General features: G+C 38.8%; 2 protein-coding genes across 8 annotated transcripts; both read left to right on the top strand.

Annotated features, from left to right (window-relative positions):
- Positions 1-39,278: 39,278 nt before the first annotated feature.
- Positions 39,279-39,986, top strand: LOC127080191 (uncharacterized). Its single transcript, XM_051020522.1, has 2 exons — positions 39,279-39,451; positions 39,548-39,986. The coding sequence occupies exons 1-2, from the start codon at positions 39,279-39,281 to the stop codon at positions 39,984-39,986; spliced, it is 612 nt and encodes a 203-aa protein (XP_050876479.1).
- Positions 39,987-47,571: 7,585 nt separating this feature from the next.
- On the top strand, positions 47,572-54,438 carry LOC127083859 (protein HESO1). Of its 7 annotated transcripts, XM_051024203.1 has the most exons (10): positions 47,572-47,764; positions 48,229-48,531; positions 49,875-50,177; positions 50,882-51,046; positions 51,202-51,380; positions 51,457-51,552; positions 51,736-51,805; positions 53,053-53,183; positions 53,283-53,393; positions 53,588-54,438. In XM_051024203.1, the coding sequence occupies exons 3-10, from the start codon at positions 50,039-50,041 to the stop codon at positions 54,197-54,199; spliced, it is 1,503 nt and encodes a 500-aa protein (XP_050880160.1). In that variant the 5' UTR covers positions 47,572-47,764; positions 48,229-48,531; positions 49,875-50,038; the 3' UTR covers positions 54,200-54,438. The 7 variants fall into 7 exon arrangements, with proteins under 7 accessions (XP_050880160.1, XP_050880162.1, XP_050880159.1 ...); XM_051024205.1 differs by lacking the exon at positions 48,229-48,531 and having other exon boundaries at positions 49,880-50,177; XM_051024202.1 differs by lacking the exon at positions 48,229-48,531 and having other exon boundaries at positions 47,572-47,907.
- The last annotated feature ends 17,651 nt before the right edge of the window (positions 54,439-72,089 follow it).

The raw sequence follows: 72,089 nt of genomic DNA, 5'->3' as shown, positions 1-72,089 counted from the left end.
TAGGCGAGCGTGCAGCGAACGTTCGCTAGGCGAAGGATTTGCTCGCCTAGCGAGCAGGCCAGTTTGGGCCATTTTCTGGATTGGGCCACTCGTGAGCTGGGCCTTTGTTCCTTTAAGATCAGTGTCATAAAAATGAGTCGGAGTGCCCTGAAAAATGTCTTGAAATATTAATGGGCAAATTTTGGGGTATGACAGCTGCCCCTGTTCAATATTCTTGAACCGAGAGAGTCAGAATGGTATGTACGCCATTCGTGGTCTGGAGGTGGAAGATTATTGAACACTTAGGATGCCCCAAAAATTTGCACTTGTCAATTAGTTAGTCTTGATGGAGATGGGTTTAAAGATGCCATCTAGGAAGTTTGATGATGAGAGCTTCAGAGTACGTCGTACGTTAGAAGATATCTGAAGTCATGGGTGTCACTGGGTCATACGCTAGACCGTATAGTCAGTCATTCATTAGGCCGTCGACTTCACTAGGGAGTTAGAATGGGTCATACGCCGCTGGGGATAACAGATCAGAATGGATCATACGCTGGATCGTATCTGAGTTGCAGAATGGGCCGTCTGTTAGGCTGTATCTGACGAAAAGTAGTCGTACGCTAGACTACACCTCGGGGTGTACCGTACGCTAGGTAGTATCTGAGGAATGAAGATCCGAATGGGTCGTACGCTAGACCGTATTGTTGGAGGAGTAATATGTTGTGCCGAATCAAAATGAGATAAGAATCCGAATGAGTCATACACTGCTGGGGATAAAGGATCAGAATGGATCGTACACTAGATCGTATCTGAGTTGCGGAACGAGCCGTCCGTTAGGCTGTATCGTTACTGGGGGTGAAGGATCATAATGGATCGTATGCTAGATCGTATCTGAGTTGTAGACTGAACCGTCCGTTAGGCTGTACCTGATGATGAAGGGAGTAGTCATACGCCAGACTACACTTCAGAATGTACCGTACGCTAGGTAGCATTTGAGGCCTTGAAGGTCCAAATAGGTCGTATGCTAGACCGTATTGGAGTTGTTGAAGGTCGGAATGGATCGTACGTTAGATCGCATCTGAGTTGAAAGAGTCATATGTTGAGCTGAATCAGAATGAACCGTACGCTAGGCTATATCTGATAGTATTTGTATATGTTGTATTTGCAATAAATGTCTGGGATGGGCTTATAGATGCCATCGTTAGGAGGATGTCAGAATGAATGTTGACATGGAGTATATCTGAAAGATGTAGTTGAATCCTGAACGTAATTGATGAGGATGTCCGTCTTAATGGACTTTTGTTTTGACTGTATCAGGGGAATAATTAACCTGAAAAATAAAGTTAGCTTCATGCCAGGTCATGATGCATGAGATGTTTTATGCTTTCGAAAATAACTGCGAACGATGTATGCATGCGTATGCTGTGAAATGATGTAATGAATGAATTATGCATCTGAAAAGTTCTTCCCGAGGACTCTACTTGGGGAAATAGATCTCAGTCTTCGGGTTGGAGATACTGGTATCGGTGATCCTTTCTTAGCTGGGGATACTTGATTCTGTCTGATGGTAGAAATATTTAACAGAAGCCCGGCTGGGGGTGGAAGAGATGACCAATTTGTCTAGTAGTGCCCATTGCTTTTGGGGAATAACTGGCTTTTGTTGGGGAATAGAATTAGCAACGGATTCGTTGGAAAGCATGGTTAGACCTTTTCCTCGATCCTGAAGTCGCATAGTAATTGCTATTACTATTCTAGGCATGCAATTTTTTGTAAACATTGATCATATTCAAATGCATAAATCAATTCAAATTAAATCAATGGACGTTTACGCAAACAAAACAGAAAAAGTGAAAACAAAAGCATCTTTTTTTTCGGAGATAAAATTGTATTGATTTTGAAAGAGGGCCTATAAACAGGCAATTTGTGTACAAGGAGACAGAAATCCTAGTAAGAGGAAATTGTCGAGGACATAAAGAAAAGCTATGAAGGAAAAGCCCTGTTGATTTTAATTCTACTACTGTCATTATATCTTCAAGCGTCTCATCTCCTGCTGTCGGATAGAATTGATTGGCTTGTTCAGTCCCTTGAACTTGGATAAAGCTGTCTGAGAACGGGCCATAGTCACACGCTTTTAATCCCTAATTTTTGCCTGGACCGCCCTTTCAGGTTTTCAGTCCACCAGGATACCCTTTTTTGCCCAAGTCGCCTTTTCAGGTTTTCGACTTGCCGGGTGTACATTTTTATATGTTTATCCCTAATTTTTGCCCGAACCCTTTTGGTTCGCCGGGATGCCCTTACTTTTGCCTAGGTACGTCGACCTAGCGGGTCTCTTTCATGCGTAGTATTTTTTAACTATGTCTGCGTTCACGGGATGTGGGAAGTCTTCGCCATCCATCGTAGCAAGTATCATGGCTCCACCAGAGAATACCTTCTTAACTACAAATGGCCCTTCGTATGTGGGAGTCCATTTGCCCCTGGGATCACCTTGTGGTAGAAGGATACGCTTGATCACCAAGTCGCCAAGTCGGTACACCTGTCTTTTGACCCTTTTGTTAAATGCCTGGGTCATGCGCTTCTGATATATCTGCCCATGACAAACAGCCGCAAGTCTCTTCTCATCAATCAAATTTATCTGATCGAGTCGAGTTTGAATCCATTCATCCTCCTCTAAGCCCGCCTCCTTCATGATTCTTAGAGAGGGAATCTGAACTTCCACAGGTAGGACGGCTTCCATTCCGTAGACTAAAGAGAAAGGAGTTGCTCCTGTCGAAGTGCGTACTGAAGTGCGATAACCGTGAAGAGCAAACGGTAACATCTCATGCCAGTCTTTGTACGTCGCCGTCATCTTTTGTATGATCTTCTTGATATTCTTATTAGCAGCCTCCACGGCACCGTTCATCTTTGGCCGGTACGGAGAAGAGTTATGGTGTTTTATTTTGAACTACGTGCAGAGTTCAGTAATCATCTTGTTGTTCAAATTAGTACCATTGTCAGTAATAATTCTTTCAGGGATGCCATATCGACAAATGAGATTATTCTTGATGAATCGTGCCACCATATTCTTGGTGACAGAAGCGAATGAGGCGGCCTCTACCCACTTTGTAAAGTAATCAATAGCAACAAGGATGAAACGATGCCCATTAGAAGCAGTAGGTTTAATCTCTCCAATCATATCAATCCCCCACATTGCAAAGGGCCAAGGTGCTGTCAACACGTTCAATGGAGCAGGAGGCACATGTACTTTATCCGCATATATCTGGCACTTGTGACAGGTTCTGGAGTGATGATGGCAATCAGCTTCCATGGTAGACCAATAATACCCTGATCTCAGAATCTTCTTGGCCATCGTATGCCCACTAGAATGAGTCCCAAAAATACCATCATGCATGTCTTCCATAATCTTTTCTGCTTCCTTTTTATCCACACAGCGAAGCAAAGTCGAATCATGATTACGTTTGTATAATAATCCATTACTCAAAAAGAATTTAGCGGAGAACTTCCTCAGAAATTTTCTGTCATTGATAGATGCCTCTTCAGGGTATTCCTGAGTTTCCAAATATCTTTTTACTTCGTGGAACCAAGGTTTCTCCTCTACTCCATCAGCGTTAAGTTCATAACAATACGCTGGTTCATCTAACCGTTCAATGGTGATCATGGGAGCTTCGCTGCCCCATCTGACTCTGAACATAGATGACATGGTAGCCAATGCGTCTGCCAACTGATTCTCTTCTCGTGGAATGTGTTCGAATGTAATCTCTTCGAAGTATGGGATTAATGTTAACACCCGCTCTCGATAAGGGATGAGATTCGGATGTTTAGTGTCCCATTCTCCTTTGATCTGACTGACTACTAGGGCCGAGTCTCCATACACCCTCAAAAACTTGATTCTCAGGTCTATAGCAGCCTTAAGTCCCAAAATACATGCTTCATACTCAGCCATATTATTGGTACAATGAAAACATAGTCTAGCAGTGAAAGGTGTATGGTAACCCCCGGGAGAAATAATTACAACACCAACACCATGGCCCAATGCATTAGAAGATCCATCAAAAACCATAGTCCATCGGGATCCCAGTTCGGGTCCTTCATCCGGTTTAGGTTTTTCATCATCAGTAACAAGCATGACATCCTCATCTGGGAACTCAAAATTCATAGATTGGTAATCGTCCACCGCTTGATGAGCCAAATGATCAGCTAGCACGCTTCCTTTGATTGCCTTCTGGGTAGTATACTGGATATCGTACTCTGTTAAGATCATCTGCCATCTCGCTATTCTTCCGGAGAGGGCAGGTTTCTCGAATATGTATTTGATAGGATCCATCTTAGAAATCAATAAAGTGGTATGATTCAACATATACTGCCTTAGTCGGCGAGCAGCCCAGGCCAAAGCACAGCAAGTTCTCTCGAGCAGCGAGTATCTTGTTTCACAGTCGGTGAACTTTTTGCTAAGGTAGTATATGGCATGCTCTTTTCGACCAGACTCGTCATGTTGTCCCAACACACACCCCATTGAATTTTCTAACACGGTCAAATACATGATTAAAGGTCTTCCTTCAACTGGTGGCATCAGAATGGGAGGTTTTTGAAGATACTCCTTGATTTTGTCGAAAGCTTCTTGACATTCACCATTCCATCTCATCTCTTGATTTTTCCTCAGTAGTTTGAAGAGGGGTTTGCAGGTAGCAGTCAAGTGGGAGATAAATCGGGCAATATAATTCAAACGTCCCAAGAAACCTCTGACCTCTTTATCTGTACGGGGAACTGGCATTTCTTGAATAGCCCTCACCTTATCCGGGTCAACCTCAATCCCTTTACCACTGACAATAAAGCCCAAGAGTTTGCCGGATCTTACTCCAAAGGTGCATTTGTTCGGGTTCAACCTCAACTTGTATTTCTTCAACCTCTCGAACAGTTTGTATAAATGATTGAGATGCTCTCCCTCAGTATGAGATCTGGCTATCATGTCATCCACATACACTTCTATTTCATGATGGATCATATCATGGAACAAAACCACCATAGCACGCTGGTATGTTGCCCCTGCATTCTTTAAACCAAATGGCATTACTTTATAACAGAACGTGCCCCATTGCGTTACAAACGTAGTTTTCTCCATGTCCTCAGGCGCCATCTTAATCTGGTTATAACCTGAGAATCCATCCATGAATGAGAATACCTTGTGTTGAGCGGTGTTATCTACCAGAACATCAATGTGCGGAAGTGGAAAGTCGTCTTTGGGACTCGCTTTATTCAAATCTCTGTAGTCTACACACATTCGCACCTTGCCATCCTTCTTCGGCACTGGTACCACATTAGCAACCCATTGAGGATAAGAAGTAACAGCCAGAAAACCTGCATCAAATTGTTTCATAACCTCGGCTTTGATTTTCTCAGACATTTCAGGACGCATGCGACGAACCTTTTGCTTAACAGGACGACAATCTTCCCTCGTTGGCAGCCGATGTACTACTATATCAGTATCCAGTCCTGGCATGTCGTCATAAGACCAAGCAAAAATCTCTACATAGTCATGTAACATCTGAATCAACTCTCTTTTGACACTGTTTTCCAAGCCTGCTCCTATTTTGACTTCTTTCTTGTCTACCTCGGTACCCAGATTTACAATCTCAACTGACTCCTCGTGCGGCTGTATAGTCCTCTCTTCCTGCAGTAACAGTCTGGCAAGTTCTCCAGGTACTTCACAATCTTCCACACTTCCATCCTCGGCTTGGTAGATCGGATTTTCAAAGTCATAACGAACAGTAGTAGAACTATTATCAACAGGATCCAGAGTGGGTATGGATCTGCAATTCGTTACGTGAGTGTGTGTAAGAAAACATAGCTTGTTTGGAAGATGACAGAAAAGACAAAGAGCACAATATTTGAATGCAAAAAGTCCATTGATTTATTGAATATGAATATGCTTATGAAAATGACAAAACCCTTAACAAATTAGCTATTGTGCCCCGGGCATAGACACAACGCTTGGAGAAGTTCAATTGTAAAAAAAAACAAAAATTTGCAACACCAAAATAGACAATAACAATTACTCCTGACTAAAGGAAATCGGGATAGTGTCTTCAGCCTTCCAATTATTGAGTCCGTCGCCAATTGTTGGGAAAATCCAGCTATCCAGGTCGCAATCGCTGTCAGCGTCTTCTACAGCATTAATTTGACTCTTGGCAACCTTCTCAGAGCTAAACCCCAGGCCAAATTTGTCAGACTTGTACGGTACGTCGATCAGTTGACCCCAGCCAGTACATCCACCATCTTCAACCACAGCTTGAGCGTCCTTCAGGGAAATCATAGCAGGAGGAGTCCGAATAACCTTGGGCACACCGGAAGTTGGCTTAAGGACAGGATTGGTCGGAGGAACTACTTCAAATGACTGACAAGGAGTCTCAATGAATTCACCATCCATCTCGACGTATCTGAAGGCATGCACACTACTGACAATGTACTCTTCTTCTCCACACACGGTGACAATTTTGCCCTCTGTGGGATACCTCAACTTTTGATGGAGAGACGAAGCTACAGCACCTGACCCATGAATCCAAGGGTGTCCCAGTAAGCAGGAATAGGCAGGACGAATGTTCATTACATGGAAGGTAGTATTGAAGACTTGAGGTCCTATCTTGATAGGGAGGACTACTTCGCCATGGAAAACACTCTTCGCACCATCGTAAGCACGTACCACAATGTCACTAGGTTTCAGTTCGATGCTTTTACAGTCCAGCTTATCCAGCACAGCTGTTGGCAGCACATTCAAGGAAGAGCCATTATCGATCAACACATGAGACAAAGTGATTCCCCTACACTCAATGGAGATATGCAGGGCTTTATTGTGATTCTTTCCCGCTGGTGTCAGGTCAGCATCGGAAAAGCCTAGGCCATTGTCAACAGCCAAGTGAGCAACATAATTTTCGAACTGATCGACAGATGTTTCCTGAGGCACATGAGCAGTCTTCAAGAATTTTATCAATGCATTGGCATGAGATTCAGAAGATAACAGCAAGGATAACATCGAGATCTTAGACGGGGTATGCCCCAACTATTCTACCACATCGAAATCACTCTTGCGGATGATTTTCAGCACTTCTTCCATTTCCTGTTTGGCAACATCTTCGGGAGTAACTTCGACCGGTGTCTCTGACTGAGAAGGATTGACTGGTTCCTTTCCTCGAGTTTCAAGGACATGAGGTGAGATTTCTGGAGAGAAGATCCTTCCACTTCGAGTAATTTTACTAGTCCCAACGATGCCATTAGGATTAGTAGAATTGTCAATTTGCTTTACGCCATGGACGTAAACATCACCGCCATAATTCCATGGAATAGCTTTGCTTGAGGAATACGGGATCGGGCCAGGTGCAGTAATGATTAGGGGAGCTACCCTGGGCTCAACAGTAATCTTCACAGGTGCCCTAGTAGCGGTAATCTTCACTGGAACTTTGGACCTAGCAATCACAGATATTTCTTCAATAGGGTTTTCCGCCTTAGGAATCTTTTCGAAGAGAACTGTACGATCATCCATCAGCCGTTGAATACCATTCTTCAATTCCCAACAATCATCTGGTTGGAATATACAGAGATTGCAATCTTCAGCACAACCTGGAAATAAACCAGCTTGCAATAAATTCCTCTTTATGATCGGGAGAGGAGATGTTAAGTCCGCCACATTGGAAATGTGATCGTCGTCATCCACGGCATTAACCGTCTTGTCATGATTAGGCATAGGAGCAGTGATGACATTAGGGGTCTCCGGAGGCTCAAACTCAATTTCTCCAGCTTCGATCATATCCTGAATCTTATTCTTCAATGACCAGCAATCGTTTGTATCATGCCCGGGGCTATCGGAGTGATATGCACACCTGGCATTAGGGTTATAACGAGAAGAAGTAGTGTTGGGATTCGTAGGAGGATCTCTGAGGGTGATCAAATTTGCCTTTAGCATTCCCTGCAGTGCCTGTGCCAAGGTCATATTGATCCTGGTAAACTGCCTTCTTGGCCTGTCTTGTTTGGGCTGGAAGTTTTGAGATGGTGGTGTTGCAATCGTAACTGCTCCGATGTCATGGTCACGGTTTTTCTTGTTACGACCCTTTTGACCGTACACAGCATTTGATTCATTCCTCCCCTGATAGGACCTTTTGGTGCTTGCAGAGGCAGCCGCCTGTATCTTTCCACTTCGGATGCCGCTTTCAACACGTTCACCTGTCAATATAAGTTCAGTGAAACCTGATGAAGAACTTCCCAGTAGATGGCTGTAGAATGGGCCGGTCAGTGTGCCCATGAACATATCCACCAATTCTCTGTCAGTCATAGGGGGTTTGACTCTGCCAGCCAAATCTCTCCACTTTTGAGCATATTCTTTAAAGCTTTCTTTAGATCCCATAGTCATATTCTGCAGCTGTAGCCGGGTAGGCGCTAGTTCAGAGTTATACTGGTACTGTTTATAGAAAGTTGTTGCTAAATTAGTCCAGGTGCGGATGTCAGAGCTCTCGAGCTGATAATACCATTCCAACTGTGTGCCAGACAGGCTCTCTTGGAAGAAATGGATCCATAGCTTCCTGTCAGTGGTATGCGGCTGAATCTTTCTCACATAAGCTCTCAGATGCATCTGAGGACAGGACGCACCATCGTACTTAGTGAAAGTGGGGATTTTGAATTTGCGAGGAATGGTCACATCGGAGACCAGACCCAAACTTTCGAAATCCAGACCGGGCGCCTTCTGACCCTCCATAGCTAGCATACGTTCTTCCAGCAACTTGTACTTATCATCTCTTGGAGAGTACTGTTCATTTTCATAATCTTCATCGTCGTCCTCAGGGTTGGAGAAATCAACATTCTCCTCCTCTGAATCATTCTCCGTCTCCTCTTCTGGACCATTCGGAATTCCAAACTTGACTCCCGCGGCCTGTCCTTTACGCCTTCTTCCCGGGTTAATGAAACTCACAGCTTTCTTGTCTTTCTTCTTTTCGAGCAAAAGAGCCTTCAGTTCCTCCTGCCCCTTGGATAAGCTCAGCATCATCTCCTGGAATTGAGCATTCTGAGTCTGGAGATCTTTGACAGTTTGTTCGAGATCCATTTTTCTGTTTGCAACGAAGGCCGTGAGAACATTGATCCTTTAGAATACCTGTTATGCAATGTTATGTTATGCAATGCAATGTATGAAATGTTTTAAAGGACTTTTGGAATTTAACTTTGCGTAAATCACCAACAAGAGAGAAATGTTTATTGCTAATTTCTTTGACCAATGTTCATTACAAAAGGAATAATAATAAAAATACAATGAAAGCTCAAGTCTCCCAGGGGCGGCTTCTTTTTGGGCGAAGATACGCATTGAGTCTTCGTTCCTCATTAAGCTGACTGGTAAGTTCTAACACTTTCTTCCTTTCTGCGACGAACTGAGTCTCGAAAGTATCCCTTTCTTCTCTCAACTGGATCCAGGATCTCTTTAGTTCCTCAACATTGGTAGGCATATCTGGATAAGGAATGATCTGAGGAGCACCTCCTTCAGCTTCAGGTTCGACAATTTGAGGTCCGGTTGCAAGATATGGCATGACAAGTTCACGAGCTCTGGCGCGTACCCATCTGAGATAAGGTTCCATAGGAATAGAATTTTTCTGTCCTAACGTACCTCTCTTCACCATGCCCCAAGCTCGTACAAATCTTTGACGGAGGCCTTGGGAATCGTTGTCATAGTCGAACACAATGCCTTCGATGATCATTTCATGTGGACCATCTCTTCGAGCACAACCAAACTGTCGCAGAGCTAAAGCAGGATTATAAGTAATACCTCCTCTTATTCCTAGGAGTGGTACATTAGGGAACTCGCCACAACGGTCAATGATGGTAACATTTTCCTTGAACTGAGGACACCAACAGATGTCTGGGTGGGAGAGCGACATTATCCTTTGAGACCATTTCAAATTCTGCTCGTTCTTCAAGACCGATTGAGGAAGGTGCGAAATAAACCACCTAGACAACAAAGGTATGCAGCACATGAGAGTCCCTTGCTTCTTCATGGTACGAGTGTGGAGGGAATGCAAAATGTCTCCCAGCAAGGTAGGTACAGGGTTATGAGTGAGAAATATCTTAATAGCATTCATGTCTATGAATTGGTCTGGATTAGGGAATAACACCAAGCCATAGATTAGCAATGCCAGGATGTCTTTGAAAGCACGGACATTCATAACTTTTAAGAATTCTCGGGCCTTATTTGTCAGGAATTTGGCAAGTAAACCCTTAACTCCACTCCTTGTTACCCAATTAGCTTCAATGTCGGACTTCGTCATGTGTAAAGCTGCGGCAACTTCTTCAGACTTCGGAACCTTTTCTAAACCACTGAACGGTAGTTGATCAAGGATAGGTATCCCAAGCAGTCTGGAGAATTCTTCCAATGTGGGTACCAACTGATAATCTGGGAATGTGAAGCAATGATGTTTAGGGTCGAAGAACTGGAATAAAACTCTCATCATATCTTCTTTGAACCCAGTGGTAACTAAATTGAGAAGAGAACCATGTCTCTTGATGAACTGCGCATGATCGGAAAGTTCTGACACTAAGTTCTTGAGTTGAGGAGAGATTGCTACAAGATTAATCCGGATGGTCTTCCTGGGAGCCATAGCTTTACAAAACAGAGCAAAGTTAAATCCCTAAGTCCTTGAAATGGTTATAATGTCATGATGTTATGATGTTATGATGTTATTATGTTATGATGTTATGTAAACAAACACAAGCAAGTCACACAACAATCACTCCTAAGTTTTAAGGCTTGCATGAGTTCCATAGGTAAGTACCCTCCCTACTGAAGTTTGGTTGGTTCAACCTGTCCTAGAATAGTAACCGGGTTCTAAAAGGATCTCCAATCATTGACCTTCCTTCAAGTCCACTTCAGTGCAACACCAAGTGGTTGACCGAAGCTTCCCTAAAGTCCAATCTCAAGGAGTGTAGTATCGAGTCTCAACCAACCCCAGTCGGAACCGAAGTCAGTTATCTCACTACTTTCTAATGGCCAGGATGAGTCAATTAGGGTTCTAAAGGTCTGGTTAATGCTTTAATGACACCACGCAGATGCCAAATTTTTCCTCAAGTAAACATGAGGAACATCAGGACATCCAAAGTGTCACATTAACCGTAGCCATCATTTTAACCATTCCAGTATACGCCGGATAGTCGCGATGATCTATTGCTACTTACCTAAGGTACACTAGATCCGGGTGTAGGATCTTTCACTCAAGAATACCCAAGCAATCCCTTAAAAGTAAATCAGACAATTTTAAATAAGTGATCTTGTTTTTTAAAGTAACCTCTCTTGTAATCGTCCCCAGCAGAGTCACCAGTTCTGTCATACGGTGAACTGACTTGGGGTATTTTGCTTTTTATCGTAATGTCGCGGATAGCAAGAGTCGCCACCGACTTTTCTTTTATCCAATAAGGAAAGGTGGAAAAGAACAGGAAAGATCTTAATTAGATTTTGGGTTCGGGAGGTACATTATACAAAGGGAAGGTATTAGCACCCTTTGTATCCATGGTTATCCATGGGCTCTTAATTGCTGGATCACTTATATTTTTATCTGAAAAGTGTTGGTGAATTGTTTTAAAATGTTTCAAAAAGAGAGTTTAACTTTGTAATGATTCTCGTATGAATGTATACAAAGTATTTATCTCGTTTGATTTTGAAAAACAGTTTAGAAAAATATAACTTGGTAATGATTCTAGTATGAATGTATACCAAGTGGTGATTTTCTAGGACTTGCAAAGTGTGAGGGGTGGAAAATGTTTTAGGTTATGATCCAGTAATTGAGAGTTATACCTTCCTAAGGTCGTTATGGGCATTTCCTATCCTTATGAGGGTAAAACTGTCCTTACTATTGAGAAGTAAGTAGTTTTATCCTTTGGATGTAAAAGGGTCATTGTAGGGTCATCGATAGGTCATTGAAGGCAACAGTTGTAAGGATACCTTAGCATTCGAAGGGACGATCATCATTTAACCGTAGGCTACACCGAAGGGTCATCGAGGAACAAAATCGTATTTTCGAAGGCAACATCTGAGGGACCATGATTTATTTTATGATGATTTAACCGAAGGGTCTTTGCTAAGTGTATCCCTACATTCGCGGGACACGACTGTTATACCGTAATACCGTAGGGCAGCAAAGAGAGGTCCAAGATCACATATTTAAAGGCCGTATTTTACAATCAATTAGGCAATTAGGATGAATCTCCACATTAAAATCAATACATTAAAATCAGCTAAGTAATTGAGGGTGGATCTCCACATTAAAATTAATACATTAAAATTAATTAGGTAATTTAGGGTGAAACTCCACAAAGGGCATCCCACAAATAAAGTGGAATACCTATCTAGCTAGCTTTCCCGGCGATGTGTGAACCTTTGCAAAACTCAGCAAACATGTCAGAATACCAAATCAGGGTGCAATCGAGAATTACACCACAAAAGAAACCAAAACAGCAGTAGGGTCAGATAAACAATGCATGGCTATGATAAAAACATGACAGGTGGGCAAAAGTCAGAACAGAAAAGTCGGCTGCTGTCGCGTTCGCTCCTGCTTCGCCTAGCGAAGTCTTAGCGAACACTCGTTGCATGCTCGCTTAGCGATGTGCTAGCGAGCGGCTGCGGATTCCGGTTTTAATAACGATATAATGGCAGCAAGCTTCACACCTTATAGCATTCATTACAGAGATTATGTGGTTAGACATTCAGATGTTCATGCATACTTAAATTCATATGTAAAACTTAAGATAGTTTCATAAATTCAATCATGATACCATGTGCAAATTAAGAACATAAGGTAGTAATAGCAATGCCAACCTGTTTGTAATCGAATTGTAACCTTGAATTGGCCGGTCGGATCGAATTGAGCGGAAGTGACCTTGCTGCCGCCGGCTTTTCCTTCAGGTTTCCTTTAGGGTTACTCGGAATTCTCAGGGTTAGCCTCCAGGGTTTTCCGTCTGTGAGCGCTAGGGTTTGCTTGCTAGGGTTCTCCTTTCGTCCTTTTTCCGTTTTCTTTCTGACTGGAGTTGTGGTATTTATAATGCCTTTTTCATGACCTAATGGGCTCAGAGTGAAGCCCAGAATTTTCTGTTATCTGCCAGCTTCGCTAGGCGAGCGTGTAACGAACGTTCGCTAGGCGAGCGTGCAGCGAACGTTCGCTAGGCGAAGGATTTGCTCGCCTAGCGAGCAGGCCAGTTTGGGCCATTTTCTGGATTGGGCCACTCGTGAGCTGGGCCTTTGTTCCTTTAAGATCAGTGTCATAAAAATGAGTCGGAGTGCCCTGAAAAATGTCTTGAAATATTAATGGGCAAATTTTGGGGTATGACAGCAACTTCCTTGCCTTTCCCTTTATCACCCTGCTTAGTGGGCCTTTTGTTTTGTCTCTTTCCATTTCCGATCATCATAATGGACTTCCCTTTTGACTTCAGATTCTGCTCGGCAGTTCTTAACATGGCGAGCAGTTCAGGAAGCGATTTGTCCATATCAATCATATTGAAATTTAGGACAAATTGACTGAAATATCTAGCAACGATTGCAAGATCAAATCAGTCGCAAGTTCCTTTTCGAGGGGAAAACCCAATCTCTCAAGGTTTTCCACATACCCAATCATCTTGAGCACATGGGGACCTACAGGGGCTCCCTCAGCTAACTTGCCTTGAAAAAGGGCTTTTGAAACTTCAAACCTCTCATGCCTTGCTTGCTCTTGATAGAGCATTTTCAGGTGTTCGATCATATCGAACGCTGCCATGTTCTCATGTTGCTTTTGCAATTCTGAGTTTATGGTAGCTAGCATGAGACAAGCAGTTTCATTGGCATCATCGACATGCTTCTTATAAGCATCTCTTTCTGCCTTAGGTGCAGAACTAGGAGGTTCCTCTTCAGGAACAGGTGTCTCCAAGACATACAGCTTTTTATCATGTTTGAGGACAATCCTCAGGTTTCGGTGCCAATCCAGAAAATTTGTCCCAGACAATTTTTCTTTATCAAGGATTGATCGCAGGACGTTATTAGAGGTGTTTGCTGTCATGGTAATCTACATAAGGATTAATGAAAATATAAGTATCATTGACATATTTAATTAGGCCTTTAATTAAATATGCTCCCACTATTTTATTCAAAATAAATGACCCTCATCATTTGATTCGGAAAATCCCGTTGGAAGATTTTCTAGTGGGTCGAGATCCATATTTTACTTCGTTCTAAGTCCGCGTAGGTGGATTACACAAAACTAGGTTATTTAGGTAGGAACTCCTTCCAATTGTATCTCATACAACTCTCGAAAATTTCAGTTGGGTGAATAACTCCTTATTCCAATCCATCATATGGATCATTCCCAACTCTTGCTTCTAAACATATATATAATCTTATTATAATTTGTTTAGTTAAGTTTGATCCATTATTTTAACAGTTGGATATTACAATTATCCCATCGCACCTTACTAATATAGAACATGCACCTCGCGTAGGCGAAACCTACATTATTCGATACTAGTCTTGATGAGTGTTAAAACTTGGAAAGCATAAACTTAATATTTAATTTGAGGGAATTGCAATTTTTCTGATCTCACCAGCTTGTTTATCATATAAACTATCTCTCACATGCATCAACATACATTCACATGCATTAACATACATTCACATGCATCAACATACATATAAATAAAATGAAACAGTTATGGCCCCTAGCGCAATTGTTCTCCCAAGTCAATGAGAGAACCTAAGCTAACCTACAACGATCTAAGCTTCTCCAAGCAAGATCTTTAAGGTTGTCCTCCTTTGGCACTGACTTCTTTGCTTTCTTCATATCATTACATTACAAAAGAAACTCGTTTTACATACGAGGGAGTGAGATGAGAAAAGAAGTTACATTTGGGAGATTAAGAGAGAGGTGTTGGTGTAAGCCCTAGAGGCCAATACATTTTGGTACTTGTATCGAATAATAAAAGGCATTCTCTTTATTGTGGTTGATTAATAAAGTCCCTGGAATAGATAGTCCGTTTAATGTATTAAGTGTGACTTAATCATGAGAACACATTAAACATAAGGACACTATTCCTAAAGTATCCGTAGTCGAGCTTTAGTGTGAAGTGGGATAACATTAAAGCATTAAGACTATTACGTTTGTAGACTGATGATCACATCTCATGGATCATGGATAAAGAGTTATCAAGTCTTAAACATAGGTATGAATATTAGGAGTAATATTTATACCGGATTGACCCGCTATGAGAATACTATATAGAAAGTTATGCAAGGTGTCATAAGTTATTCTCATGGTGATAATAGTGTATTCCACTCTTCGACCTGAAACCACTATGGATCCTAGATGTAGAGTCGAGTGCTTTATTGCTGATCCAACGTTGTCCGTAACTGAATAACCATAAAGATAGTTGATGGGTACTCCACAAAGCATGCTGAGGGACATGAGTGACCTAGATGGAATTTGCCCATCCTGCATAACAGGATAAATGTCTATGGGCCCAATATTGAACTGGACAAGGATGACACGGTCTATGCCTTGTGTTCAATATAGACATAAGGGCAAAAGGGTAATTATACACATAATTATTATCACAGAAGGAATTGTCAGATCACTTGACATTTTCGTGTCTTGGGTAGCAGTGATGTGTTGCTAGATACCGCTCACTGTTTATTATGTTAAATACATGATTTAATATAATTGCCAATGCCGCGAAAACCTACAGGGTCACACACAAAGGACGGATTGATGAGAGATAGAGTAACTAAGGAATACCGTAAGGTACGGTGCCCTTAAGTGAGTTATAGAGCATCGTAAGGTACGATGTACTTGAGTAGAATACGAAATATGGTAAGGTACCATGAGCTTAAGTGATTTTGGGCATATTGTAAGATATGGGCCAAAATACACTTAAGTGGGCTTTTAGCTTGAAGCCCACACAAGTGGTTCTATAAATAGAACCCTTGTGCAGAAGCAAAAATTTGCGGTTGCATTCTTTTCGTTTTCACTCTCTCTCTCTCTCTCTCTCACTCAAAGCCTTCATTCGTACCAGCTAGCACTGAGAGTGAAGGAATCCGTTCGTGTGGACTGAGTAGAGACGTTGTCATTGTTCAACATTCGTGATCGTTTCGTGGATCTGCATCAAAGGTTTTGATCATCACAAGAGATCTGCATCAAAGGTTTTGATCGTCACAAGAGATCTGCACCAAAGGTTTCGATCATCACAAGAGGTAAATATTCTATCACTGATCATGACCATTCGTAAGGATCTCTAAAGGAGAAATTTTAATTTCCGCTGCGTTTTGGACCGCAATTCTCCTTCAGTGGTATCAGAGCCACTTACGAAACCATGACTCGGATAGCTGTTTATTTTCTGTATTAATATGATTAAAAGACAGAATGAATCAATTAATTAAACGAGTAATTAAATTTGGCATCATGAGTGTACGAGTTGGATGATTGATGTTGACTATGCTTCGGAATCCGACATTAGTATGGTGAAGCAGCGATACATCGATCGTCCATAGGTTACGCAATTGAGACCGATCAACTTATATATGATATAAGTAATCCTAATGCAAAATACGGTATATGTGATATACTGTTTCTGTTTCGTTCATTCGAACACTAAATGATTATTTTCCTTTGAGCGATCAATGGTCATTTGCTTCGGAATCCGACATTAGTATGGTGAAGCAATGACCTGTTGATCAATCATACTGAATCAACAATCGAGGTGTGTTTGACGGTCTGAAATTGGCACATTAGGGTTGGTGACGGCGCAAGGGTTGTGCCATCAAGAAGTTGTGAATTTAGGGCTTTTTGGAAGAGGTCCGTAGACTGTTTCAAAGTCCTATTAGTTTGGCCGCGTGAAGCTCGTGTGACGAGCGTAACAGGCGTAACAAACTGGATGCGTGACAGTCGTAACACGCCCATGACGGTCGTCACACTCACATTGCCTGTGACGGTCGTCACACGCCTGTGACGGTCGTCACACTCCCAGAATCAAAATTTTGGGGTTCCTGCTTTGTGACTACGCAAGGGTTGTGTTCATGCAAAACAATGTCCATTTCAAATGAATTGTTCATTAAAATTTTGGACAGGGGCGCTGCCCCTTGACCCCGTCCGCTGACCGGGCAGCGGAACCCCTGGCTAACTCTGCGTAGTGTGATCGGTCGCCGAAATTTAATTTGGTTTTAATTAATTAAAGGAATTAAAATTTAATAATAACAATGTGTTTATTATTATTGCCTTGTGGTGATCAGTTATGGCCTTAGTTGTCCTTTATTTTGTTTTGGGTTTTTAAATACGACCTGCGTGTCGTGCCTCTCCTTTTGATCTCTTAATGTAACTTCTTTTCTCATCTCAAACCCTCGTATGTAAAACGAGTTTCTTCTGGAATGTAATGTTATGAATAAAGAGAAGAAGACAATGTTATGAAGAAAGAGAAGATTTCAATATCAAAAGAGGACAATCTTGAAGATCTTGCTTGGAGAAGCTTAGAGAAGAATTCAATATTAAAGGAGGACAACCTTGAAGATCTTGCTTGGAGAAGCTTAGATCGTTGTAGGTTAGCTTAGGTTCTCTCATTGGCTTGGGAGAACAATTGTGCTAGGGGCCATAACTGTTTCATTTTGTTTGTATGTATGTTGATGCATGTGAATGTATGTTGATGCATGTGAGAGACGATTTATATGATAAACAAGCCGGTGAGATCATAATAATTGCAATTCCCTCAAACTAAAATATTAAGTTTATGCTTTCCAAGTTTTAGCACTCATCAAGACTAGTATCGGATAATGTAGGTTTCGCCAAAGCGAGGTGCATGTTCTATATTAGTAAGGTGCGATGGGATAATTGTAATATCCAACTGCTAAAACAATGGGTCAAACTTAACTAAACAAATTATGATGATATTATATATGTTTGCTTTCCAAGTTTTAGCACTGATCAAGACTAGTATCGGATAATGTAGGTTTCGCCAAAGCGAGGTGCATGTTCTATATTAGTAAGGTGCGATGGGATAATTGTAATATCCAACTGCTAAGACAATGGGTCAAACTTAATTATAATAATATCATATATGTTTTAGAAGCAAGAGTTGGGAATAATCCATATGATGGATTGGAATAAGGAGTTATTCAACCAAACTGAAATTTTCGAGAGTTGTATGAGATACAACTGGAAGGAGTTCCTACCTAAATAACCTAGTTTTGTGTAATCCGCCTACGCGGACTTAGAACGAAGTGAAATATGGATCTCGACCCACTAGAAAATCTTCCAACGGGATTTTCCGAATCAAATGATGAGGGTCATTTGTTTTGAGTAAAATAGTGGGAGCATATTTGATTAAAGGCCTAATTAAATATGTCAATGATACTTATATTTTCTTAATCCTTATGTAGATAACCATGACAGCAAACACCTCTAACAACATCTTGCGATCAATCCTTGACAAGGAAAAATTGTTTGGGACAAATTTCCTGGATTGGCACCGAAACCTGAGGATTGTCCTTAAACATGATAAAAAGCTGTATGTCTTGGAGACTCCTGTTCCTGAAGAGGAACCTCCTAGTTCTGCACCTAAGGCAGAAAGAGATGCTTATAAGAAGCATGTCGATGATGCCAATGAAACTGCTTGTCTCATGCTAGCTACCATGAACTCAGAATTGCAAAAGCAACATGAGAACATGTCAGCGTTCGATATGATCGAACACCTGAAGTTGCTCTATCAAGAGCAAGCAAGGCATGAGAGGTTTGAGGTTTCAAAAGCCCTTTTTCAAAGCAAGTTAGCTGAGGGAGCCCCTGTAGGTCCCCATGTACTCAAGATGATTGGGTATGTGGAAAACCTTGAGAGATTGGGTTTTCCCCTCGAAAAGGAACTTGCGACTGATTTGATCTTGCAATCGTTGCCAGATAGTTTCAGTCAATTTGTCCTAAATTTCAATATAATTGATATGGACAAATCTCTTCCTGAACTGCTCGCCATGTTAAGAACTGCCGAGCAGAATCTGAAGTCAAAAGGGAAGTCCATTCTGATGATCGGAAATGGAAAGAGACAGAACAAAAGGCCCACTAAGCATGGTGATAAAGGGAAGGGCAAGGAAGTTGCCAAACCCAAACCCACTGTTGATGCTTTGAAGCCTAATGGAGGCATAGCAAAAGAAGGCACCTGCTTCCATTGCGGTAAGACCGGACATTGGAAGAGAAACTGCCCAAAGTACCTGGAAGATACGAAGAATGGAGTAGAGACTTCAACTTCAGGTATTTTTGTTATTAAATAAATTTATCTACTTCTGCATCATGGGTATTAGATACTGGATGCGGTTCTCACATTTGTACAAATGTGCAGGGGCTGAAAAGGAGTAGAGATTTGGCAAAAGGTGAAGTTGACCTACGAGTTGGCAATGGAGCAAAAGGTTGCTACTTTAGCCGTAGGATCTTATTAACTTTACCTAGTGGTTTTATAATTCAGTTAGAGAACTGTTATTATGTATCTGCAATTAGCAGGAATATTATTTCCATTTCTTGTTTGGACAAGTTTGGTTTTTCATTCATAATAAAGAACAATTGTTGCTCAATTTATTTGAATGATATATTCTATGCTACTGCACAAGTGAGCAATGGACTATATGTCCTTGATCTCAAAATGCCTATTAATAACATTAATACTAAAAGGGTGAAACCTAACGAGTTAAAACCAACTAGGTAAGAATATTAAAACTCTTCGATCAGATCGAGGTGGTGAGTATTTAAGCCTAGAGTTTGATCCATCTGAAAGAGTGTGGGATCCTATCCCAACTTACTCCTCCTGGAACACCCCAATGGAATGGTGCATCTGAGAGAAGAAATCGAACCCTGTTAGACATGGTCCGATCCATGATGAGTCACGTCGATCTTCCAAACTCCTTTTGGGGACATTGACAGCAGCTTACACACTTTAACCGTGTTCCATCCAAAAAGGTTGAGAAGACACCATATGAGATATGGAGTGGTAAGAAACCACATATGTCTTACATAAAGATTTGGGGTTGCGAGGTTTATGTGAAACGACAAATTTCAACTAAGCTTGAGCCCAAATCTTACAAATGCTTATTTGTGGGGTATCCTAAAGAAACAAGAGGGTATTACTTCTACAATCCTTCTGAGGGCAAAGTGTTTGTCGCTCGAACTGGAGTTTTCCTAGAAAATAATTTTATTTCCAAAGGAACCAGTGGGAGGAAAGTAGAGCTTGAAGAAATTCAAGAATCACAAAGCATCGACACACCTATGGAGGAATTGGAGCAGGAAACACAAGTAGTTGTGTAAGAGCAACCTGCTCAAGTAGAACAAGACCAGCGTAGGTCAGGCAGGATACGTCACCTACCTGAGATATATCTGATCAAGGTGATGTATTACTCATGGATCAAGATGAGCTTGTGACCTACTCATGGAATCTTCGTTTTGATGAAACAGTAAAACAATATGGATTCATCAAGAACGAAGATGAGCCTTGTGTCTACAAGAAGGTTAGTGGGAGCATGATCGTATTCCTGGTATTATATGTAGATGACATATTACTTATTGGAAACGATATCCCTACCCTGCAACAAGCAAAGTCTTGGGTGGGGAAATGCTTATCTATGAAGGACCTAGGTGAAGCAGCCTATATATTAGGAATCAGAATCTATAGAGATAGATCATAAAATGCTTGGCCTAAGTCAGAGTACATAGACAAGGTGCTGAGACGCTTTAATATGAATGATTCCAATGGTTATCTGTTTTGCTGAAATGATGGCGCTGTGAGCTTGAAAAGTTCAAAGCAAGATACAGTTGCTGATTCTACAACCGAGGCCGAGTATATTGCTGCCTCAAATGCAGAAAAGGGAGTTGTTTGGATCAAAAAGTTCATTAGTGAACTTGGCATAGTCCCTAGCATTGTGGATCCCATTGGTCTCTATTATGATAACAATGGTGCTATCGCACAAGCCAAGGAGCCTAGATCTCACCAACGATCCAAACACATACTTAGGCGTTATCATCTCATTCGAGAGATAATAGATAGAGGAGATGTGAAAATATGTAAAGTACCTACACTTGACAATATAGTTGACCCACTGACAAAGCCTCTTGCGCAGCAGAAGCATGATGGCCATACTAGATCAATGGGCATATGAGGTATGCCTGATTGGCTCTAGTGCTAGTGGGAGATTGTTGGTGTAAGCCCTAGAGGCCAATACATTTTGGTACTTGTATCGAATAATAAAAGGCATTCTCTTTATTGTGGTTGATTAATAAAGTCCTTGGAATAGATAGTCCGTTTAATGTATTAAGTGTGACTTAATCATGAGAACACATTAAACATAAGGACACTATTCCTAAAGTATCCGTAGTCGAGCTTTAGTTTGAAGTGGGATAACATTAAAGCATTAAGACTATTACGTTTGTAGACTGATGATCACATCTCATGGATCATGGATAAAGAGTTATCAAGTCTTAAACATAGGTATGAATATTAGGAGTAATATTTATACCGGATTGACCCGCTATGAGAATACTATATAGAAAGTTATGCAAGGTGTCATAAGTTATTCTCATGGTGATAATAGTGTATTCCACTCTTCGACCTGAAACCACTATGGATCCTAGATGTAGAGTCGAGTGCTTTATTGCTGATCCAACGTTGTCCGTAACTGGATAACCATAAAGACAGTTGATGGGTACTCCACAAAGCATGCTGAGGGACATGAGTGACCTAGATGGAATTTGCCCATCCTGCATAACAGGATAAATGTCTATGGGCCCAATATTGAACTGGACAAGGATGGCACGGTCTATGCCTTGTGTTCAATATAGACATAAGGGCAAAAGGGTAATTATACACATAATTATTATCACAGAAGGAATTGTCAGATCACTTGACATTTTCGTGTCTTGGGTAGCAGTGATGTGTTGCTAGATACCGCTCACTGTTTATTATGTTAAATACATGATTTAATATAATTGCCAATGCCGCGAAAACCTACAGGGTCACACACAAAGGACGGATTGATGAGAGATAGAGTAACTAAGGAATACCGTAAGGTACGGTGCCCTTAAGTGAGTTATAGAGCATCGTAAGGTACGATGTACTTGAGTAGAATACGAAATATGGTAAGGTACCATGAGCTTAAGTGATTTTGGGCATATTGTAAGATATGGGCCAAAATACACTTAAGTGGGCTTTTAGCTTGAAGCCCACACAAGTGGTTCTATAAATAGAACCCTTGTGCAGAAGCAAAAATTTGCGGTTGCATTCTTTTCGTTTTCACTCTCTCTCTCTCTCTCACTCAAAGCCTTCATTCGTACCAGCTAGCACTGAGAGTGAAGGAATCCGTTCGTGTGGACTGAGTAGAGACGTTGTCATCGTTCAACATTCGTGATCGTTTCGTGGATCTGCATCAAAGGTTTTGATCGTCACAAGAGATCTGCATCAAAGGTTTTGATCGTCACAAGAGATCTGCACCAAAGGTTTCGATCATCACAAGAGGTAAATATTCTATCACTGATCATGACCATTCGTAAGGATCTCTAAAGGAGAAATTTTAATTTCCGCTGCGTTTTGGACCGCAATTCTCCTTCAAGAGGCACGACACGCAGGTCGTATTTTAAAACCCAAAACAAAATAAAGGAAGACTAAGGCCATAACCAATCACCACAAGACAATAATAAACACTTTATTATTATTATTAATTCCTTTAATTAATTAAAACCAAATTAAATCTCGACGACCGATCACCACATTTTAATGAACAATTCATTTAAAAAACAATGTCGCTTTTCGCATCAACACTTGATACTTTTAAAGCACTGAGTTAGCCGAACGGGTGAATTTTGCCTTGCGTTAACCGGTTAACCATATGCGTTAACCGGTTAACACTGTTTGAAATCTGTTCAAAATATTCTTTTCTGCCTTGCGTTAACCGGTTAACCAAATGCGTTAACCGGTTAACACTGTTTGAAAATGTCTTGGAAAACTGTTTTCCGCCTTGCGTTAACCGGTTAACCAAAAGCGTTAACCGGTTAACACTGTTTGAAAAACTCAAAAATTTTATTTCGTATTGCGTTAACCGGTTAACCATATGCGTTAACCGGTTAACACTGTTCCAAAAAGTGTTTAGAAAGCACAACTCTTGTGCAGTCAAACCCCAATCGCATAACTCTCTGACAACACAACCCTTGTGCCGTCACTAACCCTGATGCATCAATTTCAGATCGTCAAACACATCTCGATTGTTAATTCAGTATGATTGATCAACACGTCATTGCTTCACCATACTAATGTCGGATCAAGAAGCAAACGACCATTGATCGCTCAAAGGAAAATAATCATTGAGTGTTTGAATGAACGAAACGAGAACACTATATCATATATAATGTATTTTGCATAAGGATTACATATATCATATATATGTAACTTGATCGATCTCAATTTAATTTTTGATTCATTCTGTCTTTAATCATATTAATACAGAACAAAAAACAGTTATCAAATTCATGGTTTCGTAAGTGGCTCTGATACCACTGAAGGAGAATTGCCATCCAAGGCGTAGCGGAATTTAAAATTTTCTCCTTTAATGATCCTTACGAATGGGCTTGATCAGTGATAGAATTGTTACCTCTTGTGGCGATTCAAACCTTTGGTGCAGATATCTGATAATGATCAAAACCTTTGATACAGATCCACGGAGTGATCACGAACGTTGAACGATGACAACGTCTCTACTCAGTCCACACGAACGGATTCCTTCAATCGCAGTGCTAGCTGTTATGAATGAAGGCTTTGAGTGACAGAGAGAGGGAAACCAAACTCCAAGTCTTTACTTGAGTTTGAGTTTGAGTGGAGTGACAATGCTTCTACCCAAGGGGTTCTATTTATAGAACCACTTCTGTGGGCTTCAAGCTAAAAAGCCCATTTAAGTGTATTTTGGCCCATATCTCATAATATGCCAAAATCACTTAAGTATTTGGTATCTTACCATATTTCGTCTCCCACTTAAGTGCACCGTACCTTCTGGTGTTCCTTAGTTACTCTATTTCTCATCAATCCGTCCTTTGTGTGTGACCCTGTAGGTTTTCGCGACGTTGGCAATTATATTAAATCATGCATTTAACATAATAAACAGTGAGCGGTATCTAGCAACACATCACTGCTACCCAAGACACGAAAATGTCATGTGATCTGACAAAACCTCCTGTGATAATAATTATGTGTATAATTACCCCTTTGCCCTTATGTCTATATTGAACACAAGGTATAGACCTTGTCACCCTTGTCTAGTTCAATATTGGGCCCATAGACATTTATCCTGTTACGCAGGATGGGCAAATTCCATCTAGGACACTCATGTCCCTCAGCATGCTTTATGGAGTACCCATCAACTGTCTTTATGGTTATCCAGTTACGGACAACGTTGGATCAGCAATAAAGCACTCGACTCTACATCTAGGATCCATAGTGGTTTCAGGTCGAAGAGTGGTATACATTATTATCACCATGAGAATAACTTATGACACTTTGCATAACTTTCTATATAGTATTCTCATAGCGGGTCAATCCGGTATAAATATTACTCCTAATATTCATACCTATGTTTAAGACTTGATAACTCTTTATCCATGATCCATGAGATGTGATCATCAGTCTACAAACATAATAGTCTTAATGCTTTAATCCCACTTCACACTAAAGCTCGACTACGAATACTTTAAGAATAGTGTCCTTATGTTTAATGTGTTCTCATGATTAAGTCACACTTAATACATTAAACGGACTATCTATTCCAGGGACTTTATTAATCAACCATAATAAAGAAAAAGCCTTTTATTATTTATTAATAAATAATTCTATACAAGTACCAAAAGTATTGACCTCTAGGGCTTACACCAACAGCAAAAACGTGGGTTGGTTTGTGCAGCATGCTTGGTTGGTTTGGTTTGCAAGAAAAATATTCCAAGGTGGTGACTTTATGGCCATGTAACTTGATGATCAAGTCACCAAATAATGAAATAATGCAAACAGTAGAAAGACCTCATGGAGCATAGCATCTTTCATGTTGAGCGCAAGTTTAAATGATGAATGGAAGAAGGTGAAAAATGGGCCTCAAGTTCAGGTCTCACCATGCAAAACTGATTGGGTCAGTTTGGCCTAAAATCTGCCTAGAGAAACAAGTCATGGTGCCCACTTTAGATGAATATATCTCTCAAACCATGAATCCAAATGAGATGTATCCAAAAGGATGTGAAAGAGGATATGTCAAGGTACAATTGTTGTGAAGAAAACATTTTCAGATGATGCCTTGAAGTGCACAAAAACTGGCCAAGAAGTCTTGACAAACTTTGAAGATTTTGGACTTCGAAATTTTTCTAAGTGTCCTAGAAAAATGTCTCACTTTGACTAAACATAACTTTCTCAATTTTGATCCAAATGGAGCAAACTTTATATCTCTAGAAAGCTTGGAACAAGAGGAACAACTTTCATGTTGGAAAACCTTTCAAATGGAGCTTTTATCTTGATGGAAAATGGGCTTAAAGTGAGTGCAACAATCATGAAAACTTGCCCAAAATGGAAAGTCAACCATTTCCAAATTAAGTAACTTTTCCAATTCCTGATTAAATGATGAATCCATGATCCAACCTTGATAAAATTTCACATGTAGGCTCCCCTAGGCCATGAATTTTAAGATTCCACTCTCAAAATGTCAAGAGTTGACTTTTCTGGCCCCACGGTTGACTTTTCCCAAACTGTCTGATTCCCGATTCTAGTGATCAATTGAAGCACCTCTAGCTCAAATAAAAAGCTGATTTTTTGTATGTAGACCCTTATGGACATATAGAGGGCCATGGAAAATAGTTTCACCCAAGGAATCAGAAATAAACTGATTTATACCAAACCCTAGTTTTAGGGCAAAAATGATCAGGAACTGATTGCACTGCTTGCCAATGGATCTTTCTGAGATAATTGTGAATCTTCCTAGGCCAAGATGCCTCTCTAATCATGAAATGGATGAGCCCCTCTACTTCCAACCAAACATTGCCCGTTGCAAGTAGCCATGAAACCCTAATTTCCTGATTAAATCCAGATGAATACTCTGATAGCTCTGAACCCTTCACTGATGAACTGAGGACCATAATAAGATACCTGGATCCCCCTGAGAACCTTGAGACTTGTATACTTAGAAAATGAAGTCCAATTCTCAATCTTGCTTTGTGTGGGCTCCTTCTGTTAAGGAGTGATCAATCAAAACCTGATTTCCAAGTCACTAATGCAGTATGCAATGAGTATGACCTAGTATGATGCCAATGCAGTGTGAAATATAATCTCATGCTTCCAGGAAAAATTGTATGGTAAATTTTGGGGTATTACACAGGCGATGAGGTGTCTCATGTTCTAATCTGGATCGTTCCTTGTGATTACCATCTATGCCACGCGGTTGACTAAGACATTGGTGGAACGCGCGTTTTGGATCATCAGATCTGCCACCTAAATTAATGAGGGAGATCTGATGGTCCGCGTATTTTTGATTTTTTTTAATATTTTATTTTAATAGCATTTTCTTCAATAATTCATATTAAATTCAATATTGATCCAAAAAATAGGGGACTTTCACCAAAAATTTCCAAATATTTTTCTCTTTCATATTCTGAATTAAAATTATGTTTTGGATCATTATTAATATTTTTCATGAATTAATTGATTTTGCATTTGTTTTTAATTGTTTAAAGATATTTTTAAGTGTCCAAAAATTATGAAATTTTTTCTCCAAGGTCCTTTGACCTTGTTTGACCTATGATAAATCTCATGGCCATTTATTTGGTGTTTTGGTGAGATTTTAGGATTTGGACAAAACATACTTGAATTTAATGCATTATTTTATTATTTCTAATTGAATAAATGCCATTTTAATTGTGTTGACCATTTGTATTGACTTAATTGAGTTTGATTGTTTGTTGTTAGGCCTTGGTCAAGGTTGATTTGACTTTGTCAAGTTAATATCATTGGATTTAGGGGATTGATGGAATGTACATTCCATCTCCCAAAATGAATGAATGATATTAATTTAATAAAAGTCCTCCTTTGACCAATTTGTGATCTCATTCATTCCTTTCCCCTTCATCTAATTCCCCTTCTTCATTCATTCATTTCCATTTGGCCAATGACATCTCAAAGTCTTAATGCTAGTTGATTGAAAGATTAACATGAGTATGGATGAGATTAGGCCACACCTTTTGCATATTTTTTGTGTGTGGTATGTTTAATGAGCATAGTTCATAATACTATGTCTTCAACATGCATTAACACCAAAAGTCTATTGCTCGACCTCAAATAGTTGTGACTTCTACATAAGTCCAATTATGATTGCTTAACATAGTGCTAAATTTTTGACACAAAGGCATAAGCATTCTAGTCAGTGAGCTTGTAAGTCTCCCCTCTTCCATGGTATTGTATGGAAACTTGGCCTTCTTTCCTTCCTTTGGAAGATGTTTTGGTTCAAGGATCCATGCTTGTGGCAAGTGGGTTGAGCGTTCTCCAAAGAATGTATTGAAATCAAAAGCAAAACAAAACTAACTTCTAACTTACTAACCATTAACTTTTAACTTCAAGTCTTTACTTTTAATGCAATTTACTTTTAGCACTCTATTATCATTTGCCATTATACATATCATTCTAATTGTTTATGTTAATGTAATTTTCACTTTGTCCATTTGGATCATATTTTGTGATATTATTTTGTTTGTGTTACCTTGTTTGTTTGTGTGGTCCTTGACCACTAATGTACATAATAACAACAAAAAACCCTAAAAGACTTTTGAGTGGAATGTTGGTTTGATCTTGCCCAATTTGACTTAGAACTTAGGCAACATTCCTTTGCTAATGGACTTGGCCAATGCCAATTTGTTGAAGAATCAAGTGCTTGTAATTTGAAGTTCATCTGATACATCATTCAAGATCTCTCTAGTACATCTGCAATATTGATCATTGTTAAGTTGTTATGTCAAACCTGTGACTTGTGGAATTCATCTGTTGCATGGGCTATTTTGAAGAAGATTATGAAGTGGATAAGCTTGGATGAGGCCATCTTTATTTTATGCCTTTGCTCTTCAAGACTGATATAATTGTGCATTTGTGTATTGCTTGAATAAAAGTCCAAGGGAATTCTGGGTTTCTATTGACATACTTGTCTATTGGATTGCTACCCATTTGGTCAGATCTTTTCAACTTTAAACTTTTAATTTTGTACATAGGATAGTCTCTTCATCTTCTCCCTACTTCTTTAATTTCAAAATCTCTCCCTCCATTTTTAAAACCTTCTTTGTGTGAACTACTTTTGTTCTAAACTTTGACCATTTTCAAAAAAAGATAGAAACTTTAGCCTTATGTCATTGCATTTTCAAACTTACTTTCTTAAATTAAACTTGTAAATAAACTTAACCATACTTGACTTAAACTTTCAAAAAGCCAAAAAGAACTAACTCATTCAAACCATTTTAGGCCTTTGTGCCTTGCAAACTTAAATCTTGTTAAAATCAATGCACCCATTTTAAAATTTATATCACGAACTACGAGGTTTTGATCCCTCATTTTTATGTTGGTACTTAGGCACAAGACCTGCCAAACACAAAAATATAATTAATGAATTCTTTTCTCATCCCCTCATTCCATTTGTTTGTAAACATCACTTTGTACAAAATACATATCCACAGAAAAAGGGCTCCCTAGGAGTACCTAGGACACTTTGGGTGCTAACATCTTCCCTCTGTGTAACCAACCCCCTTACCTGTGATCTCTGAGTTTTATTAGTTTTTATTTGAAAACTTCTTACTTATTGGGTTTTGTTCGTACTTTTCCCTTTTCCCTTGGAAACAATAAAAGCGCGGTGGAGACTCTTGTTATTTGATCTCTAGCTTGTTAATAGCTTGATGATCATGAATTTCCCACTACATCGTGCTTTAAATAGAATGAGAATTCTGTATAGTTTCATTTCATTGTATATTCAGTTTTCACTAACATTATTTGGTAGCAAATCATAGTTTTGTCGACTACATTGATATGTCTCTATAACTCTTATATCCAATTTTATATCATTATGCATAATCTGGATATGTTTATTTGTTTGCTTATTACCTTCTTTATTTTACTCATTCATCTCTAGCACATGTTTTTTTATTGTTCTTCTTTGCATTTAAGTCTTTTTAAATGCGTATTGCTAATTATGTTCATTCAGGCATTTGTATACTTGTTCATGCATTATTTAATCTTCCTTTACATGATAGTTTTGATCACTTAATTGTGTGTTATTGAATGTTGGTGTTGCATGTCTATTTACATTTTGTTGCATGTAAAGTGTCTATCTTCGTGTTCCGTATCCCTTCTCTGTTGTTGTATATTCTTCTTAATTGTTTAGCTCATATGTTCATCTGGAATTATTTGTTTATAGTTGGTTATATGGTTTTTATACTAATTTTGATTTATCTCTTTTTGGTGTTGACAAAAGGGGAGAAGTTGCAACGTGAGTCTAGAATTATTTTATGTGTTTTATGTTATGTTGTTTGTGTGCAATGTTTCAGGGGGAGCACGAGCGTTTTTGCTTTTGGCTTAAAGTCGACTCAATTCCAATTGAAAGATTACAAAACATAAAAAGGTGGAGACTAAAGTTACATGTCCCTAACATATTCAGGGGAGAACCCCAATACGGTTATTTTATTGCTTGTCTTATCTCTTTCGTGTTTCGTTTATTATTGCTTATTGAGTCTCCTTCATAATTGCACATCTCTGAATCAAGTTTAAATTAATTCGTGTTTTAAGCATGCATAAATCAATTGTTATGTTTGAGATTTGATCGTGATGGTTTAAGTCAATTGCCTAAGTTAATGAAACAAGAACCCTAGGTGATATCAATTCAAGTCATGTGGGAAGCGGAATCTTAAACTATTATGAAAAACTTGAAAAATTAAGATTTATTATGTGTGATTCAAATCTCAGAATTTGTGAAGAGTGAAAAGATTTTGTGATGGGTGAATAAGTCGTTTCTGAAAGTTGTAGGGATAGCCTTATAGGACCTCAATCTGTTAATTCTGTTAGATCATTCTGTGTAAATTTGTTACAGGTCATAACACTGTTAGTTAAGAGTTTGTTGCAGTTAGTTAGAGGGTTCAGCTAGTTAGTTGTGAAGAGTGAAGTTAGTTGTGAGAAGAGTGAAGTGAAATATGTTAGTGAGTGGTTGAAATGGCTTCATTGTGGTTTCCTGTTAGAAAAAATCCAGGGTTGTTAAAATTGGTTTGTAATGTGGAGAGTTGGAATATTGTTCTATTATGAAAAAGTGCAAGTGGAACTATATTGGTTTTCTGTTAAAATGTTTATGCAGATGGTTATTTGATTTCTGTTTGGAAAATTGAAGGTGGAACTCATGTTATGTATGATGCAAGTTGGGTGGTTTTCTATTTTGTTATCGAAATATGCAGTGGCATCATACTTGAGTTTCCTGTTATGAACTATGCAATAATTATTGGCTCTGAGTTATGGAAATTTGCAAGGGAGTTAATCTGAGTTATCAAATGCAAGTGGCATTGGTTTTAATTTTGTTTATGAGTTGTACATCTATGCAGGGCTTTGCATTGCTTGGGATATGTCATGAGCTGTAATGTAATGTGTTATGATCTATTGAACCATATGCCATGAAGTGTGCTAATGGAAAGTGAGATTGTATTGTGTTGATTATGTTGTAGTATTAAAATTGACTAGCGACTTAGGATTGCCTAAAGTGTATCAATGGTTGGAAAATTGTAACTTGGAAATTTATTTGTATGGCTTGATTAATGTTTGGAAATGTATGGAAAATGGTTAGATGTTTTGGAATTAATGTAATGTCATTTCTTTTTGGATGGTTTGCATATGGAATGAAATTTAAATGAATGGATTGGTATGGGTTTAAATTATATATGAAATGGTTAATGCATTTGGTTACTACGTGTATGTATGTATTGGTCAAATTAAAATGAACTTGGTTTATGGTAATGTGATGGTTAATGAACATGTATTGATTTCAAATGGACATAGTGTGAAAATGAATCATGGATTAAAATGACTTTTGAAATGGACAAGAACATGAATTATGGTTTGGAAAATTACTTTGGTTTAAAATGAATCATGGATCATGTGATTTTGGATCTTAGTGTTTTATGGTTGACTTTGGTCAACTGGTTGACCAAAAAGTCAACACTTGACCAAAGACAATTGTAGGTTAAATTAGGTTTTTTTCCTTGATGTATGGTATATGGGGTTGTAACAAATGACTTGTAATGTGGAAAAACTTGAATGAATAAACTTGGATAAAACAAAACATGGTTTGTTGACTTGGTATGAATCACAATGCAAGACTTGGACCTGACCCAAAAATAATGGACTAATGCAATGACCAAAGACCAAAAAGAGATTGACCAGTCAAAAATCAATACCAAGATACCATCCACACTTGCAAACTTGTATTAACCTCCAATCATCAAGATACAATCCACAATGATCTAATAGGTGCCCACAAACAAGAATTACAGTTTCAGACAAGGCACAAGGCTCCACAAGCATCTCCTAAACCATGGACCCATAATTAGGGTTTCATGACCCACTTAAGCTCATGAGGTAAAACACAAACTCCCATAGGAGTGAAATCAAGAATTAGGGTTTTCCCCCACATGATGAGAAATACCACAATCTCCAAGCAAAACCCTGATCTTTAATAACCATAAACCTTGAATCTATGATGCTTGTTAGAAAGTGCTGATTATGAATGAATGATGCACATGAATGAGGCATGTACGAGTACAAATGAATCTTAAGTCCTAGGTTGGATGAAAAGTGAAAAGGGGATGGCAAATTTTGGGGTATGACAAGATCTTGTACTAAACATCCCATCGAAAGATTTGTATCTTATGGAAAATTGTCATAGAGTTACGAGACACTTGTAATAACACTTGCCAATACACATATTCCAAGAAACATTCATGGGGCACTCCAAAATTCTGAATGGGAAGCAACTGTAACTGAAGATGTTCAAGCCTTAGTTAAGAATGACACTTGGGAGATCACAAGCCTATCTACAGGGAAGAAGCTGATATGATGTAAATGGATATTCTCCATGAAGTATAATATAGATGGGAGTATAAATCGATACAAAGATCGACTTGTAGCAAAGGGATTTACTCAATCATATGGAGTAGACTATGAAGAGACTTTTTCACCAATGAACAAACTAAATTTAGTCAGAGTTATACTCTCTTTGGCTGCAAATTTATATTGGCCACTCCATCAATTAAACATCAAAAATGACTTGCTAAATGACGACTGTTACCATGAAATATCCCTAAGGCGGGTTGAAAGCACAAGTAATGAAAGAGTCCTATGATTGGGGGGATCATACCCTACCCAAAGATAAAAGATGTCGAACGCAATCAAGAAAGAAAAGCATACTAAAAGAGGAGGTCGACAGGAAACGACATCTCCGTCGGCAGGTCATTTTGTCGACCAACGCTAGGTTTGGGACTTAAGGAATTCTAAGCAAAGGTGCAGGAGACAGCTTCGCCCTAACATCTGGGCGGGAGAAATTTGAAATTTGAAATTTAAATAAAATAGCAGTTCCAAAAGGAAAAAAGAGCGCCACAACGTGGAGCAGTTAACAAGACATGGGTGCAGCGGTTATGCAAATCGTGGGTCATAACATCCGCTGGCTTCTAAGAAGTTATTTTAGGAGTAGTTCCTCTAGTTTAGTATAAATAGGAGTATCCCACAAGGGGCTAGGAGGTGTTCACTCTGTACTACAAAACCACTTGTAAGAAAACTTCCCATTCCCAGCGCGAGGAAGCAAGAGTTTCTCTGAGAGTGTTATGTACGTGAATCACCACATTTATTTCAATGCAACTTCCCTACTTTTCAATTGTTCCCGTTGAACATTTTATCTTAATTTCTTTTGCTTTTGATTTATCATTTTACGTTGTCGTTTACGCTGTCGACACTGACTCTATCACGATCATAGAGTTTACCAAAAGCGTGTTCGTAGTATACATCTTTTGAATGTTATAGTGTTGTCGGTCACGAGTCACCTGCAGGTGATAACATTGTCTAAAACCGTTCATGTGGAAAACCCCTACACTTGTTCGACGCTTTGTTGGGAGTCGTTCCCCACAGAGTCATTCCGTCGAAAGTCCGAACAAGTCCCACTTGCACTAGCACATGTCCTAGGATCAACTGGTCGATCCTGCAAGTAACCCTTCATTTTAAGACCAGGGAGGACCAGCGGTTGTTTACCAATTTCCACAGTAAACAAAATGGCACACCTGGTGGGACCATGCTAGAGCAGTTGTGAAATTGCATGAAACTTAGAAGTGGCAAGTTATATAATAAGCCACGAAGTAGTGTGAAGATGTCAGAAACTAACACTGATGAAGTTCCATGAGGGACTTTATCCAATACGGAAACAGTAGTTTCACAGGTTGTCACTTTGCCGCCGATGACAAATGCAGCCATAACCATGTCGACTACGGGTGCAGTTGGAACATCAATGCCTCAACCTCCACCGGGGGGTTCAGGATCAACGATAACGACGTTCAGACCTTATGTGCCTCGCTTTGGCACCACAAATCCGCTTTATGGAATGTCGTATTCCTTAATGCCCGGATATCAGTCGACATCCAGTGCAACACTATTTTCAGAAACAAACCCTCCCTTGCAAGGATCAGCACAAGGGGGCAACATAAGGAACACTACTCAAAACAGAACCATGCCGTTGTCGAACACTTCAGTGCGGTGTTGAGACAGCAAATGGATGATAGTAACCATGAATTGGTTAACATGTTGACCAACCAGATGGGCACAGTCTTCAATCCACTAATTCAAGAATCTGCTGAAACCAACAGGCAGGTGGCCAACCAATTCACGCGTTTGTGCAATTTTCTGGGGGCACCGGCTCGACAGATAACGCCAACGATTAGGCCGACTGGGCCTGTGCAGATAGAGATAAGAGCAGCAGAGGAGGAGGCAGTCCACGAGGGACAAGTCATTAGACCTCTCCAACATCAAGGCGTCGAATCAGGAGTGGTGGGACGTAACCAAGTGGTAATGGTCAACCGACAGCAGGATGCTGATCAAATCGTCGATCAACACCGACAAGAAGACTTGGCGGTGGAAAATAATTTGACAACTATTGTCGAAAGGATTATGGCTAGAAATGGCATGAGTGCTACATTACAAAGGCCATTATACGTGTCCCCGTTAGCCGAATTTATTCTCCAAGCTGAGGCGCCTAGGGGGATGAAAGTGCCAAAATACACAAAATTTGGGGGAGAGTCTGGTGAATCGACTATAGAGCACGTCGCCAGATACCTGACAGAATCAGGGGATCTAGCTCATAATGAAAGCTTAAGAGTAAAAAACTTCCCCTCCTCTCTAACCAAGGCAGCCTTCACATGGTTCACTTTGCTGGCCCCAAGTTCCATCGACTCATGGGCCAAACTAGAAAAGAAGTTCCATGAACAGTTTTACGAAGGACACTCCAAAATTAGTTTGGTGGAATTGTCTAGTATCAAGAGAAGGTTCGCTGAAAGTATAGATGATTATCTAAATCGTTTTAGGTCTTTAAAGGCTAGGTGCTTCACACAAGTGCCAGAGCATGAACTAGTTCAAATGGCCGCAGGGGGTTTAGATTATTCCATTAGGAAGAAGATAGATCCAACTTTTGTGAAAAGTATGTCACAACTGGCTGACAGAGTCCGACACCTAGAACGATTGAGGCTAGAAAAAGTTAGGCACAATAAGTCTAAGAAAAAAAAGTTAGCATTCGTCGAATACGATGCGACCGACCCAATACGTGAGGCAGATTATGCTTCATCGACCGAATTAGAAATCGACGTGGCTGAACTAAAGCCAGGGTCCGCTTACGAGTGTCGCTCATTGCTGCTTGCGCAAGGCAAGAATCCTGTCGAAAACAACCCAAAATTCCCCTCGAAAACTTACACTTTCGATGTGTCGAAGTGTGAAGAAATTTTTGACTTATTGGTCAAAGATGGGCAGATGGTGGTGCCTCCTGGTACTAAAATGCCACCGTTGGAACAAAGACAGAAAAGAGGTTTTTGTAAATATCACAACTATCTTGGTCATAACACCTCTAATTGTTACCTTTTCAGGGATTTGGTTCAAAAGCCGATTCAAGAAGGCAGGCTAAAATTTGCTGGCCGCAGGATGAAGATCGACACTGATCCTCTTCACCAGGAGGAAGCCCTGTTCGTGGAACCAGTCGAGATCAACATGGTCGAAATCAGCGAGTATGATGAGGCCAACATGCTGGAACAAACTGGGGAAAGCCCAGATGTCGATATAGCTGAAGTTTACCCAAGGGTTGATGAGGACTTGGTGGATTTTCTGTATCGCTGCAAAAACAAGGGTTCACAGGTATGCTTGTGTCCAAGGTGTGGTGCTGTCACCGACAAGATAGCAGCGGAGAACTTCCAGAAGCTGCAGCTGGGTAAGAGCAAAAGAAATGTGCAAACCCGGGGTTACCAGAATGAGGGAGGCTCAAAAAGGGTTGTGGGACATCACCTAACAAGGCCCAAAAGCTACGTGCCGTCGGCCAGGGCGCCTAGAGGTACCTGGATTAAGCCTCAGGAAAGACAAGATACCCCACAAGGGGTTGCTGCTGAGGCTAGAGGAGGTCTAGCAGTTAACTACCGGCGTGAATTCAAGTCAGAGAAGAGGACTCATATCTCTGAAAACTCTTTGGGAAAAAACCCCATGACACGGACTCAATGGAGACGCTTTCAGAGGCGTAAACAGGCTAAAAGAGATGCTACAAGAGGCATAACCAGCAAGGCGAATACTGAGAAGAAAATTGTGAAGGTCGACACAGCGACAAAAGAACGGATAAGAAAGTATGTCCATCGACCAACTGAAAATTGTTCTGATGAAGTGACTGATGACTTCAATTCAGAATCCGAAGCAAGCCTCGACATCCTGATCAACGTGGTATCAATTCTACCACAAGAATATGAGTGTGTGACTAAAGTCGAAGGATTAGGGGACAACGCTAATGCTGAAGAAATGGCGTTGCACCAACCAAGATGTTATTTTATGCTGAACGATGGTACTGCTGAAAATCAAGAGGCAGTGTTCGAAAGACCGACGATGAACATGAAAAACCATCTGAGACCACTACTGATCAGGGCAAAAGTGGAAGGCGTAACCGTCAACAAAATTCTGGTCGACTGTGGTGCCACGGTAAACATTATGCCACATCATATTCCGAAGAAGATTGGCAAGTATGACACCGACATCAGGTCTAACAACGTGGTCTTGTCAGACTACGGAGGAAAGACAAAAAGCACCATGGGAGTAATTATGGTGAATGTTACAGTAGGTTCGGTGGCCAGACCGACACTATTCATGGTGATTGACGCAAGGCCAAGTTACAACTTGCTACTTGGCAGAGAGTGGCTACATGGCATCGGAGTTGTGCCCTCTTCAGCACACCAAAGGTTGGTGATTTGGAGAGAGGATGGAGTGGCCGAAAACATTGAGGCCGACCAAGGATATTTTATGGCCGATGTGAATAATGTCGGCAAGAAGGAGTTTGAAAGAAAGCTGGCCAACATCTCCCCTTGCTTCCCAGCTGAGGATGTATATGCCAATCTAAGTGAAGCTTTTGTCTCTCTAACTCTACATGAGACTCACGGCTTCATTTGGGATGTGGAACGCCTAGAGGATCCACCATACACGGGTATCCGGCCGACAGGCTAGGGGGATGCCAATGATGATGTCTGAGTTGGAAGCTTTAAGAAAGATTTCGGCATACGTTTCTGAAAACAAAATAAAGTCGGCCATAGAGGCTGAAGAAAACATGGCTGTTAAGGCCTATGCGTTGAATAAAGGGGACTTCGACATGCAGAGAGCCTTTAGGGTTCGAAAAAGACCCAAAGGCACCAGAGAGAATCCGACCAAAAGACCCCTTGGAAGAAGTCGACCTTGGCGAAAATGGCAAAAGAAGGCCAACATATATAAGCGCCAACATCGACAACAAACTAAAGTCTGAGGTAATATCCATACTCAAAGAATTTAGAGATTGTTTTGCTTGGGATTATAATGAAATGCCTGGTTTGAGTAGAGATTTGGTCGAGTTAAAGCTGCCCATAAAAGCTGGGAGAAAGCCAGTGAAGCAGACGCCCAGGCGTTTCACCCCAGAGATTATGGCAAAGATAAAAACAGAAGTAGAAAGACTCTTGAAAAGCAAGTTTATCCAAACTGCAAGGTATGTCGAATGGTTGGCCAATATTGTGTCAGTCATAAAGAAAAATGGGTCTTTAAGAGTATGCATTGATTTTAGAGATCTAAATGTTGCCACCCCGAAAGATGAATATGCCATGCCCGTGGCTGAAATGCTAGTCGATTCGGCCGCTGGTTTTGAATATTTAAGCATGTTAGATGGTTATGCTGGATATAACCAAATTTTTATTGCAAAAGAAGACGTGCTGAAGACGGCGTTTCGATGTCCAGGAGCCTTAGGGACATATGAGTGGGTGGTTATGCCATTCGGCCTGAAAAATGCCGGAGCAACATACCAAAGGGTAATGAACGCAATGTTCCATGACTTCATAGAAGATTTCATGCAAGTCTACATTGATGACATCGTGATAAAATCAAATGGACAACATACTCATGTCGACCATCTATGAAAAGCTTTCCTAAGGATGAGGAAATATGGATTGAAAATGAATCCATTAAAATGCGCTTTTTGTGTGCAGGCAGACGACTTCCTTGGTTTTGTGGTGCACAAAAAGGGCATTGAAGTGAATCAAAGCAAAACAAAAGCCATTATGGACGTCAGGCCTCCGTCGACCAAAAAGGAGCTGCAATCCTTTTTGGGAAAAATCAATTTCCTTAGAAGATTTATATCAAATCTAAGTGGCAAAACAAAAGCGTTCTCCCCATTACTTCGATTGAAGAGCGAAGAGTTCAAATGGCAAGATGCACACCAAGAGGCTTTCGACAAAATCAAAGAGTACTTGACTAAGCCTCCAGTATTGGCCCCTCATGTTAGGCATAGGCCAATGAGATTGTATATTGCAGCCTCACAATCGACTATATGAAGTATGTTAGTCCAAGAGGATGAAAATTGTGTCGAAAGACCTGTGTATTACCTTAGTCGAGTGTTGAATGATCCTGAAACTAGGTATAGTGACATTGAAAAACTATGCCTATGCCTGTATTTCTCTTGTACGAAATTAAAGCAATATATTAAGCCTGTTGATGTTTACGTATCTTCTCATTTTGATATTATTAAACATATGCTATCTAAACTAATTTTGCATAGTCGAATTGGAAAATGGGCTTTAGCGTTAACAGAATACTCCCTGACATACGTACCCTTGAAAGCAATGAAAGGGCAGGTAGTAGTAGACTTCCTGGTTGACCATTCAATGGTCGAAATGGCGCAAGATTACGTGGATTTAGCACCATGGAGGCTATACTTCGATGGATCAAGACATAAGTAGGGAGTTGGGATAGGAGGAGTCATAATTTCTCCAAATGGAATTCCAGCAGACTTCAAATACAAAATCGAAGGGCTATGCACCAATAATGAAGCAGAATACGAGTCATTGATCACCGGACTTGAAATACTGCTGGAATTGGGGGCAAGGAATGTCAAAATTATGGGAGATTCGGAGTTAGTTATCAAACAAGTATCAAAAGAATATAGGTGTGTTAAATAAAATTTGATCATGTATTTCGTGGTTACCGTAAGACTGCTCAAGAGATTTGAGCAAGTCAATCTCCAACACATACCACGGTAGGAAAACCAAAGAGCAAATGATTTGGCACAGGAAGCTTCAGGGTATAAAATGTCGAGAAACCAGGACGAAGAGATCCATGTGAGAAAGAAAATACAGGCGACAGCACTATCACCATCAGATCTGGCGATCATGAAGCTGGGGGCAGTAGATAAAAATCATTTTGAAATTCTAACTGTCGACGACGAAGGAAGGAGCGATTGGCGCAGACCGCTAGTCGACTACTTGCGTAATCCCGTGGGGTCGACAGATCGAAAGATAAAATATAGGGCCATTAGCTATGTCTTGGTAAATGATGAATTATTCAAGAAGACAGTCGAAGGAGTGTTGTTAAAATGCCTGGGAGAAAGTGAAGCGTACGTGGCTGTGTCGAGCACACACAGCGGGGCATGTGGGGCGCATCAAGCAGGTTTGAAGATGAAATGGCTTTTGATGCGTTCAGGAGTTTATTGGCCTTCAATGTTGAAAGATTGCATTGAATTTGCCAAAAGTTGTCAAGAATACCAATTGCATGGGGGCATACAACATGTGTCTGCAAGTGAGATACACACCATTGTGAAACCTTGGCCATTTCGAGGATGGGCTTTGGACGTTATAGGAGAAATAAAGCCAGCCTCGTCGAAACAACAAAGGTATGTGTTAGTCGGCATCGACTATTTCACAAAATGGGTCGAAGCCATAACATTACAAAATGTGATAGATTTTGTCTAGAGTTACATCATTTGCAGATTTGGCATCCCAGAAACTATTACAATCGACCAGGGGTCAGTATTCATTGGTCGAAAGGTGCAAGATTTTGCAAAAGAAATGGGGATTAAGTTACTGACATCTACTCCCTACTACGCACAGGCAAATGGCCAAGTTGAAGCTGCTAATAAGGTAATCATTAGTTTAATAAAGAAACACATAGGACAGAAGCCAAGGAATTGGCACAAGACGTTAGACCAAGCCTTATGGGCATGTCGAACGTCACCAAAGGAAGCAACTGGAACAACCCCATTTCGATTGACTTATGGGCATGACGCGGTATTGCCAGTAGAAATTCAGGTCCAGACGGTCAGGATCCAAAGGCAGTGTGAAATACATTCTGAAGATTATTGGAGCATGATGACGGACGAATTAATCGACGTAGACGAAGAAAGAATGCTAGCATTAGACTCACTATAAAGGCAAAAAGAGAAAATCGCCCGAGCCTACAACAAAAGGGTAAAAGGGAAGGTGTTTGCTGTCGACGATTTGGTTTGGAGGGTGATCTTGCCTATGGACAGAAACTATAAAAGGTTGGGTAAGTGGTCCCCAAATTGGGAAGGCCCGTTTAAAGTTGTGCAGGCTTTCTCTAATAACGCCTACGAGGTCGAAGAGTTGACACCAGACAGGCGAATTTTAAGAGTGAATGGAAAATACTTGAAAAAATATAGACCTCTCCTTCAAGAGGTCAAAATTTTGGCAGACTGAAATAAGATGTCGAAAAATAACGTTGGAGATAATTATGTTAGATACCGACGACAAAGGCACAGTAGATAAATATACAGTGTTAAAGACAAATAACATTAATGTGGCTAGAAGCCATTGTGAAAATATTACAAAAAATTAACATGTACAATTGATAAAAAAAGCAGTCAAAGCTGGCCAAACTTGGATTGGAAGGATTTGAGTTCAAAATTGTAGTGCACAGACGCAGGCTCCAGGGTGTCGGCATAGGCTTTAAGCTTCTCAAGTTTCCCTTCGACGGCCATAAGTTCCTCAGCGACCAACAAGGCATCACTGGAAGTCTGTTCCACAGTAGCTTGAGCAGGCTGTAGCACTTCGTCGACAAAACGGGACTCCTCCTTAACAATTGAGTCCAACTCATTATCCAAGGCGGCAATTTGACGCCGAAGGGCGTCGATTTGTTGACGCAGCTCAGCGGCTCTGGTTTGCTTCAAAGTCAATTCCTTCTGTCGTTCCTCCATAGCCTTTAACATACTGGTAACCTCTGCGTCGGCACGCGTCACCAATTCCCATTTTTCCTTCACAGAGGCATCAGTATCAGCAATTTGGCGCTCAGTGTCCCAAACACTGTCAATATGGCGCAACATAGGCACTAAGATTTCTTCTAGAGACACCATTGCACGTCTGGCATAATCAGAGATTTGGAGATCCTTTAGCTGGGCAAGTGCGCTCAAGATTTCTGGACCGACAGCAGGTTCATGCATGAGCACGAAGGGAAGGTCAACATTTAAGGCGTGAACGCGGATCTTGTCCATAAGAACTTTAGTCTTTGTCGCCTCAGGACCCACTTTACCAGAATAGAGTTGGTCAGAATCTGAGGAGACCTCACGAGATTTCACCAGATTACGTAGCCTGGCAATTGCTTCCAAAGCAGAAGGCTTAATCGCCAACCCCGGGAAGGTCGAAGGAGAAGTTGTTGGCGGAGAAGTAACCTGAGGAGAAGTGGTCGACAACGGGGTAGCTTGGGAGGATTGTTGTTTGTTGGTGTCGACACCGACTAGCTTCCGTAAGTCCTGTAAGGAAGCTGAGGAGAGACTCGAGTCAGAACTAGTCGAACTGGAATCCAGATATGTCACAGGACTAGCGACTAAGTCAGAATCACTATCACTAATTTGGAGAGGAATTCGATGGACTCACCAGCGACGTCAACGGATTGTAAGGAACGATCTGGGGAAGAAACCGGCAACGCAGGAGTATAATCAGCAACAGGCTGAGTCGGTTCAGTAGAAGCATCAGCCTATAGAAGGAAGAACTGAGTAAGAAAAGCGCAACAAAGAATCCAAACGAATAAATAGGAATACGGATAATACCTGTGTCGATGCATGGGAAACTGCATCCTGATGTGTGTCCCCCAAGGCAGTAGCAGGGGAAGGACTAACCGATGGCGAAGCTTCCACGACTGGAGCAGGGGCCGCACCGAGGGCTGAAGCGTCGACTAGAGGAGTGTCGGCATTTTGGACAGGAACCTCTGAGGGAGGCGTTGCATGATGCCTCTTCCTTTTATGGTCGCCACTCTTGGAAGGAGAATCATGTTTCTTCCTCTTATGGCCATGATGACTTTTGGATTTGTGTTGCGAGGTGTGCTGAAGACACGAAGAGAGGTTATAAGCAAATAGTCTAGCCAAAAGAGCAGACGTGCCGATGAGAAATACCTCAGAGCCCGCGGAAGCAGAACGCTTGTGTTTTTTGGATTTTTTGGAGGAGGGAGAGACAATAGGTTCTGTCGAACGGGGTTAACCCTGCACAAACAAAATATTAGCAATCACGTGATTTTCCCCCTCCAGAAGGCAAAGGCAAATGGAAATGCGTTAGAGGAGTATACAGAAGAACTGGTCTTTCTCAAGACTTGGGAAATGGGGCACCTATCATCGTCAGAAGATTGCGCAGGAGCAACCTGCAAGAAGAGAAAGACGGTTAAGGATAAAGTCAAGATCAGAAGAAATAGTACTTCATCCAGAGTCAAACCTGAGCCTTCTGTGTCGAAGGAGTGGGTTGGTCAGCAGATGCAGAGTCTGCAGGTTTCAGAGGGAGCGCTGAAAATAAAGGAAAGAAACGCAAGTGAGCGAGGAAGTCCAGGTGGAAAGGAGTGTTCAAATTTCCAAGAAAGCGTTACCAAGTTGTGTGGTTTCGAACACGCTAACATATCGAGGATCGATATGGAGCGGCCTTGAGTAGTCAGGCAGATAATACTTCGTGGGGACCACTCTGTTGGCCTTTTTTCTCTTAGAGGCGTTTTGTACGTATGAAATAGGACAATAGAACCACACCGGAACCAAATGACCAAAGGCCAAAGCCAAAGGACTAGATGGCAGAGGAGGGAACTTTATTTTTCCAAAATGAAGAGCATAAAAATATTTGTCTTTCACGTGATCAGGGATTTTGAGTTTTGGAAGTTGATCGATTATTTTCGCTTTCAGTTCGACAGCAGCCTCTCGGATGGTCCCACGAAGATTATCTGGTCGATACACAACTTGGAAGTAGTTCTGGAAAGCACGAATTTATTTAACGTGAAGAGCCTTACATTTAGTCGACTTCGCCTGCAAACAAACAAAAGCCTCAATCAATTCAGTAAGTTTGGCATCAGGATCGCCAACATAAAGGGAAAAATAGGACTGCCACCAATCATAAAATTCTTTGGTACAGTAGTGGGCTGGTCGAAAAGAAAAAGAAGGAAGGCGGGGTCGGTTTTTCCAAATGTTTTCTAGTTCCTCTTCAACTTCGCTCCAAGGTTGGCCGCAAAGGATGTTGGCAAGCAACTCTTGATAAGAAAATAGAGGTTTGGGGATAAATTGGCAAAGACCAAATTGCCTGGCCACAAGGTTAGGCTGGTAAGCTACTAGACCTGGATTGCTGCTGGCAGTCTCCGCCGACAAGAAGCGAGGGACCAAAAATCGCCTCCAAATGAGGAATGATTCAGTCCTTAGTTCTCCGTCAGTCGGAGGTAAAGGTCTGGTAAACCACTCAGGACCCTCAGTTCGACGGCAAAAAGGAGCCATATAGGGTAGGAAGTCGACACGAGTCAACATAATTTCGAAGATAAGTCGAAACACTCGAAGGTCTGGAAAGTTCTTGTCGATGGGTGTCAAGGGAATCAACCTTTTCCAGATAACATGGCGTTCCTCTGGGGGACACGCAACCCTCCTCATCCCATATGAGGCTACCTCTTTGGAGAAAGTGGCATTGAGCCACAATTGTAGGAACCAGAAAGGACCATGAACCAATACGTTCTTCTTTCTAGAGTTCTCAGGGTCGAAGAGTCGAATCTGGCAGACAACCTCGGATAGAGACTCATAGAGAGAGGCTAATATCAGTTGGCCTAAGGCGACATCACGTCCTTGGTGCAATTGAGTCGCCAGGAGGGCAAAATGCTTAGCTACCTGCATCGACCGTGAGCAGAAGACGAAACGGGACAACCAAAGGGTCAAAAAAGCCACGTGTTCCTCGTCGGTCATAGGACCTGCGGAAGTGGCATGATGGTCAATGAAGTTGTTGTATGTTGGTTTGCGAGAGTCACCAACGTCGAATTTCAAAGAAACTGGCGCTACAGCTTCGCAGTCGAAGACTTCGCCAGACGGTCTCAAGCTAGTGATGGCAGCAATGTCTAAAAGTGTTGGCGTGATCATGCCACATCTAGTATGGAAGGAGTTGGTCAAACTCTCCCAGAATTGAAGGGCGGCTAATAACATGCCACAAGATTGGGGAGGGCCACATCGGGTAATCTGCAAGAGGGTATAAATGCCTGTTCTTTTCCAGTGGTCGATTTTTTCCATTTCCAACCGATCCATCCAAGCATAAAACTTAGGACAATTCCTAGGGGGAGTGGTTCTGAAGTTCCTATCGACGTATCGAAGGGAGAAGGGTTGTTAAGCAGATATCACAGGTTCAGAAATGTGACTGGCGGGAAAGAGGGAAGAGTCATTTTTAGTGATCTCTGGCTGTCGGTTTTCTGGGAGAGGACCTAGAAACGCTAAGGATTCATTAGCCAGAGAGAAAGGAATCAATACCTGAGAACGCCAGATTTTCTCCTTTTCTTCTACCAATGGAGGCCCAGGGACGTATTCCCTGCCATCAATGTTGATAGGGCGCGAGAGTTTAGCAGCTGAAGTTTTGTTGGAGGTGGCCATGGAGATAACAAGAGGGTTCTTCGTTATGAAGTAGGAGATGTTTTCACAGAAAAAGCAGAAGACAAATGAAGACAAGTGAATATTGAACCAAGAGTGCCAAAAAAGAGAAGAAGGAAGAAGAATGAGGGTTTTATAGCCCTTAAACCCTGAGCAAAGAAGAGGGAGCGGTTACACTTCCATGGCCGACACGTACACGCACGTTCCCACGCCTACAGACACGTGGAGGAGAGAAGGTAAACGAAAAGACAAAACACGTTCAGTTTGGAGACGTGAAGTGACGTAGATGTGATTTTGTGCGTCTCGAGGAGAAGTAGAAACACTCGCCATGATTGTCTGACGTCACCCACGTGGGATACACAGAGACCCCACTAAGTAGAAGCGGGAACAGTAAAGGGCAAGCCGATAGTTTCAGAGATGCCATCGTCTCATTATCATCATCGACAGTCGAAAATGGCATCTCTGGGGGACATTTTGTTACCACGAAATATCCCTAAGGCAGGTTGAAAGCACAAGTAATAAAAGAGTCCTATGATTGGGGGGATCATACCCTACCCAAAGATAAAAGATGTCGAACGCAATCAAGAAAGAAAAGCATACTAAAAGAGGAGGTCGACAGGAAACGACATCTCCGTCGGCAGGTCATTTTGTCGACCAACGCTAGGTTTGGGACTTGAGGAATTCTAAGCAAAGGTGCAGGAGACAGCTTCGCCCTAACATCTGGCCGGGAGAAATTTGAAATTTAAATAAAATAGCAGTTCCAAAAGGAAAAAAGAGCGTCACAACGTGGAGCAGTTAGCAAGACATGGATGCAGCGGTTATGCATATCGTGGGTCACAACATCCGCTAGCTTCTAGGAAGTTATTTTAGGAGTAGTTCCTCTAGTTTAGTATAAATAGGAGTATCCCACAAGGGGCTAGGAGGTGTTCACTCTGTACTACAAAACCACTTGTAAGAAAACTTCCCATTCCCAGCGCGAGGAAGCAAGAGTTTCTCTGAGAGTGTTATGTACGTGAATCACCACATTTATTTCAATGCAACTTCCCTACTTTTCAATTGTTCCCATTGAACATTTTATCTTAATTTCTTTTGCTTTTGATTTATCATTTTATGTTGTCGTTTACGCTATCGACACTGACTCTATCACGATTATAGAGTTTACCAAAAGCGTGTTCGTAGTATACATCTTTTGAATGTTATAGTGCTGTCGGTCACGAGTCACCTGCAGGCGATAACATTGTCTAAAACCGTTCGTGTGGAAAACCCCTACACTTGTTCGACACTTTGTTGGGAGTCGTTCCCCACAGAGTCATTCCGTCGAAAGTCCAAACAAGTCCCACTTGCACTAGCACATGTCCTAGGATTAACTGGTCGATCCTGCAAGTAACCCTTCGTTTTAAGACCATGGAGGACCAACGGTTGTTTACCAATTTCCACAGTAAACAACGACGTAGAAGAGGAAGTTGATATGCAGATTCTTCCAGGACTTGAATCATCCAACATCTCAAATATGGTGTGTAGGCTCCAAAAATCCCTTTATTGCCTCAAGTAGTCTCCAAGGACGTGGTTTGATAGATTAACTCGAGTTGTCAAGAAAGACGGGTTTAGCCAATGCTAATCAAATTACATTATGTTTGTTAAACACTGCATTGAAGAAAATATAACTTTGTTCATTGTTTATGTTGATGATATCGTTATTACAGGAAATGATTATGATCAAATTGATCATTCAAAAAGACTCTTTGCAAAGGAATTTGAAGTCAAGGAATTGGGACAACTTAAGTATTTTTTTGGGATGGAAGTTGCTCGAACAAAGAATGGTGTCTATGTTTCATAGAGAAATACATCTTTGACTTACTTTAAGAAACTAGAGTGCTTGGGTGCAAGGTAGCTAATTACCAATAAAAGGAAGAGAAGATGAAAGTCCACCAACTGACAGAGCTAGTTATCAAAGTCTAGTTGGGAAACAAATCTACCTAACTCACACTAGGTCCGATATTGGGTTCATTGTAAGGTTATCTAGTCGCTACATGTCAAATCCAACTGAGTGTAACATGAAACTAGTGAATAGAATCCTCCAATACCTCAAGGGCACATAAGGCCGAGGCCTCCACTTCAAGAGAAATTCAAACAATGGCATTGAAAATCGACTACAAGTTATTGTTCATTTGTGTGAGGGAACCTAGTAACTTTGAAAAGCAAGAAATAACCTGTAGTGACAAGGAGTAGTGCATAAGCTGAATTTAGAACTATGACCATAGGTATTTGTGAATGAACGTGGCGTAAGAGGATGCTAGATGAAATCAAAATTCATGTGAACCATACTGCGAGGTTACTATGTGATAACAAAGTTGTTATAAGCATTACAAAGAATCCAATCCAACATAATAAAACTAAACATGTGGAAATTGACTGACACTTCATTAAAGAAAAAATTGATCATGAGATTATAAGTATTGATCATGTCCCATCATGCAAGCAACAACCAATATCTTAACCAATGCTCTTCCGATAATACTTATGAAAAATATGAAATTCAACCTGAGCATGATTAACATCTACCACCCAAATTAATGGGGAGTGTTGAAGATTAGAACATATCAAATCATAATCATTTGATTCTGATTTGTCAAACTCTTACAAAACAGTGATGTAAATAGATTTATTATCTATTATTGTTATTTCCTTATTTAGGTAGCAACATTGATACATACAATTATTTATGTATTTATTAATCAATTATTGTACAACTTTCAATCTATTTTATTCTATTATATATATGAGATTAATTACTATGTACAGACAGTGTAAAAAGATTTACACGATCTATTCATAACCATCACCCGTTTGCATTACTTTATAGGTTTTTAAAATAAAAGTCAAACTTATTTCAATATCCAACGTCTAGGATTAACAGCCGTTTGCATTATTTTATAGGTTTTTAAAATAAAAGTCAAACTTCTTTCAATATCCAACATCTAGGATTAACTGAAGGTGTAAAATTCTTTTATTCTTTTACATTGTCACTGTCAGTGTATTTCAATTAAATCCTATATATATATATATATAAAATGATATTTTAAAGTCAAAATTTTTACCATAATAAGATCACAAAAATTCCCAAAGAATGTAGAATGAAAAAATAGATTGAGTGATTGGCCCAAAAAGAATGGTACGAGTTACTAGTACTAAAAACCATCTCTTCTTCTGCCTTAGAATCTCTCGTTGAATATTCTTGACAATCACACTGCATAGTGTCAGCAATTTCAAAGGAACAAGAACAGCAAGAAAACTCAATACCCCTTTCCGCCTTCAATTCCAACCAATGGAAAGGTAAACTATCGTATCAATCAACCTTTAAAGTGTTTCCTAAATAGAAAGTAGAAAGAAAACCCTTCTTCCTAAGTTACAATATTCCTTTACGCTAATATCACTGTTACTGCTGCTTCATACTTCATATTCAATCACCGCCACAAGTAAAGTTCTCTTCTTTCTTACTCATAGCAATGCCAATTTGAATTTCAGAGATTACCCTTTTAACACCCTCAAATCTGAATGAGGGGATGCCTTTGCTTGATTCTTTTTCCATATTTCTAATTTATTTGGGTTCCTTTTTTTGGTTTTTTGTATAATTAATTAGGTACCCTTTTATTGGTTTGTGCTCTTACTGATTTCTATTGGCTTGAATTGGAATGAGAAATTGAGGAATTGTGTAATTTCTGTTATTGCTTTTGTGCATGGTATGATTTTAGTTAGAAGTTGTTTTCATAGGCATGAGTATTTATCTCTGTTTATAGGAGAAAGAGATAGCGAGGAATCATGTTAATGGGACTACCTTTATTGGTTTTATAAGGAAGAGCAAGAAACACAGACACAAATAAAATAGTGTTGATACTTGATAGCCTTTTTGCATTGAGATGCATTGGATCATGTTAGTCGGCCGACCCAAACTGTAACCTGATTGGATATTTTTGATTTCAAAATACTAATGATAACAATGAAAATGGTGTACTCCTTGTGATTTCGAATTCCTACTCTAATAGGTAATAAAGCTGCTCATTGAATCCCTGCCGTGCTCAGCATTTGTTTGCCTGAATGAAGTAAGCCTCTTATTGCCTGTGGGTGGTGTAGGTTACATTGACCGAACAGCGTAAAATTTGGGTGCATTCGATTCGACTATAATTCTGTTTATTGGGTGCATTCGCTATGATTCTGTTTATTCTCTTGTTCTGTCATAACACTTTGCTTTCAAATTTCCAAGATGCTTTACTGTTGTGTTGGATATGTTAGATATAATTAGCAGTGTCAATTATGGATTATGGGTATTGGGTAGCTAATTGTGATTGTGTTTGATAGCCTTTTTGCGTGGAGTCGCATTGAATCACATTAATGGACCAACTGACTCAAATGGTAACCCGGCCCAATATTTTGGATCTCAAAATATTAAGGAGAACAATGCGAACGACCCGTTTATATACATTCCTTGTAATTCCGAACCATTGCGATAAGGGTGCCAGGGTTGCTCACATCATTGCGGGTCTCTGTATCTATTTTTCTGAAAGAAGTAAGAAACCCTCTCACTGTCTGTGTGGATGTAGGTCACATTGACTAAACCATGTAAAGCCTGTGCACATTCTTCTTAGTTCTTCTACGATTCTGTTTATTCTCTTATCCTGGCGTAACAGTTTGACTTCAATTCCTAATTCTATAATGTTGTATTTGATACTTTAGATATAACTGTTCGAGTCATTTATGGATTATAGGTAGCTAATTGTGATTGTGCTTGTTAGCCTTTTTTGTGAGGAGTCGCATTGAATCACATTAATGGACCAACTGACTCGAATGGTAACCCGGCCCAATATTTTGGATCTCAAAATTTAAAGAGAACAATAGAACTGACCCATATATATACATTCCTTGTAATTCTGAACCAGTGCGATAAGGGTACTAGGGTTTCTCCTAGTATCATTGCGACTCTCTATCTATTTCTCTGAAAGAAGTAAGTTACCCTCTCACTGTCTGCGCGGATGCAGGTCACACTGTCTTCTTCTTCATTCTGCTATGATTCTGTTTATTCTCTTTTTCTGCCATAGCACTAGGCCTTCAAACTTCATAACTCTGTAATGTTGTATTTGATACCTAAAATATAATTGTCCGAGTCATTTATGGATTATAGGTAGCTAATTGTGATTTTGCTTGTGGTTAGTGGGTTAACCCCCTAACTATGAAATAAACACCGATTAATTATTCGTCTCTTGAATTTCCTATGCCAGTCTAGATATCTTCTGATGTTGAAGGAAATTTATGAATTATCGATTAAGAAAATGATTTTATATTCTCATCCATGCGAATACCCGTGTCAGGTTTCATGTTTAACTATATGTTCAATGGAATAGATCCACACACATAGTTCTGTCTCTAACTTTATAAACAATTGTATCAGGTCAGGGATACATCTTCAGGGCTTTCAAAGGTTATGATGTGTTTTTCAAGACGCCTATGCTTGTAGATTGAGATCCTCTTGCTTTCATTTTGTTCACTTAGTTTTGCAAACCATTGTCGTCATTGTTACATTCACTTAAAACGGGAGTTACTAAGAGACAGAAAATGAATACACATAATATGTTGGGCGGTGTTTTAAATGATATACTTCGCATGGTGACACCCTCTCAAGAAGACTGGGAGATACGGCTTGCAATTATAAGTGATTTGCGAAGCACTGTTGAATCTGTGGAAAGCCTGAGAGGTAAACTTCTAACCGTTTTGTTTCTCCCCCTCAAACATAGAATTAATAAGTGTTAACACTAATAAACAAGGAAAAAGGGCTAATAAATATATGGATGATCCATAAAAATGAAAGGATTCTCCTTTGTTTGTATTACAATGTCTATGCATAAGTATTTTTGCTTGTTTGAACCTTAAAAGCTTTGGGGGAACCAAATAGTTTTTGCTGTGAGTCTGTGACTCAGCCGCAGGATCAGGCCTATGTTGCAGGGATTGCTAGCACCCTCTTTTTATTCAGAGCCTCTGTGTCTTTTTGTATAAACATAACTGATTGAGTCATTCATCCTATATAGTTATTTCTTTTTCTCATGTTAAAAATAAAAAAGTATAAGTTTTCTGTTCTGGGAGATTTAAGGTTGAAGGTTGTTTATCGCGGTTCATGTGTGGCTGCTTGCTCCTGCGCTGCCTTTCCTTGTCCAACTGCTATAAGCGGCATTGCTTACCTTAGCAAAACAACTAGTTTGATTCTCAAATTAGAACTTGCAACAAAACAAACAAATAGAATTTAACTTGCCCGGTCTGTGATTGTAGTCCGATAGCTATTCATGGGTAAGAATGAACAGAAGGCGTGGGCTCCTGTATCTTGTATCAATGAGCAAATTATTTTTGTTTCAGTTATGAAATTTAAGAATTTAAAATTGCAATTTTACTCAATTTTGTGAGCAGGAGCAACTGTTGAACCATTTGGGTCATTCGTATCTAATCTCTTCACGCGATGGGGTGACTTGGATATTTCAATTGAGTTACTAAATGGCTCCCATATTGCGTCTGCTGGGAAAAAGCAAAAACAAACGTTGCTGGTAACTTTTCTAAAAGCTTTGAGAATGAAAGGTAATTTTCTTCTAATCGAGACTTCTGTCACGCAAAAGTTGTTACAAAAATTTGTATTAGTTAGCTCTTATTAGTGACTTACAAAGTTGGTTTTTCCTAATCACCTTGAAATGTTCTTTGCAAGTAATACATTTGGTAATAACAATAATTTACAGGTGGATGCATGCACTTTCAGTTCATCCCCCATGCAAGAGTTCCCATTTTAAAATTCAAAAGCGCCCGACAAGGCATATCTTGCGATGTTTCGATCAATAACCTTCCCGGGCTGATGAAATCCAAATTTTTGCTTTGGATCAACACCATAGATGTCCGCTTTCATGATCTGGTTTTAGTGGTACGGTCTTGTGGCTGAAGTAGGGTTGCTAGGCTAGCAATTGCTTTAGTTTGATTCATTCTTTCTGGTTTTGTAGGTCAAGCAATGGGCCAACGCACATAAAATCAATAACTCGAAGACTGGATCTTTCAACTCCTTTACTCTCAGTTTACTTGTAATCTTTCACTTTCAGGTACCTCTGCTGCTTCTGCATATTTCTTTATATGGTGATATTTTTCTCAGTTCGGTTTGAAGATTCGTAATTACCTAAAATAGTTGCTGCCTCCGCTTTAATATGTTGTCTGTTGGTTTTCTTCTGCGAATAATAAATTGGTCTTTGTCTTCTGATGCATGCAACATTTTCTTTCATTTTCAGACATGTGTTCCTGCAATTTTTCCACCACTGAAAGATATATATCCTACCAATATGGTTGATGAGCTGAGAGGTAAACTTCATCTATGATTTACAGCATGAAGCGTCATTATTCTATAATTTGAGATATTGGGGAGGATTTTATAGGGGCTGAACCTCTTTGTGGAGAGTTGAAATATTTGCTTTTCTTTTAGATATTCAGTTTGTTGCATACTTCAATGTGAAGAATTCTGTAAATGCACACAACTTATGAATGGGTGTGCATGAAGATCCCAAATTTGCAATATTGCTAACGTACTCCTTATAACGACTCAGATAATCTATTACCCTAATGCTAGCTTTTAGAATTGAGTTAGGCCCATTTGTTTTCAGTTACATCATCATATTAGAGCCTATCGTAATCCAGTTTTTTTGGCCAATTGCAAATGTATAATCCTACAAACTTCATAATCTAGATGTTCAATCGTGCGTACAGAAATGTGTCAAAATCCCATATCAGCTACACATGTGACCAAACCCCTCCTTATAATGACTTGGACAATTCTCTCCCTTGAGCTAGCTTTTAGTGTTGAATTTGTGATTATGTGTAAAAGTTGAGAGAAAAATATTATTGATTAAAAAAGATATTACAAGTTGCCGCAAGGCCTATGAAACATAATGGAGACCTCTGGAACAAACGTTAAATGTCGGTCTGTGGGACCCACAGACTTCAAGTGATCCCAATTGAACTAGGAAAGGTAGGAGAGTCTAACGGGACTTGCGGCAACCTCGTAGGAGGTCAGAAGGGTGGCCAATGGCCTTCACTCAACAACTGGACTGAGAGCAGCAGAAACGTGCGTGGCGGCGCGTGAGATAGCGGTTGACAGAGGTGCTTCAGAGTTGGTCTGACTCCGGAGAATCAAATGGTGGGGTTGTAGTGTTGTCAGATGCAGTGTTATCAAATTGCGGCTCCATGGCCGCTATGGCCGATATACATGGCGGTTTTTGGGCTTGCCGCAATGGTAAATATCGTCCGCTATTTCGGGTTTTTCCGCTATAATCTGCAATAACGGCGCCGCAAAGCGGCCGGTATGGCGGGATTTTGGCTCTCCGCCATGGACCGCCATCCGCCATCAACAACACTGGTCAGACGCGACAGTTGAAGTTTCTCTGAAGGAAGTAGCCACCGCAGCCCTAGAGGTGTTTTGGGGCTAGACGATAGTGTCAGTTGGATGCTTCTAAACTGAATAGTAAACTAGAGTTAGCCTTGTCGGTGATCGAACAGTTATCTCTAATCCATTATCAGTTATTATAAGCATTGTCTTGATGTTCTTTCTGCAGGTGTTAGAGTTGATGCAGAGAATCTTATTGCAGAAACCTGTCATGGTAACATAAACAGGTTCATATCAAATAAGTTGAGGCCAATCAACAGAAGTTCTTTACCTGAACTTTTTATTGATTTTCTAAGAAAGGTAGATTATTTTATACTTTGGTATCCATAAAAGACATTTGTATGCTCTCTCCATTTAACATCTGGCATTCGAAGTTCATAGCTAATAATTTTCCTGCAGTTTGCTCAAATAGATTCATGGGCCGCAGAGTTTGGAATTTGCACTTATACAGGACAATGGGAACAGATAGAAAACAACATGAGATGGTTGCCCAAGACTTCTGCAATATACGTAATACTCTTTGTCTTTACATTTTTTTTTGTGATTGAGGATAAACTATGTATAATTACTTCGACAAATATACTCGGTTCCCTTTCGGCTTCCTCCCTCTTCAGTCAATGCCACACGGAAAATACTAAATTTTATCATGCACAAATTCTTGTGCTCTGCTATTGATATGTTATATTTGAATTTTACTTGATTAGGTTGAGGATCCTTTTGAGCAGCCGGAAAATTCAGGAAGATCAGTCAGTGCAGGACAGCTGAAAAAGATAGGCGAAGCATTTCTAACAACGTACAACTTACTTATATCAAACAATCAGAACCAAAGCTCTATCCTGACCCAATTAGTACCACCACATGTGTTGAGACTTATTGCCAAACCTGTCATTCCTTATTATAATGTCAGGCCTTCTATTCCAAATTACAACGGCGGTTACCCTCATCTAACTCAACCACAGGTTCAGAGGGGATTGCTCCCACACCCACATTCAAAACGCCATGTTCAAAATGGCAGGCAGGGAGCCAGCTCCAACGGTTCGACTTCAAAGCAAGGAGCCAATTCCAACGGTTCGACTTCAAAGCAAGGAGCCAATTCCAACGGTTCGACTTCAAAGCGAGGAGCCAATTCCAACGGTTCGACTTCAAAGCACAGAGCCAACTCCAACGGTTCGACTTCAAAGCAAGGAGCAAGCTCCAACGGCTCTACTTCAAAGCAAGGAGCAAGCTCCAATGGTTCGACTTCAAGTCTACCTACGAAAGGTCGTCAAAGTCAGCAGCAGCAGGCGTGGAGGCCAAAGGCCCATACCCAAGCATAGGCAAAATACAGAAGGGAGTATATGTTCATCTAGTCAACAGGTTTAAGAGTAACTGTTTTTTTTTGCTTACTTGTTCATACAATTCATTGACATAACCGGATTTCTTGGGTTATAAGTTACTTGGCATGAAATTTTTGCTCTCGTGGATGAAACGATGATTACCCGATTGGATTATTACTTGACATTTTGGCGGAGATTATAAATTAAGAATATTAAGGAGCCTAGTATAGTAATCTTTATTTTTAATTTGACATGTGAAAAGGTTAAGGTGAACCACCTTAATTAGTGTTTTTATTTTTGTTTTTAAAGAAGAGTCACAAAGCCAAAAAAAAAAACAAACTGTATCGTTTATACAGTTTAATATTATGATAAGATTCACTAAGGATAATGACATTATAGATACCATAGTTGCCGTAGATCAATATATTTTTCAACACATTCCGTGTGGTAAAAAGAGAGGATACTTTGGGTAATATATAATCAATTTATGGGGATGTGCGGTAGCGGTAGCGGTAGCAAAAGGGAATGGTGTAGGTAAAAAGGTATATTTTGATATGTCTAAAGCCCAAAAGCTTAGATAAAAGATTTTGGGAATGGCTTATCCCATCCTAATAGGTGAAAAAGCACCATAATCCCACCCTAAGTGGGGAAAAATGAAAATTTTAAAATGTTCTAATTTTGAAAAAATATTTTTGGATGTATCCAGAGTCTTATTGAAACACGCTAAACTTTTTAAAAATTTAGTTTGAAGATGCATCTTCTCAACCACTTTATGTACATCCCATACATTTTTAATGAAATATCATTTTTCTTTTACATAAATTTATCTACATAAATTTATCTAGAGATGCATCTTTGTATTCACACCAAACATAATTCAGAGATGCATTTCAATATTCACACCATCTAGTACTTTTGGAATTTGTTTTATATATGCATTGTCGAAATTGACGATGTATTAGTTATACTATCATATTCAATTTTATAAAAATTAAACCATACTTTCGGAATAATATCAAAATGACATGTAAATTAATAAATTTTAAGTACACAATAATGTCAAAATAAAATGCATCCGATAATAGTGCTCATAATACAAATACAATATAATACTGCATATGACGACCTCGGGTCCCCCATGTTTCTACGTTGTCTTCTATACTGCAATGCCTAATGTGCCTCCTCCATGACGACATCTAGAACGTCCCTCACCTCAGAGCCATTCGAAAAGAGTCATCTGTCTATATCCGCCTGCCCAAGCTCCACGATACGACGACATCTCGACAACATATCAACAACATGATATGCCCTAGTCTGCTCCTCCTCTAATATCTCTTGATGAGCCGGCCTAGGTGTATCTCCTAGAGCATCTGGTGTCATATAAGAATGTGACACTTTGAAATACCACTAGATGTAGTCGTGTTTAGCACTCTAGTTGGTAGGAGCTGTGGTACTTCGTGCCTCATCCGATACCAAATGATTAAGGTAATCATCATACATGAAATTCATATCTCTATGTGTCATAGCGAGAAGAGCAGGCTCAGAAGGATATCTGGGAACAAATTGCATGTAGTCAAACTTCCGCATGACGTGCTCAGGTGTGAAAACATAATACGTGAACCATAAGCCAACCATCTAAAGTAGAAGGCCATGTCGACAAAGGGATGCGTCTCACGGTGATCGATGTACGCTTGGAAGTGTATATCCTCTGGTACCAAGTGGTCAAGATACACTTATGACTCCGTCGTCTAATTCCCTTAGAGTGGAATGAATGCAGAAGCACCTAGCATCTGCTCAGTGTAGGTCGGAGCACATGACTAACTAGATATACGTGGGAAATGCTGGAGGATCCAAACTTGAAAATGGTACGTATAAATCATTAACAATGGCATAATAAAAGTGTTATGAAAATGACACACAAACATTAAAAGATGCAGAAATATTACTGTCGACAGTGTAATGTTGCCTCACATATATATTTGGTCATCCACATACAACCTTCATCGAACTTGGAGTACAGGTAGACAAAACAAGGCCCCCCAGTTGTACTCATGGATACACTCCAAGTGAAGTATCTTAGGTAAACCATATTCATATAAGTGGCACTCTTGTCCATAAAAAAGGATGTGACAACCAAATGTAACAGGTATGCTCTCAGAGCGTATGCTTTATGTTGCACAACCTGCTCATCATTACCAGTGGCCTGCTCTGCATCATGCAACTATTGTATATACAACCTCTTCAGGAATCAGAACCTAGAATGAGCCCCTTAGGAGGCTTCTAACTCTTTCAGGGAATCTCCTAGGTCAACTCCCATATATCCTACCATTATCTCTAGTGCGTCATTTATGTTAATCCTCCTGTGGTCTAATAGTCTCCCGCTGATCAGAAGACGTAACAAGAATAAAATATTGTCTAGTGTGATAGACATCTCACTATGTGGAAGATGAAAAGAAGAAGTCTCTGAGTGTTATCTCTCTACAAACGTAGACAACATATCATGGTTAACTGTAACATGACTGATCTTACACAAGTCTCTCAACCTAGATAGTTGTATGACATCCTAAAATCACTGCTCATTAAACTACGTCATACCAGTAATCTTTCGGCCATGGTTGATGCATTTTAAAGCATCACGGTCCTACATAAAAATAAATCATCGCCAGAAACTTTGAATATTATAACAAAAATGTTTTTCAAATACTGTATACAATTGAATTTTACCTTTCAATCCCAAGCATGTCTGACAACATGGTTCAGGTATAAAGGCAACAACGATAAGTCAGACGAGACTCCTCTAAACCCCTCGGGTGCATCGAGTGCCTACTGTGCCTCAGGTGTATGTGGAGCCTCGAGTGCCTGAGTAGGTGACATATGTCTCCTACGGGAAGACAGAGGAGGAGATGCATGAGCCCATGAAGTTGACGCCTCTGCATCAACTGGGTTAAAAATGTCAGGTGTTCGCGATGGTTGAGATTTTTCCCTCTGAACTAATGCATATGCTGCACAACTTTTATGTGTCTCAATCTATCTTGCTTATCAGTCATAATGCCTATAAGTAAACAACACAATCATTATATAGATGAAACACAATGAGATCAACCAATGCAGACTGATAAACTCCAGAGATGCATATCCAAATTCTGGAAATTAAAACATTGTAAAATTTCGGAGATGCATCTCCTTAATGTTCTGCAACTTAGATGAACAACAATGACGAAAATCTAGTTCATTCCAACATCCAAAATAATGCAGTGATAATTTTAAATACCTATCAAACACATTGCTAATTTCAATAACATATTTAAACTATCTATTACATAATCTAATGCTTAATTTATACAAATGTATATAGAAATAAAAAAAAGTTTAGAAAAATAAAATACTTACCAAATATGAGTTTAATTTGATGTTGAGTGAGCTCTTTGATCGATTGGATGTTGATGGCAGAAGCTTTGAAGTGAGTTGAATGAGTTTGAGAGAATGTGAGTTAAGAGAGTTTGAGATTTGAAAGTTGTGTTTTGTGAGAGTATTTTGAGAAGTGAGGAAGCATAAAGGTCTGACGCCTTTTTTATTAAAACAACGTTTGGAGATGCATCTTCGTAGGCTACACGAAGATGCATTTTTGTAATTTTTTTAGTCATAGACTTAGAGCCTGATTTAGAGACGAATGCGTTTGGAGTGCATCTAAAGATGCATTTTCGAATTTTAGGGATAATTTTGGTTTTTCACGAGAGTGAGGAAGCAATCCTTAAGGTGCGCTAATCAATTCCTAATATTTTTCAAACTTTTATCTTATTTTTATTAGGCTAATGTCTTGGATTAAGTTTGAAGTTAATTGAAAATTATGAGATTTTGTCCTAACACCCAGATGTACTTGACACCTCCCATTTTTATAATATTCAAAATATTCTTGTAAATTTTTAGTTAAAAACAACACACGAAAAATTTGGTAGTTTAAGTAAAATTTTTGGTATGAATTCAAAATTCCAGTAGGCTATTTTAAATATTTGGTATTCCTTTTTACCGTTTTTATAAAATAGTGGATGCATGGAAAAATATACCGACTTTTTAAAAAACACCAAGGATTACCAGATTTCCCCAAAATGTTGAAACTTCTAGTAGTGTAAAATCACCCATTTTTAAAAAAGCTCGTGCATTTACCAGATATTTAGTAGGGCTATGAAATATCCGATAGTTTAAATACAACAACTACAACATCAAGCTCATCAGCAAGATCTCTGTCCCGTCCATCTGCTCTGCATCCTTTATGCCGAATATTGCAGGGTGTGTGTGGCTACTCAACCAACCTTCTCCTGTGAGAATCGGTTGAGACTACTCCACCCACCAGGATATGTGAATCCCCGATGCCATCTTCCCTCACCCAAAAGCTCTTCGTATACTCTATCTCATCTTTGCATGTCTGTCTTGAAGCAATCGTGTCGTCTCGTCCTCTGGTCTTCATCACAAAAAGAAAAAAAAATATAAACTACCAAACTTTTTAAAAATTCAGAAATCAAAGTGACTTTTCTGTTGGAACAAAATTGGTTGATACCATATCCCATGGGTTTTGATGATAACAACCTATTTAAAAGAACAATTGGGTATTCTAACATCTGTTCAAGTATGTAGGATTATATGATTAAGAACGAATGAGGAGAAACTTGAGGAATTTGCATCTAAAGATTAAACTCTGTCTGTGATCAGAAGATCCATACTTTGAAGAAGTCAACTCTGAAGAAGGTCAACCTCTGGTGATCCAGATTCTGAAGCTTCAGAAGTCAAGAAGTGGACTCTGAAGTGATCATCCTCTAAAGAGTGAAGTTTGAAGAAACTCTACCACTAAAGCATAGTCTCTTCAATCAAGGAAACTCTGACAGACTCAGAGACTTTTTGATCACATGAAAACTTAAGGAAAAAACTCTCCTTTGATGTTTGAGCTTCAACGTATAATTCCTCTTGTAGAAATGTTCTTTGTTGATATGTCTAATAAATTAAAAATGTTATCCAACCTTTATGTGAAAGTCTTCAACGTCTCTTTTCTCCCTCTCTATATAAGGAGTCGCAGACCCGAAGAAGAAGACTACCACACTACACTACACTACACCACAAGACTCCGAACATCGACATTCAAAGAGAAGCTACTATATTAAATTTATAAGACTTAGAACAAGTCTCTTACTTGTGTGCTTGAGCATTTGTAATCAGTTTGGTTATAGTGGATATCCATTGGAAGTACAAGGAGATTGGATCACTCTTAAGTTGTGAGAGGAACCAGGATAAATGTTTGTGTCTCTTGCTCTACTTTACTTTCTTCTGAACTATATTCCGTTGCTATCATTTATTTATCTCTGAGTCAGATTCTATTGCAGAATATGATAAAGATATTCAAGAGTGCAGACTCTGAGTGACTCTAATTCAGACTCTGAACTGAATGTTCAAAATCTGATTAAGATCAATCGTAAGTAAAAGAAAAAAAGTTTGAGAAAAGGAAACACAATTAAACCTTCCTTCTTGTGTTTCTCTCACCTTTATTTCCCAGATTTCCGACATCGTAACTCTATGATCATGAAAATAACTAATATATTTGCAATGAAGTTAACAATCACATATATGTTTGTTTTTCTCCTTCTATTGTAGTTTGTGATTGTTATTGTTGTATTTCTTCATTCATACTTGGAATGGTACTTTCATGGAGGGCTTTAGCAATATTTGATTAGTTTTCTTCCCAATTTTAACATTATAAATTTTTGGTTTGTGTTGGATATAAATTTTCAACTTTGCTATGATACAAAATATTAAACACAACATTTCAAATAGAATGTAATCCAAATATATTGCAATCAAGCTTACGATCAAAATAGGTTGGAGGATGGAGATGAGAAAAAATTGAGGTTGAAGATGAAAAAATGGAGGTTGGAGATGAGGAAAAAATGGAGATTCGAGATGAGTAAAAAATGGAGGTTAGAGATGGAGGTTGGAGATGAGGAAAAATAGAGGTTAAAGGTTGAAGATGAGGAAAAATTGCAGGTTGTAGATGAAGGTTGAAGATGAAAAAATGGAGGTTGGAGGTTGGAGATGAGAAAAAAATGGAGGTTGAGGATAAAAAAAATGGAGGTTCGGGATAAAAAAATAGAGGTTCGAGGTTGAAGATGAGAAAAAATGGAGGTTGGAGATGACAAAATGGGGATTGCAGATGATAAAAATGGAGGTTAGAGATAAATTGAGGAAGAAGATAATTAATTTGTAATTTTTTTTTTGCATTTCGTCCTCTCAGGCCATGTCACTGGTTTGTGGTACCAAAAACTTTTTCCACATAACCTTTTTGTAACGGAAACTTGAGAGACGAATACCAAAAGGATTTTAACATTCAATGACTATTTGAATAAAAAGATACATGAACGAAAATCAAAAACTCGGTAACTTACATGGACAAAGGATATATTTAAGCTTTTCAACAATGTTAATTTTGATTTTTAATATTTGTTTTTAATACATGTAACATTTACGAAGTTAGTGTGATGTTGTCAACCCATTGGTTGAGGAACTTGATGTTGTTGGACTGAGTGCCCAGATATCCAATGTTATTGAATCAAATGTTGCCGAATCAGATGTTGGCGGACCAGATGTTGCTAAATTAGTTGCTCACGAAATGGATGTTGATAACTATCTTATCATTGAATATAAACTTAACTTACAAGATTACAAGTTTAAATGGATTTGTGATAAAAATATTAAGTTAGGTTTTGTCATAATTATCGAGAGGTCTGATTCAGATTCTTATAGAAGAAATTTTTTATTATGCTGTGTTGTGAAAGAGGTGGCTAGTATATAAAGGCAAATAAAAAGTTGATATGCGATGACATCGAACCAAGAAAATATGGACGTCCATTTAGTTTATGTGGACATTATCTATTTTCAAATTTTTCGACTCTTTTTATGATTTGCGGAGTACACAATCATGACTTAGATTTCAAGTTTGAAGGTCATCCTTTTATCGATTTTTTAAATGTTTGCAGAGAAAAAACTTAAGTCTAAGATGACAATGAACATGGTTCTTCCCCAAAACTTTCTCATAAATTTAAAATTAAAGAGGCTTAACAATGTGACTTATATTAAAAAAAGTTTATAATGTTCAACACAAACAACAATGCTATAATGAAACTGAATATGTATTTAGGTATGGTGATTTAAAAGTTGTATGAAACTAGTGAAAAGGAGAAAATAGTTTGAACTTTGGACAAACAGGGTTAGAACTGGTGTTTAGTCTAATTACGGTAGATTGAAAATTTTTGAGGAGGTGAAAAGAGAAGTGCCCAGATTAAATGATTCGAATGAGACACATTATTATCTTGAATTGTGTTACATACAACATTAGAGCATGATAAAAATAATACATTCAAATAATCAATAAGAAATAGCAATAATCAAGAAAGGATAGACGAGATTAAAAGGTTAATTCCTCCACTCACTTTGTCTTTGACATGCAGCAATTTTCAGAATCCTATACTTCATGCTCCTAATAAGTCAAATGCTTCTTGCTTAGTTTTTATTATCTTTTTTTTCTTAATGATGGATGATTTTTTGAGTTTCACTCCCACACGTATTTCTTATGACATTATTCATTGTCAAATGTTAATATTATTTATATTCATGAAATCTCTAAAGTGGAATATAACCTCAACATAGAAGAAGTTTTATGAAATTTAGATTTGTGGTTGAATTGTTAACATCATGCTTCAAGGATCAAAACCTTATCTAGTCATTCTCTCTTTTTTTCTTCTGAATCTTGACTATATTAAAATAGATTATACGCATTACACGCACAAGTTCTGTCACATTTTTTTCTCAAGTTCAGATATGATGACATAAATCTAAGTTGGAAACTATACCTGCCACGTGAAACCAGCACCGACCTACTGAGAAAAAAATCTAATAGTATTCTTATTTTTACATGTTTCAAAAGTGTAAATGCATTTATTTTGAATTAACTCATTAAATATTAATTTTTTTTTGTATTGATGTCATTTTTTAAAATATGATTCATACCATAATAACTTTACATAGACCAATAAATTTGGGATAAAATATATAGTAAAATGTTTTTCTTTAAATATTGTAATTGTACAAAAATATTACACAAAAATCTAAGTTTTCAAATTAATTCACCATAAGAAGGGGTGCGTTTTTTTAGACTTAAAGGCGGAGCAAGGAGTTCTCTCAGATAGATTCTCAATTATCCCATAAGTTTAAAGTTAAGTGGTTTAAGGAGGAAAATGCTAACATTAGTTTTTCTTTTTCACGCATGTGTTAAGAGTAAGAGTAAGAGGAATGCTATCTTAACACTTAAAATCAGTGATTGAATGAAAGGGGTATTGAAGATCCGTCATGAGGTGGTTGTGAGTGCAACTTTTTGTTAAATATATTTTATACGATGTCAAAATTAAGATACTTTAACATTAATGCATATTTGACGATATTCTCTAATTCTTTATGTGCATCTCAACATTAGAAAGCATAAAAGTATTTGGAAACAGGTTTGGAAAAGATTTCATGCATAAAAAATGCATCAAAAATAATTTTTGTGAAAAAATGAACTATATGTCAGCACATGCATATCATAGGTCGACACATAGAAGACATTTTTTTCTCTGTGTCGACACATCCGCTGTACAGGTCGACACATGTACTGCAGTATTAAAGCATGTAGGCTCTGTTAGATGTGTCGTCTCTATAGGTCGGCACATAGGCAACACACGATATTCACATGCCGATGCATGACCTATACAAGTCAGCCTATGCGTCGAACATGTCGGCACATAGCTTACACATGTCGGTCTATATAATGAAAATTTTAAAAAATTCACAATTTTTCAAATCTTTTGCATTCCTTTTGCCTCCAAACACATATGCATATAAATACTTCAGAATGCATCATTTACTAGTAAGGTTTCTAGTGAGTAAAACCTATACGAAACTATATTTTCAAAGCATTCTCATCATCTTCAACCTCTCTTCTATGCATACACACAACCAAACTACACATAATCATTTTTTGATTGGGTGCCATCTAGATTAGGGTTGATAACGTCCAATTTAGGTTTGTTGTACTATAAAATTGGGTTGAGAAATTTGAGGATTTTAAATCAGAAAACCAGGGTGGGGTTTTCCTTCAAGATCTTTTAGGGTTTGAAGGTTTTGGACAAGATTACTCAATCAAGATATGATGGAGTGAAGTCTTTGAAGAATAGGAGGTTCTTGTGAAGGAGTAGCGTTGGACGGTGGATCGCATTGGTAAATCTTGGATTTCAACAAGTGTGCAATTGAGATTCGATTGAGTGAAAACTTTGAAGAATAAGAAGTAGCATAAGACAATGAATCGAAGCGACATTGTTGGTTACTTGATCAAGCTTTGATCAAGGGAAGAGAAGGTGGTAGAATCAACATCAAGCCTAGGGCTTGTAGGGTTAGATTGATATATCTCTTTTGTACACATACATTTGCAAAGTCGGATATATTACACTATCTCAATTCAAATTCGAATTGAGGACATACGTACCCATAACGAGGTCGATTGGGGAACTACCTAAACAAATCCTTGTGTACTCTCTCTCTCTCTCTCTCTATCTCTCTTGTATTTTTGGTTTGCAAATTGTCGATTTCATAGATTGTTGATCAAATTGTTTGGATAATATTTTTTGATTACATTTTGAAATTGGTATTGTTGAGTTGATCACAAACCATTAGGTTGTGATTGGATTTTAAGATCAACAATATCACATAAAACTCCAAACAATATTGACCGCACATTAAGTGTTCGAAAAATTGATTCAATTAATTTTTTTGTGTGAATTATTATTGGAATTAGAATTTCCTTATTACTTTGCATTCAACTAATTATGATTAGTTGTTGTTGATCAATTTATAAATCATTATCATCTCATTGTCATTACTCTGCATATCCGAGCTTTTTGATAGCGGATTCAGTTAGACAATTTTTTATCCGGGATCTATTCAGTTAAACTTGCTTCTGCGCCATAAATTTTTAAACTTATTTTTTGTCAAAGTTTTTAAATCGGGATCTATTCACCCTCCTCTAGATCTAAGCCAATTTTTTAACAAGTGGTATCACGAGCTCCGGTTAATTTTGTGCTTAAGATTTGCTTATTAGAAAATGACTACCGAACCTAAAGGGGTGTACAATAGAGTACCGATTTTTACCGGCGAAAATTATGGCTATTGGAAAGCTTGTATGCGTATCCATATCAACTCGGTTGATAAGGGTGTATGGGACGTCATCATGAATGATACTCATGAAATTACAATGACCAATGGTGAAAGCGTCGTCGTACAAAAACCATAGAATCAATGGAATGATAATGATAAGAAATTATGGTCTTACAATTGGAAAGCACAAAACATTGTCATATCTGCACTTGGTATTGATGAATTTTATCGTGTTTCCCATTGTGAAACCCCCAAGGCTATGTGGGAGGCATTACAAGTTACCCATGAGGGAATTAATGAGGTGAAACAAGCTAGGATCAACATATTGAATAAAGATTTTGAACTCTTTTGTATGAAGCATGGTGAAACCATTGCTGAAATGAAAAAGAGGTTCACACATCTTATTAATCAGTTGAATGCTCTAGGTAAGCCTATTTCTAATGATATTGCAGTTAATAAGGTTTTGAGATGTCTTAATATGGAATGCAAACCCAGGGTCACCGCAATCAAGAAGGCAAATGATCTTAAACTTGATCTCACTATTTTATTGGGAAAATTGAAGAACATGAGCAAGAACCTCTTGCTTAGAAAAACATGAAAAAAAGCATGAGGTAAAGGTAAAGAAGGAGAAAGGTTAAAGACAAGGTGGAAGAAAAGAAGTCTATTGCACTAAACAATTCAAGCTCAAATCCCTCACATATTGAGAAAAGTTATTGTGAAACAAGAGACGACAAGAACTCCGATGATGTGGACGTGATTGTTTGTCAAAAGGTACCAAAGGTATATAAGGAAGAATTGAGTCAAGCACTCCGACAAGAACCTAACCAAATTTAGAAGGGTAGATAAATCATCAAAGGAAGATGAGAATAAGAAAAGTAAACTTAGGAGTTCTTGCTATAATTATGGAGAATTTGGTCATTATAGACCGGAATGTCCTAACATTAAGAAAGACAAAGAGAAAGGCCATCACAAGAAGTCTAACAAGTCTAGAAGAGCCTATGTTTCTTGGGAGAGTGCAGGTGATTCCTCAAGTGATGAAAGCTCTACTTCAAGTGTATAATCGGCCTGGATTTGCCACACGGAAAATATAAAGAAGAAGAAAAATGTAAGTCTTTCTAAGCTTGAATCTATTAATGATTTATCTTATTTTCAATTACACAAAGCTTTTGAAGATCTTCATAGAGAGGCCTTAAATGCCTTTAACAAATTAGTTTCACATGAAAAAGTATTTTTACACTTAGAAGCTAAAGTGTTAGAATCTGAAAGGAAGTTGGAAGCTAATAAGAAGTCTATGATAGATTTTAAAAATGACAAGAAAGAGGATGAAAAACCTTCAAGGTTTGGTTATGAATCTTGTCATGATTGGCAAAAAGAGATAAATGCTCTTCAAGTCAAATTGGATAAATCCTTACAACCAAAGATTGTATTTTCTATTGATCCATCAAAGTTTGAAATATCTTGAACCATTCATATAAGAAGCATAGATTTGTCAAAAAGGAGTCAAATAGAAAAAACACATCTCATCAAAACTTATCTTGTCACTATTGTTGCAAGAAAGGTTCTACAATTGAAAAGTGAAAATTTAGAAAACTTTTTGTTCCTAAAGGAGATTTTCAAAGGTTGCCCAAATTCAACCTTGATTTCACTCACTCTCAAGGATACAATGAAAATTAGGTACCTATTTCCTTGTTTTATTCTACAAGTTAAATGTCTTGACTCTACGGAGAAGATGTGGTTTCTCGATAGTGGATGCTTAAAACATATGACGGGTGACATATCTCTATTCATTCACTTTGTTCCAAAAAAGAAGGGTTCTGTTACTTATGGAGATAACAACACGGGAGCAATACTTGGAAAAGATAGTGTAGGTAATCCCTCATCTACTACTATCTCTTATGTTATGTTAGTTGGTGGTCTTAAAAATAACCTCCTTAGCATTAGTCAACTATGCAACAAGGGATTTAAAGTTACTTTTACAAAATCTTGTTGCTTGTTTGAACATAATGAAAAGAAGGATTGTATGTTTAAAGGATTGAGAGTTAATAACACACATATGATTAACTTAGATGATGTATCATTGGTTGGAAATAAGTGTCTAGTATCCATGAGTGAAAACTATTGTAAAGATGAGGCTTTGTTGGTTTTCAAACAATTTTCTAGATTATCGCAGAATAAAATGAATTTGAAATTTGTTACTATCCGAAGCAATCACAGAGGTGAGTTTGAAAATCATCTCTTTGAGAAGTATTGTGATAAACATGACATTGAGCATAACTTCTCTGCTCCTAGAACTCCACAACAAAATAGTTTTGTGGATAGGAAAAATCTTGTTTTAGATGAGTTGGCTAGGACTATGCTTAATGATGGTAATCTACCTAAGAATTTTTGGGCCGATGCCATTAGCACGACATGTTATGTCTTGAATAGGATACGTCCTATCTTAGACAAAACTCCCTATGAATTGCTTAAGGGTAGAAAACCTAATTTGTTATATCTTCATGTTTTTGGATGAAAATGTTTTGTTTTGAACAATGGAAAGGATAATCTAGGTAGGTTTGATGCGAAATCCGGTGAGGGTATTGTAGCGGTAAATTCATGACCATTAAGCTATGGATAAACTTAACGTCAATAAAACCAGAGTCGCCACCGCACTTTCATTGTTTCCAAGGGAAAAGGGAAAAGTACGAACAAAACCCAAAGATAAGAAGTTTTCAAATCAAAACTAATAAAATGTCAGAGATTACAAGTAAGGGGGTTGGTTACACAGAGGGAAGGTGTTAGCACCAAAAGTGTCCTAGGTACTCCTAGGGAGCCCTTTCTTGTGTGCATATGGGTTTTTGTACAAAATGATGTTTGCAATAAATAGAGTGGGGGGATGAAGAAAGAATTCATTAATTATATTTTTTTGTTTGACAAGACTTTCGGACTTGTGCCTACGTACCAACATAAAATGAGGGATTAAAACCTCGTAGTTCGTGGTATCAACTTCAAAGTGAATAAGTTGCTTTTAACAAAAATTTAAGTTTAACAAAGGCACAAGATGCTTAAAAAAGGTTTGAATGAGTGTTAGTTCTTTTTTGTCTTTTGAAAATTTAAGTCAAGTATGGTTAAGTTCATTTAAAAGTTTGATTAAGAAAAAGAAGTTTAAAAATGCAATGGCATAAGGCCAAAGTTTCTAATTTGCAATACGGTCTAAGTTTAGAAAACACAGGCAAAGAAGATTTTTTAAAAGGGAGGGAGAGATTTGAAATTAAATAAATGGGGAGGAGATGAAGAGACTAATCCTAAGCACAAATTTAAAAGTTAAGAGTTGAAAAGATCTGACCAATGGGCGGCAATCCAATAGACAAGAATGTCATATAGAAACCCAAATTTCCCTTGGACTTTAGAATCAAGCAATATCAATACACAAATGGCAAAGTGAAGAGCAATGCATCAAATTAAGATAGCCACATCCAAGCTTAGCAACTCCATGATCTTCTTCAAAATTTCCCATGTATCAGATGACTTCAAAGATAACATAAGACCCATGTTCAAAATAACAGCTTCAATATGATCATGTTGCAGATGAACTCAAATGGATCTTCAATATTGTATCAGATGAATGTTTACTTCAAAAGCACTTGGTTTCATAAAAGTTGGCATTGGCCAAGTCCTTTGCATAGGGAGTGTTGCCTAAATTCTAAGTCCAACAGTCTTAGATCAAATCAGCAGTCCACACAATTTTTTTAGGTTTTCTTGTTCTTATTATGTACATTAAGGTCAAAAGACCACAAACTCAAACAAGTATATACAAACACATTATATCACAAATTATAGCCCAAATGGGCAAAGTAAAAATGACATTAAAGTAAATAATTTGAATGGTATGAATAATGGCAAATGAATAAAAGCTTGAAATTAAAGTGCATAAGAGTAAATGACTTGAAATTAAATTTTAGTTGTTAGTTGATTAGAAGTTAGTATTTCTTTTGCTTTATTTTTGTTTAAGTCATTCTTTGGAGACCACTCAACCCACTTCTCACAAGCATGGATCCTTGAACCAAGACATCTTCCAAAGGAAGGAAAAAAGGCCAAGTTTCCACACAATACCATGAAAGAGGGGAGACTTACAATCTCACTTACTAGAATATTATGCATTTTGTGTCACAAATTTAGCGCTATGTTAAGCAATCGTAATTGGACTTATGTAGAAGTCACAACTATTTGACGCCGGGCAATAGAATTTTGGTGTTAATGCATGTTAGAGACATAGTATAATGGACTATGCTCATGAAACATACCACACACAAAAATAATATGCAAAGTGGTGGACCTAATCTCATCCATACTCATGTTGATTTTTGGAATCAACTAGCCTTAGGATATAGAGATATCATAGATCCATGACATGAATGAATAAAGAAGGGGAATGAGATGAAGAGGGAGGGGGAATGGAATCAACACAAATTGGTCAAAGGAGGACTTTTACCAAATTAAGATCATTCATTCATTTTGGGAGATGAAATATATATTTAATCAATATCCTAAATCCAATGATCTTAACTCAACAAAGTCAAATCAACCTTGACCAAGTCCCAACAACACAAGTCAAATCCAACAAGTCAATTAAAATGGCTCAACACAATTTATTTGACATTTAATCAATTAAAAATAATTAAAGTATGCATTAAATTAAATTATGGTCGATCAATTTCCTAAAATCTCATCAAAACACCAAAGAAATGGCCATGAGATTTATGATAGGTCAAACAAGGTCAAAGGACCTTGGAGAAAAAATTTCATTATTTTTGGAAACTTAAAACTATTTTTAAACAATTAAAAATATTCACAAAATCAATTAAATCATGAAAAATATTAATAATGATCCAAAAAATAATTTTAATTCAGAAAATGAAAGAGGAATTTATTTAAATTTTTTTGTTGAAACTCTCATATTTTTTTGATTAATATTAAAATTAATGTTGGTTCTATGTGTTGGCATCAATTTTGGTAAAATTTAGAGTTATCACAAGTTGTCAGGCGTGTTGTCTTAACATGGGATATCATCTTCCTGCAGGATGTTTAAATATGGTTGTGCAGGATTTAGCTAAGATGTGAGACCCGATGTTAAGACATGTGTATACAAAACATTCAGTCTGAATGTTATGTATCTTAATATTGCGCTTTTCATGCAAAGCTATGTGTGACATGTGTATACAGAACATTCAGATATTAGTGTCGCGACATTACCTTCGACATCTCATATTTGATACCAGAATTTTAATTGGTATTAGAGCAGGCATCCTACTCTGGTTCTGGATGAGATGTTGGGACATTACTTTCTGGTACTAGGGATAAAGACGGAGGATCTATACAGAGACCCCCAATTCTGGATGGATCTAACTATGACTACTGGAAACCTCGAATGGTAGCCTTCTTGAAATCTTTGGATAATGAGGCTTGGAAGGCTGTTCTAACAGGTTGGGGACATCCCTTCACTACTAAGGAAGGAGAAGTTACAACTGATAAGAAGCCTGAGGAAGAACGGACCAATGAGAAGGATGAACTAGCTCTTGGAAACTCTAAAGCATTGAATACTATACTCAATGGGGTTGATAAGAACATCTTCAGACTGGTGAACAACTGTGAGGTGGCTAAAGATGCTTGGATTATTCTCAAAACCACTCATGAAGGTACCTCTAGAGTGAAGATGTCTAGATTGTAGCTGCTTACTACTAAGTTTGAGAATTTGAGGATGAAAGGAGATGAAAGTATTCATGAATTCCATATGAATATCCTTAAAATTGCTAATGCCTTAGGAGCCCTGGGTAAGAAGATGTCAGATGAAAAGCTTGTGATGAAAATTCTCAGGTCACTTCCCAAGAGATTTTCCATGAAAGTGACAGCCATAGAAGAATCTCAAGATATCTGCAAGATGAGAGTGGATGAGCTAATTGGATCCCTCCAAACATTCGAGTTGGGAATGAGTGATGGATCTGAAAAGAAAGTCAAAAGTATAGCCTTTATGTCAAACACTGAAGAGAAAGAGGAAGATAGTAGTCAGGATACTGATGAAAATCTGGCAAATGGTGTAGCATTACTTGGGAGACAATTCAACAAACTCCTGAAGAGGATGTGTAGCGGGGTATTCGTTACCATTAGATATATTGACTAAATCCAAGGTAAACCATACAAGTCGAGTCACGACCGCACTTCTATTTATCCAAAGGAATGGTTAGAAAGCGAACAAAAACCTAAAAGTTTTATCGAATCAAAAACTAGTAAAAATATTAGAGATCGGGGTAAGGGGGTTGGTTATGCAATGGGAAGGTGTTAGGCACCCAAAACATCCTAGGTACTCCTAGGGAGCCCTTTTCACATTGGTTGTAAGGTTGGTATTTTGTGAAAATTTATTTGTGCAAACATGATTGAAGAGATGAGAAAAGAATATACAAGTTTATTTACATTTTGTGTTTGAATGGATAAACCCATTGCCTACGTACCATCTTAAAAAAGATTAGGATCAAAACCTCGTAGTTCGGGGTAAAAATCTCAAAATGAGTTGGTGAATTGATTGGTCCAAAAGTCTTAATGTCTTTTGTTATCCAAGGGAGAAAACTCAACCCAGAAAAACCACAAATCCACCATGTGAGGATAGCTTCAACATGCTAGTGAGGGGTTAGCCCTATAATAAGCATGGAAGACTTGTTGTCCGTCACTAAGGATACAGGTGAGCATTACATCTACCTTAAGGATAACTTAAACCTAATAGCTAAAGGTTATGAAAAAGTTTTGGTTAAGAAGGTGGCCATTGAAACCACAAAAACATTGAATGAGTTATATTTACCAATGAGAAGTATATACAAAATATGGTCAAAGTTGACTTAGGATTCAATTCAAAATAAGTGTTATGAAAAAGAAAGTTTGAAAATCAAAAGCATAAGGCTTAGGTTTCTAATGTTTGAAAACAAGTGTTAAATGTTTGCACAAAAGTTTTGGCTTGGGTTAGAGTGGAGAGAAGAAGAAGAATGGCTAAAGTCCTAAACATACAAGAGGTGAGGGATAAAGAATAAGACCACAAATGGAGTTCCTCTCTTGAGATCATATTGATGATCCAAGTAGCTCCCATCCTTTGGAATAAGCAATCACATCAGCATAAACTCAAGCAATCAACAATCAAATGGACTTTTGGAAAGCTCCTCAATGCATCTGGGATTTCTCTCTCTTGGAAGCTCATGGCAATGGTTCCTCAATTTGGATCAAGTTGGAATCCCTAGCACAAAACACACACATCAAAAAGTTTTATAATAAACAAATGAGGAATGGACAAGAGGAGTTTAGAAGTTGGTCCTTTCAAAATCATCTTCAATATTAAGCATTCTAAAGGCCCAATGCCTAGTTGCTCTTTGACTTTTATAGCACTCTAAAGGCCCAATGCCTAGTTGCTCTTTGACTCCAAATTTGCATAGGGGAAGTCCTAAAGTCTAAGTCCATTTGTCCATTTCTTTGCATTTTGGTCAACAACAATCAAAACAAAACACAAGCACAATAGTATATACACAATTATGTGCTCAAGTGAGCAAAAGGCAAATTGCATTAACATAAACATGTGCTCAAGTGAGCAAAAGGAAAAAGCAAATGAATAATATGTGCAAGAATAGTAAATTGCATAAAAGTAAAG

The sequence above is a fragment of the Lathyrus oleraceus genome, chromosome 5, assembly GCF_024323335.1.
Source record: "Lathyrus oleraceus cultivar Zhongwan6 chromosome 5, CAAS_Psat_ZW6_1.0, whole genome shotgun sequence".
NCBI classification, from domain to species: domain Eukaryota; kingdom Viridiplantae; phylum Streptophyta; class Magnoliopsida; order Fabales; family Fabaceae; genus Lathyrus; species Lathyrus oleraceus.
The sequence above is the reverse complement of the archived record's forward strand: the minus strand, read 5'-3'. Positions and strand labels throughout refer to the sequence as shown.

Excerpts from the sequence above, each read along its gene's own strand:
- LOC127083859 (XM_051024205.1), top strand. The coding sequence starts at position 50,039 with ATGAATACACATAATATGTTGGGCGGTGTTTTAAATGATATACTTCGC. Across the intron at positions 51,806-53,052 it reads TATGGTTGATGAGCTGAGAG|GTGTTAGAGTTGATGCAGAG; the intron begins GTAAACTTCATC and ends TTCTTTCTGCAG. Across the intron at positions 53,184-53,282 it reads TTATTGATTTTCTAAGAAAG|TTTGCTCAAATAGATTCATG; the intron begins GTAGATTATTTT and ends ATTTTCCTGCAG.
- LOC127080191 (XM_051020522.1), top strand. The coding sequence starts at position 39,279 with ATGTTGAAAGATTGCATTGAATTTGCCAAAAGTTGTCAAGAATACCAA. Across the intron at positions 39,452-39,547 it reads GCCTCGTCGAAACAACAAAG|ATTTGGCATCCCAGAAACTA; the intron begins GTATGTGTTAGT and ends CATCATTTGCAG.